Below are 56082 nucleotides of genomic sequence, written 5' to 3' on the forward strand. Positions count from 1 at the left end.
GAATGACTGCACTAATTGGATTTCAGTTAATACAGTGCTGTCTTCCGCATGGATACATAGTGTGACTAATGATCAGTATACATATCGAACTTATATAATTTATGGAATCGATTTATTTAAAATATAAGACGCGTTAACTTTCACGTGAATCAAAGAGCTTTATTTTGCCCTTTTTCAAAATGGCTACGAGAGACTGTCTGACGTGTAACCAAGTACGATGGCCTACCCGGAGATCAAGGCCCCATTGTGCTGACGTGTTCAGGTTGGCTTAATATTTGCCTGCACGATTTACTCAAAACCTAATGAGGATAATAAATTGAGGTTATTGCTAAAAATATCATGATTCAGGGGCATATATGTATTTATATATAAAAGCCAGCTACTAAATAATGAGGTCTATCGTTGGCTTCAGGCAGGCAGCAGTCGCCTAGGCAACGTCACACAAGGTCTGTACTTTGAGAAGCTGTCAGAGGAATCCTGGAGACCGCGATCAGGTATGGAGGAACACAGTGTTACACGGGATAAACTAGTTTAAATAACGAGATAGTATTTTCTGTTGAAGCGGGGACATTTAACATAAGCCTGCTAGGTCAGTGAATACGAGCGAATGCATTAATACATTGGAAGAACACATTTGTCAAAGCATCTTTACCTAGAGGCGCATAACAGGAAGTATCCATGGTAATTATGCCTTATCGATTGTGAGCCATAGAATGGCGATAAGATCCACGTAATTTACTTGGCTAGTTACTCTGGGTCCCACACAAGGGTCATGCTCATCCCAATTAATGCGATTGTTTTAAGATAGAGAATCACTCAAAATAATCTAATATATATTTATTTACATGTGTGTTGTGCAGAATGCTAATATTTAAAAATCTAGATTTCAGATTAGGTGTTCTTCTTACTCCCAATTTAGTGGTCCTAAAATGTGTCCTTTGGGCACCTACCATTTTATGATGTCTTTTTGTTTTCAAGACCCTTGCCATTCACTGTTGGTAGACTTCTAGAGAAAGTCTAGGTTTAGGTGTAACAGTAAGGATCAGGCATTTAGGTTTAGAAAACTGGTAATACCTGTAAAATAGAGCCTGTTGGACATGTTTCACTTACACATTAACCTAATCACTATTGGAACACTTTAAAAAAAAAATCCTAAATGGTTTTCCACAGCAGTAATGAAGCAGCCTGCTGCCTGATTTAAAATCATTTCAAAGCATGGCTTGGTGCATTATAACCTTTACACCATGAACTGCTAGGTAATTTAGTTGTTTAAATAGACCCTTCTATTGTCCTGTTGTAACTAAATTGCCACCAAAATAGTTTTAAAATGATACAGATACAGAATTGGTTGCTATTGTTCAAGTAAGCCTCACACGCCTATAGCTAAAATTGCATTGATTAAAGGGGTTGTTCACCTTTGAGTTAACTTTTAGTATGGCGCAGATGGTGGCATTCTGAAACAATAGGCAGTTGGGTTTTATTATTTGGGTTTTTTGAGTTATTTAGCTTTTTATGCAGCAGTTTTCCAGTTTGCAATTTCAGGTGAACCACCCCTGTAAGAGGCAAGTCCTCTGTAGCTTTCAGATTTGCCAGTGCGTCCCACACATGCAAGTGTGAGAAATCAGCAGAACTGATACTTTGTCAAGACAAGCTAAATGCATTCATAAAAGTATATAGAATATAGTGTGTCATAAGTGCAATTTTATAAATATATAGTCAAGGCAGAGGGATTTGGTTTTACTGTAAATGTGGGGGATAAATTGATACTGTATTTCATCTTTTACATGTAGTGGGGCAATAGTTTTTATCACATTGCTTATTCAAGCGGCAGATTATATTATAATGATGGTGTCATATAAAGAAGTCTGAGGAACCTTTGAGCAGAAACCAATTATCTGAGAATATCCAAAAGGCCATCTCCCATAGACTCGATTTTATCCAAATAATCCACTTTTTAAAAAAAATAACTTCCTTTTTCTCTGTAATAATAAAATAGTACCTTGTAGTTCATCCAAACTAAGATATAATTAATCTTTACTGAAAGTAAAACCAGCCATTTTTTTAACATGATTTTCTAAATTACGGAAAGGTCCATTATCTGGAAACCCCAGGTCCCGAGCATTCTGGATAACAGGTTTATTGCCAATAGATTAGCTGCAGTAGTGCAAGCTAGAATGCTATATTTATTCTGTAGAATATTTTACCATACCTGAGTAAAAAGCTCTAGAAACTCTCTGTTTGTTTAGAATAGGAGCTGCAGTATTAATGTGGTGTGACATCACTTCCTGCCTGAGTCTCTCCCTGCTCTGGGCTCAGATTACAGTAGAGAAGGGAGGGGGGCGGGGGAGAGGAGCAAAGTGAGCATGCTCTTGCCCAGGGCAATGAGGTTTAAGCTGAAAACAGGAAGTCTGATACAGAAGCCCATGTGTACACAACAGAAGGAAAGAAATGCAGTGTTTCTTTTGATAGGGGACTCAGAGCAACATTACTTTGGGGGTTTACTGGTATATTTAGATGGACCTTTCTGATAAGGCTTACTTAGTTTTAACCTTTCCTTCTCCTTTAAGATAGCATAATAAATAGTTGTTTGTTAAATATATAACAAGAACATTTTCTTATAAATTAATATTTAAGTAATATTTTCAAAAGTGCTAACAGTGCTTTTATGGGTGTAGATCATAATAGTACAACCTCACTAAAAGTAGACCTCACATTAGTAGAGTATGGGCAATTCTGCCTTATTCATAAGCACTAAGTGCCAGAACACAGATCCAAAGTACACCAGAGACATACAGTTTAATTAAAATTCTTCTTTTTTTACAGACATGTGTTTTCTACACCTGCTCTCACTTTTATGTGTTTGGCTGGTGGCTCCATTCCCAGCAACTGGGGATAGTCGATACAAACAAGGGGACCCAGTGATGATGTATGTAAATAAAGTGGGCCCATATCACAACCCACAAGAGACTTATCATTACTACCAGCTTCCAGTATGTGCTCCCGAGCAGATCCGACACAAGAGCTTAACACTAGGAGAAGTGCTGGATGGAGATCGCATGGCAGAGTCCATGTACCAAATTGCATTTCGCCAAAATGCGGAAAGACAAACTCTTTGTGAGATGAAATTATCAGTCAACCAAGTGAGTGCTTTACATTGTGTTTTGCCTGATTTTTATTTGTCAAAATGAAAACGTGTGGTATGTTTATAATACTGATTTATCTCTCTTTAGGTAGAGGAACTACGCACAGCTATCGAAGAATTGTATTATTTTGAGTTTGTCTTAGATGACGTTCCAATACGGGGATTTTTGGGTTACATGGAAGAGAGTGGTTTTCTGCCGCACACTCATAAAATTGGACTGTGGTCTCACTTGGACATTAACATTGAATATAATGATGACAGAATTATTTATGCTAATGTCAGTGTACGTGATGTCAAACCATTCAGCTTGGATGATGTGAGGGAGCCACTTAGTCTGACGCACACATATAGTGTACGTTGGTTTCCAAGTTCTGTAACATATGATCGGCGTGGAGATAGGCTTCGGGATTCAAGTTTTTTCCCCAAGAGCCTGGAGATTCACTGGCTCTCAATAATAAACTCTATGGTGCTAGTCTTTCTGCTCCTGGGTTTTGTTGTCATCATCTTAATGCGTGTCTTGAAGAGTGATTTGGCTCGGTATAACCTAGATGAAGAAGGAACAGATGACATGGACCAGGGAGACAACGGCTGGAAGATCATCCATACAGATGTGTTCCGCTTTCCACCATATAGAAGTCTCTTATGTGCAGTCCTTGGTGTGGGTTTTCAATTCTTGGCCTTGGGAACAGGTGATAGCCTTCTGTCTCCCCCACCCCAAACCTTACATTTCCAACTGTAGTTACTGTTCTATGTAATAACCTTCCCCTTCCTTGGAATATTCTCCAGGTATTATAGTCATGGTTCTTCTGGGTCTGTTTAATGTGCACAGACATGGAGCAATCAATTCTGCAGCCATCCTACTCTACGCCCTCACTTGCTGTGTGTCTGGGTACGTGTCCAGTAATTTCTACAGGCAACTTGGAGGAGATCGTTGGGTTTGGAACATCATACTTACAACCAGCCTTTTCTCAGGTATAAATCATTCCTAAATCCTTTTCTAGTCTTTAGCACAGTCCATGTCTGCTACAGTCAAATTATATAATAAATTATATTCATGTTAATTCACGTTTTTAAGGAGAAATAGCTTATATTTTGCTGATGTATTTGTTTACTGTTGGAATATATGGTAAAAGTGTGGTTATTGGGCTGGTGCTCTCCATTTACATGTACCCCTTTCCTTTTTGCAGTGATTATTTATAAACCAGAACCTTCTGTACAAATACCCTACTATGAATCTTCCCTGTTCTGTAACTTGAAGTGAAATCTCTATAACCTTTCGCTTTGAATACTTCAATACAACCATAATTTGCTTTTGCTCCTTGTTAACTTTGGTTTCTTTATTCTCAGCACCCTTTTTCCTGACATGGAGTGTTGTGAATTCAGTGCACTGGGCCAATGGCTCCACCCAAGCTCTCCCAGCAACCACCATTCTGCTACTTCTCACTGTGTGGCTGCTAGTTGGTTTCCCTCTCACTGTAATTGGAGGTATCTTTGGAAAGAACAGCGCAGGACACTTTGAGGCTCCTTGTCGGACTAAGAACATTTCCAGGGAAATCCCTCGTCAACCCTGGTATAAATCTGCACCAGTACATATGGCGATTGGAGGCTTCCTTCCCTTCAGGTATTTTACTTATGTAAATCTTATGCTCTGGATGTAATAGGTAGAATATTTTCATGAATTACATGAGTCAGTCTATTTTTTTTTTTTTTTTTTGGAAGAAATATGTTATATCTTGGTGTGATGGCACATATATAACTAAGCCCCGGAATATCAGTGCCTCTATCAGTACCCATTGCTCTAAGGCAGCACACTGTATGTATGCTAGGTTTGACTTGGAATAATAGGCCTAAACTGAAGGAACATCGGAAGGTAGATTTTGGCTAGAAGCTAGCTCTGCCTTAAGTGACACAGGACTGTTGGGTGTGTGAAGCAAAACATCTGTACTGTGCTGTACTGGCGTTGCTATTTGGATAACCACTGTGGGTTATGGTTGGGTGCGGGACATACTGGGGAAGTACACTCCTCCGAAGCTCCCAGATTCTTGCATTCTTCACTCAGCTGCTTTGAGTCTCTGCAGCAGTTGGCCTGGTTGTTGATTGTATCAAACACTCTCCAATCAGTTCGCATAAAGTAAAAGCTTCACCTGTTCTCTCCAGCCACATTAGCTAACTGTCAAAAATTTATGAAGGGTCCCCAACATTCGCAGACAAGCAGGTGTGGATTTTACTCACTTTTAGGCACATTGAATTCAAATTAACTCAAATCTATGCCAAAAAATGTATACAAAATAATGTTTTCTTTTCGTGTGATGATGGACTGCTGCTTTTTTTTGTGTTGTGTATAATAAAATTTGGCATGATTTATAGTAACATAAATGGGCGTGAGTTCAAATGAAATAAGGTTGTGGTACACACCTTATTTCAGAAAAATTATCATGTCAAACGCTGCTCCAGATTCCAATTGTATTTCACAATTTTGATCTTTTGATTTGAGCATATTACTTGTTTATAAAGTGTATTCTAGCTGAACTTATTTAAGTGAGATTACATCTGCCATAGAAGCTAATACTACATGATTATTAATGTAGATTCTGAATGTAGTGGTTTCAATGCTGACATGCAATGTGGATCTGAAGTTATTTCTAATTAGCCATCAATAAAGAAGTTTTTAGTGTGTGTGTGTGTGTGTGTGTGTGTGTGTGTGTGTGTGTGTGTGTGTGTGTGTGTGTGTGTGTGTGTGTGTGTGTGTGTGTGTGTGTGTGTGTGTGTGTCCGCACAACATATTGTAAATGTGCCCTGTGTGTATGCAACATAATGTAAATCTGCCCCCTTAGCTAAGTTAAAGGAAAAGTAACACCAAAAGTCTATCAAAGTAATTAAAATATATTGTACTTTCACAAAGACTACTATAATTTATATAAATAAGCAGCTTTGTAGCCATAGGGGCAGCCATTCAAGCTGGAAAAAGAAGAAAACACACAGGCTTCATATCACATAACAGATAAAACACCATTGTATTGGACAGGGCTTGTCTGTTATGTGCTATGTAACCTGTGTGTTTCTTCTTTTTTCCAGCTTGAATGGCTACACAGCTGCTTATTTATATAAAGTATAGTAATCTTTTTGAAGCAAACACACAGCTTATATCGGTGCAGGAGAACTGTATATTAAATGTTAATTTCTTTTAAATGCTTTCATTTTTTAGTGTTACTGTTTCTTTAACTAGCAACAGCCCAGAACATGTGCAGCAAATCGGCAAAAAAGAAAACTGAGGGCTACGGGGTATATTTGGACTCTCAGGATGTTAAACTAACATTTTTTTCAATCTTGTCTTTTGCAGTGCGATCTCAGTGGAGCTATATTATATATTCGCCACAGTTTGGGGCCGGGAACAGTATACGCTGTATGGAATCCTGTTTGTTGTGTTTGCTATCCTACTGAGTGTGGGAGCTTGCATCTCTGTAGCTCTGACATACTTCCAGCTGTCAGGAGAAGACTATCGATGGTGGTGGCGCTCAGTTCTAAGCACAGGGTCAACCGGAGCATTTATTTTTCTCTATTCGGTATTCTATTACTGGCGCCGTTCTAACATGTCAGGAGTGGTTCAGACTGTCGAATTCTTTGGATATTCTTTTCTAACAGCTTATGTTTTTTTCTTAATGCTTGGGGCTGTCAGCTTTACCGCATCACTTCGGTTTATACGCTATATATACATAAACCTGAAGATGGACTAAGAGGTTGTATCAGCAGCAGCCTCTGTGCTTTATGTACTACATTTATCAGTATGGACTAAATATGGAAGAAGGGAAATACTATTTATAGTTCGGTGATAAATGATTTTGCAACAGTTGGGCAGTATAATTATCTAGTAATAGACTGTGATCTGGAGAATCCGAGAAGCACCAACAGCATGGCACAGGCATCAGCGACTATGGGGCATGTTAGCATAAAGCTATGTAAATAAAGTGGCATTAGAATACAATTTACTTTGCCACTTTAACTCCACGGTAAGCCTTTCAAATCACATGTACTGAGCAAAGCAAATGGGTGGCAGTGTGTAAAATTCTAGTGGTCAGAGGTGTTAGCTTGAAAACAAAGCATCAAAGCAACTGGCACAAAATTTTACATTGCTTGCTCTATGGTTTTATTGCTTTACTATAGTTATTCAAATGTGCACAGTGAAAAGCCTGGGTTATCTTGAGTAGAAAAGCCTGCCATTCTTATTTTGAGCATATGATTTCATAAATCCCAGACATAAAAGCATGTTTTTTTTTCCTGGAAAGGATTAAAGTCACACTGGTACCAATAATAATAAAGTTGCTATTTCCCAGCTTGCCTCTATGTGCAACTGAAGCCCTGGCACAATATCAGCAGAGGGCTGCTGTACCTATTGCTCTATGTAGAGGAGGTCAATGCCAATTCTAAATTACCCAATGCACTGCAGACTTTATCAGTCTGCCCCATATTCTTCAGGACAAGCCTTTCTATTTCATTTCAGATTACTGTTATAAGGAAAATGGGTGATTTAGTTTCCCCCCCACAGTGATTAGTAACTCCCTGGATGCAGTAAAAAAAAAACTGCCCTAGTTTGATTTTATGGCAATCACCACATTGCATTTTACAGCAATTTGCCCCATTAATCTATTGATTGCCTAGACCACAAAACACTCAGAATCACCCTGTGTTTCATTGAACTTGGCTGCTGCCCGCATTATTATAATTATCATATTATAATTAATTGGATCTTTTGGTGCCCCTGTAGGTTTCTTTTTCCTCTCCATACTTTTCTTTCTAAAGCAAAATATTTTTTGGATTGTTTTAACAGGCAGTCTCTTGTATGCTCTCTGGAAATCTGTACAATATATTTATATATTGGTTTTTCTTTTTACATAATAAATAATCATGTTTTTTTTTTCTTTGGGGAGTTGTGTTTGCTGACAACCACACTTAGCCACATATTGGGCTGTATAAGACCTCCTCAGGACAAGGAAAACCAACAACCTTTTGGGTGCCAATTTGTAATGCATCGACTAGTGACTACTCTTGAACAAAATGTGCCCTTATACTGTTTTCTGGCCTGCTTTCTCAAGTGTTCAACATGTCCATCTAAAGCAGTAATGACATGGACATGTGCACCAGGCCCAGACTGGCAGTCTGTGGATTCTGGGAAATGCCAGAGGGGCTGCTGTATGGTTGCCACCTTTTATGGAAAAAAATACCGGCTTTTCTATATTTTTATGGTTTTTCCCTATAAATAACATTGGCATCAAGCAACACTTTTACCGGCCAGGTGGCAACCCTAGGCTGCTGTAGGTTGCTATAGTATAGACCAAGCAACATCCAAGGGGCTGTAAGCAACTTGTTGCTCATGAGCCACTGGTTGGGGATCACGGGTATAGACAGTCACTATTTAGTGGGCTTCTGTGTATTTGAAATGCTAAGGCCTATTTTGAATCCCTGGCTGAGCCTAATGTGCACACAAGTGAGGTTGTACTACTGTGAAGAACAGGACCAAGACTAGCAAGATTTTTAAAAAAGTGTGGAACTGTCACGTGGGGGTGGGGTCCTACAAATTGGTATCCTTTAAGATTAATGGCTTTCCTTGTGTTTTAAGGCTAATGTCACACCAGACAGGGACACTAACAGAATCCCATTGTCAATGTACACACGGCCGATTTTGGCCCAAAAATGTGGATGAGCACTTTCAGGTCAAAATCGGCTCTGGCATGACATTAGCTATAAGGGGATGTTCACCTTACAATGAACTTAGTATGACTTGGTCAATGGTATTCTGAGTGATTTCACTGTAATCAGATAGTTATGATACCAAGAATCCAGGCAATAATTTGAATGACTGAGAAATAAATGGAAGAGGGTCTGAATAGAAAGATAAGTAATAAAAAAAAAAATAACCACTGAAAATCATCTCGGCATATCAATGTCTAGAGCATAAAAGTTATTTATAAGATGATCTATCCCTAGTAGGTATATACAGACATTTGGCTGCTGCAGGATTATAAATATGCAAAACGGGAATTAAAGGTGTAAATAATTCAATGTGCAATATTGGGGGAAATAATATATTTGTATTTGCTGTTCTTATGTTTCTTTTACAGGTAAACAGTTGCTAAAATGAAAATAAACTTCTGTTAAATAAAATTTTTTTTTAACATTCTCAAGTATAAAGTAAGGGATTACAGAAATAGGACTGAATCTGTGTGAGCTTGTTCAATGGTGGAAGGTATTGCACACCAGTTTTCTGCACTATCCAGCAAGACCTATTACCAAGGCAATTGTGTACACTTTTTCCACCAAAGGCTTATAAAGATGTTGTACAAAAACAAGTAGTCTTAGGCTACTTACTTAGGGGCAAATTTATCAAGGGTCGAATTTCGAAAACTTCGAAATTCAAATTCAAAAATACCAACCGAAATTAAATTGAAGGTTTTTTTTGGCCGAATACATAACTTTCATACGATTGCTGTCTGTCAATTAATGGCCAGAACATTGTCTGATTTGTTTTCTTTACTACTTTAGGATTATTTAGGTGGTTATTTACTAAAACTTGAATGTATCTCATATTTTCATTAAACCAAGCTTGACCAAACTCCCATCCATGATTTTATCTTATTTATCAATAAAATAACTCAAAAAGTTGAGCCGAGAAAAAACGATAAAATCCAGCAAAAACTCAAATTGTATTTTATTCCCGAATCGATTTTTTTGGATTATCGGGCTAAACCCAGCACACACCACTGTATCTTTAAACTGGGAAAGGGAGATCTGCCATTGACTTATATGTGACCTCGACAGGTTTGAGTTGCTGGGTCCTCGGATTCAGGGTTTTTTTCCATGAAAATTTTGAGGTTTTACCGCAAAAATCTTGACCATCATGGTCCATCCATTGGAACAAACGATCATCCATCGAACGTGGGAACAAAATCTGCACATATATGGCCAGCTTTACTCAGATGGCTGCTTATATAACAACGATAGATAATTAGGTGCTTCTTGTAGCCCCCTCCCCCCTTATAAAACAGAACACTATTGGAGCTTATGACACACACAACATGCAATGGGTCATCTACCATTGTTGGCAAAGGAAACTGCAACAAGAAGGCAATCATTACTGGAAATTACTTCATACAGCAAAGTAAGGGTAAAAAAATCAATATAGGTAATTAAATAGGTACAGCAAACAGTAATCAAAATGCATTTTACATACAGTACTGAGGATTCTGACACAGATTGATCCCACTTTAAATAAATTGTGAACTACAGTATATATTGTGTGTCATTCCTTGTACTTGTACCAACTGGGTTTTTTACATTACTCTCAAGGGCAATGGTTTTCAATGATCCTCTGCACTTAAGGACAAAGAATCTCTGATTTATTTGGGGGGGGGCAATTTTAGGTCTTGTGTTACAGGGGTTCTTTACCTTCAAACACTTTTTTAGTTAAGTTGTTTTCAGATTGTTTCTGAGTTTTTCCAATATTGAAGTGTAAAGTTTAATTTTCCTGTCTCTGGTGTCTGGCAGGTCAGTAATCCAGGTGCAGATTCTCAACTGTTACAATGTGCTACATTACTTGATACATTTCTCAACTGAGCAATTCTAGCAACTATTGTATCATTCCTAACTGCCTTTAATGAAACTCAATCCCTCCCCCCCAAAAAAAAGCTGCTTTAGAAAGACATAAGAAGGTGAAATGACTGAACTGAAATAATTATTGCAAGGTGAACAACCCTTTTAAAAAAAAAACACTGGCCCTGAATACTTTACATCAGAACACCACGCCACTAAATATATATATATATATAGTCAGTTTGTTCAACCGGCACTCACCATCGATCAATCACGTCCCTGGTGCTTCTTCAAAAAAATGGCATATAAATATGTAGTTAAGAGCACTCACGGGTATTGTGAAAAAAGCTTTTATTGGAGTGTTACAATTGGATGTGGGGTAGATTGTAACACTCCAATAAAAGCTTTTTTCACAATACCCGTGAGTGCTCTTAACTACATATATATATATATATATATATATATATATATATATATATATATATATATATATGTGTGTGTTAAGCTTGCATGAATCACTACAGACACTTTGTTCATTTTAAAAGTTTTATTGAAACACGGGCACAAGACACAAATCATATAAATAAATCCTGTCCACTGGGCACATGGCTACAACCATGGTGAGTTCCCTCATTAATCTTTAACCTTTGTGGACTACCAGTTACACACGTATGGTGGTAAACCACCAAGCTTATTTGGGGATTGCTTAGCCTCCTGGATTTCCTCTCAACATCTCAGTCGTGGACATATGAGATATACTGTATGTGAGTGTGTGTGTGTGCACAAAGGTGCACTCCACCTTCACAGAAATGTGCCTGAGTCAATTAGTATAGCAATACAATATGGCAATGCACTCAACAGTTTCAATCAAAAACATTTTTGACAAAAAATTTTTGTAAACCAATATTTCAGTCACAAAATAGGGACCATGTCTATTGCACTGTATTAGCCACCTTTCTTGAGTAATCAGTGCAAAGATCATTGCATAGACTGTCACTAGGGAGTGGGGGCTGTTTGGGCCACTGTGTACTTGAAATTCCAGGGCCTATTTTGAATGCCAGTCCAGACCTGCCAAAAGCCCTTTGTACCTTATTGCCAGTCTTAACAGGGCAACATGAATATATACTGCTTTTCAATAGTATCTTTTTGGTTGATTTATATGTATCTCTCTTTCTATTATATCCATTAAGGATGCATAGGGTTGCCACCTTTTCCCAAAAAAAATACCAGCCTTCCTATATATTTATAATTTTTCCCTATTAATAACATTGGGATCAACCATCATTTTTACAGGCCAGGTGGCAACCCTAGTGGGAAGGCAAGCCCAGCGCATCCTTAATTATGTCCCAACAGAATTCATAATCTTTTGTCAAACCTTGTCAAGGGGGGGAAATGACTCGACATAATGACTGAGTAACTCTTTTAGAAAATCTGTGATGGTCCATCAGAAAATAATCCCAATATAAAATAAAGTAAAACAATGGTTCTCAAAAACATTTCTTGAAGTGTACATGTCCAGAATTTTCTTGCACTAGTACATGTGGGCTAATAAAGCTTTGGGTAATTCCAAAACAGTCAAACAGTGCCTCTCTAAGATTTTAAATCTTTCTCTCCTTTAAAACAATACAAGGGAGCTATTGTGAAAACGAAAATATAATATAAGCTTCATCATTCTAAAATAAGACATTTTCGAAAAAAGATCAATTGAAAATTCTGACCTATTTCTGAAATAATCAAGTTTCTCTTCACTCTCCTCCTTTAGCATCGGTTTCTTTTTGTTTTTCATGCAGGAGGTGGGAGTCTGATTTTGAATGACAGTTAAGTCATAGACGCAAAGATCTGATTGTACGAATCGAGGATTCGTACGATTTTCGAACCGTGTGTGGAGAGTTCCGACATTTTTCGTCCGGCGGAGATCGGTCGTTTGGTCGATCGGCCAGGTTATAAAATTTCTGTCGGCTGCCGATAATATCTCTGCGTGTATTGCCGATCGTACGATTTTCAGTGGGAGACTGTGGTGGCCATACACGGGCAGATAAAGCTGCCGATATCTGTCGTTTGGACCGATTTGACAGCTTATCTGCCCGTGTATGGGGGCTTCCGACAGGTCTTCCCGATCGATATCTGGCCACGATATCGATCAGGAAGGTTGGATTTTTACCCGACCGACCCGTCGGAGCCGCTTGGCACATCGTAATTCGATCGTTCGGCCATACGGCCGAACGTTCGAATCACCCCCGATATAGCCACGCAGTTTAGTGGCATATCGGGGAAAGATCCGCTCGTTTGGCGATGTCGCCAAACGAGCGGATCTTGGAGTCTATGGCCACCTTCACTAGCTTTGGTTGGACATAGATATTGTACGATTGCTGTCAGGGGCAGAACATTGCTGATCTGTTCTTTATTTGATCTGACTGGTAAGACTTTGATCTGAATGGTTAGTGGTGGGTCGGGAGATGGGAAAGTCCGATCGTACGATGATTCGTACGATCGGATCTGTGCATCTATGGCCAGTTTTTTATACTGCCTTTGGGGAGTGCACCAAATCCACTTTTTTTTTTTTTAAGATTCCACCGAAGGATACAGGAAAACTATATGAAATGCTTAAGTAAGTACGTTTCAGCTCGACTGCCTTCATCAGGGTGTTGGTTTGCCATATTGCAACAATTTGTGTCAGCAGCACTTTGGAAAGTACAAAATTCATTCATTCACTTAAGTTTTTACTATACGGTTTTCAATACGAGGTTCATTATGTGTGATATTGTATGCTTGTGTGTATGCTTGTGTGTGGTGCTTGCTCAGGACATTCTTTTCCCCTGACGTTTGCCTCGCACTATTCGGTCCTCCTGCCAGCAGATGGCGACCAACGGGAAATCCGAGTTCCTTATTGCGACTGTCACCCACGTGGACTAGACAGCTGTAGAGAGCTGCCGGTTCTGTTCTGTGGGCTAGGCGGAATATTCTTATCCGGTCCTAATGGCTCAGATTTTGGAGACGATCCTAACCAGTTTGCTGCAGCCGGATAATGCTGTTATTCAGCAGGTATGAGGGATATTGAGGGATATTGTTGGAATTTAGTTGTGAGGAGAGAATGGACAGGCTTGGCTACAAATAGTGTCACTGCGTGGCTTTGAACGTGTATACGTCTGTAGCATGAGATACTGAAAGAACGCAATTTACTTTCTGTCACAGGTGTAAACCTGCAGTAACCAATAGCAACCAAAGCCATTTGTTTTTTTCGATCAGTCATAGGCTAGCGGAGTGAGGGGGTGACACTGGGCTTGTTCTCGCTCTCCACCGATATTATAAAGGGACAGTAACTGACAAATAGAGTTTTCTATAGATGCCTGCTTACTCTGTGTTTGTAAAAAGTCTCCTACTGTCCAATTAAATGCTCTAGCACTAGAGCCTTTTATCTTGCCCCCCCCCTCACTTTGCATAGTAGGTAAATGATGTAGAACAGTATCATTTTAGTTGATATGTAATGCCAAACAAGATATGTAAGTGTTCAGGGGCTGAAAGCATTGTTATACAAAAATAGTACAGGTAGGGGACCTGTTAAACCGAATGTTCAGTACCTGGGATTTTCTAGATTCCTTAAGTCTACCATAAAATCATGTAAAGTTAAACAAACCAAATAGGATTGTTTTGCTGCCAATAAGGATTCATTATGTCTTAGTTTGGATCAAGTACAAAATACTGTTTTTTATTTTTACAGAGAAAAAGGTAATTTTTAAAAAAAAAAATTAATTATTTGGATAAAATATCTATGGGAGAAAGCCTTTATGTATTTCACAGCTTTCTGGGTAGTGGATCCTATACTTGTACTGTTGTTTTATTTCCAAATAGTGGGCAGACAACCTTAAAGCGATACTGACAGTTCCCCTCAAAGCCGCCCCCAGCCCCGCAAACCTTTGCGCAGCTGACACAGCTAACTGATCTTCTGCCATGCTTCCGTGATGCTGGGCTGAGCAATCCTTCCATAGTCTGAAGTCTTGTTTTCATTCGTAGTCAGGAGGGATCGCTCCGCCCCCAGCCCAGCGTCACTAAAACGGCACAGAAGATCTTTTAGCAGTGTCGGATGGTCGGGTCAACGCAGGTTCGCGGGGCTGGGGGCAGCTTTGAGAGGAACTATTCCGGGTGCAGCAACTACTTGATACTGACGCGTTCCTATGATTTTTATAGGAACACCTCATTATCGCTAGTATTTTCACTTTTTCAAAGGTATTTTCACTTTTGTTTTAGTTTGTGTCACATCACAAAAGATAGGAATGGATAACCTTTGGTACTCAATAGTGATGGGCGGGTAGGGAGCGGGCAGGTTAGGGTCGGGTGCGGGTCGAGAAATTCTCGACCCGCACATCACTAGTACTCAAGATGTTGCAAACTGTAGCTTTTTCTTCCCTGCAAGTGGCATATTTTATTCTGGGACATCAGGCATAGCAAATGATGATGAGCCATACCCAGAGGCACGTTTTCCTATATATATTTTTCAGTTATATAAATGTCATGTAAACTAGTATAGCTGCAGTATTTTGTGCTACTTTTTCCCCTTTTTTTTCTTACCTGGTCTCTCTCTCTCTCTCTTAGGCCACAGCTCAGCTGAAAGAAGCTTTTAAAGATCCACAAATCATACCAGCATTGTTTGAAATATTGAGAGGATCCCAAGAACTACAGGTATACATGAATACACATTGCAGCATTTTTAAATGTAGTGTCAAGAAGAAACATTTGCTTTTGGATTGTTCTCCGAAACCAGAGAAAGAATCAGTCTTTAAAAGTTGATTTGTGTACTGCTTTAAAGGGGTCGTTCATCTTTAAGTTCAACTTTACAATGTTAAAGAATGGCCAATTGTTAGCAACTTTTCAATTAGTCTTCATTATTTATATTTTATAGGTTTTTAATTAGGTGCTTTTTTCTTTTGACTCTTTCCAGCTTTCAAATGGAGGTCACTGACCCCATCTAAAAAACAAATGCTCTGTAAGGCTACATATTTATTGTTACTATTTATTACTTATCTTTCGATTCAGGCCCTCTCCTATTCATTTTCCAGTCTCTTATTCAAATCAATACTTGGTTGCTAGGTTAATTTGGACCCTAGCAACCAGATTGCTGAAACGGTAGACGTGAGAGCTGCTGAATAAAAAGCTAAAGAACTCAAAAACCACAAATAATAAAAAATCAAAAACAACTGCAAACCGTCTCAGAATATCACTATTTACATCATACTAAAAGTTAATTTAAAGGTGAAAATTTCACCCAATATCTTACTAGTAAGGGCCACCAGTTCCACATCACTTTGTTCTTGGTATAGTTTCTCACTGGGCAAGGATGTGTTACAAGTGGAAATGTATATTGAATGTAATTGCATTATGTAATAAAGGTATACATCTTAAATGCATTGCCCAGTCCCTGATGTGCCCCATTTTATGCGGGATTGATATATGTGTCTGTCTTTTAAAACTACACCTTGCTTATTTGTCCTAGATCCGACAGTTTGCTGCAGTTTTACTGCGGAGGCGTCTCAACAAACATTGGAAAGCAGTACAACCAGAGCAACAGCACAAGTAAGTGAAACATTTTTTCCTGCAACTCCCCAGGTATACGGTTGCTTTCAGTGTCCAACGTTTCAAGTGTTTCAAAGAGCAACTTTCTGCCTATAGCAAGTGTGGTGGTAATAAATTGACATATGTTTGCAGGCCAATGCTCATTGTAAGTTGCACATCTATTTTAGGCAAATCATATAGCTCAATGGAAAGCAGGGGCAGACAATGGCTGTCTGTTTACCCAGCACCAGTAGGAAGACTAATGCTGTGTGACAGTTGAACGTTGGCACCTAGCAAATATTTAATTTTAGAGGAGATTGAATTTTGATGCTAAATGGCAGATGTATGTATAGAGTCTGTTGATTAATCTACATTTTTACAGATCTTGCACATTTTAGTAGAAATCTTTCTACCTTTTCGTTGGGATGAAAAGTTGTATTTACACCACATGAGCATGTTTACAGTACAAGACAAGTTAGGAGTCAAAATATACATAGTACTTGAAAGGAAAATTATACTCCCAACCCCCCCTCCCCAGTTTTTTTTTGCATGAAGTTCATTCAGGTGTCTTTTACATAGACACCGGATTTCACAGTTTGAACAGAAGTTGTGATAGTCCAAATTTCCCATCCTCTTTGGGATGAAATTTTAGGCAACCCTTCCCTTACCTTGTTCCATTCTGAAGTCACGGATTCTGGGACTTGGAAATCCCTCTGCTTTCCAGAGGATCTGTGTGCTGCCCACTATAAAAACCAGAGGGACTTCAGTTAAATGATCTCATGTCTCAAAGGGGGATATATTTTCCCTTTAGATACTAAAAATTCGCACTTCATGTATATATTAATCTAGGTATTATATCTGGGTAGTACTAAATTATGTGTTCTTATTTGGTTATTTGCAAATACTGTCAGACTAACTGGGTTGATTTATTGTACTACTGCTTATTCCTTTGTGTAACTAGTAAAATTTAATTTTCAAACACATTTATTTTAGCTTGAAGATCATTGTGTTGGAATCAATTCAGAGGGAACCAGAGTAAGTCAATAATTCCCATTCTAGCATTTCTCATCACTCTTGAGTTTTCTCACTCTCCTTTCCTGGTTATGGCAAATGTTGTGTCCTGTTTCTGTAGTTTAACATTTTCTTTTAATGCCAAAAATCAACTCAGCAGAAGTACTTCACGCATAAATATGAATGCCACAGGTTTTAGTAACAAACACATATATATGTGTTGCGTAGACAACCCAGAAAATTCTGAATTACAGATTTTGTGTTTGACACTTTTTGATTGATGAATGATATTTTAGCCCCTGCAAACAAAACACTTGTAAAGTTGCTCTACTATATCATTTTAGAAGATGCAATTTGAAAAGAAACAATGAAATTAAAATAAGTCAATAAAAAATTATGTTCACAGTCACCTTGTTTTGGAGCCTTATCTGTCACAATTTATTTGCAACATACAAATTGTCACCAGAATACATATGAAACAGATTCTGCAATCCCAATAATGACTATTATGTCTTTGTACAGTACCCTAAAAATACACCAAATGGCAAAAAGATGCATTGTAGTCATTATTTATTTGATTTATTTTATGTTATTTATATGTCGCTGACACATTTCTGCAGTGCTTTACAGATATACGATCACCCCAGAGCCCAGAGGAGCTTATAACAAAAGGTCCCTATCACATTCACACACACTATGGTCAATTTAGTCAAAAGCCAATTAACCTGCCTTTATGTTGTATTTTATTATTTATTATATATTATTTCTCAGATTTTTATTTTCCAAGATGTAAACTGTCTACAGTGTATCTTTGTGCTTTGATCTGTGTTTTTGGTGCTTCCCTTTTTACCTGTTTTAATTCATGTTTTTTAATGCAGTGTCTTTCACACTTCAGCCCCAGAACTAAGGCCAGGGCAGCCCGGCCTTCACTCATAACAAGTTTACATCAAAACACTACTTTATAATTTTGTTTTTATCCAGGACAGCAAAGCTCACCCTTACTGACCTTTAAAGGGCAGCTGCTGGCTGAAAATAGTTTCCCCCACCAAAGGAACGGGCTAATAAAGCCTGCACTCCATTTGGGGATAACAGTAAGGTTTTGTTTTTTTTAAATTTGCCCCCCTGCCAATGCCAGGACACCCTCACCTGGAGGGAGCTCCCGGTTTGAGTGGGCATGTTGGGGCACACGCATGCACATAATGAGTGAATGTCGCAACTTGCACGTGACCTCAGAAGATCATTATGTGCATGCGCTCTGCACGACATTGCTGCTTGCATCAGGAGCTCCCTGACCTAGTCCTGGCAGGGCCTTTTTTATTTATTTATTTTATTTGAAAACTACTGTTACCCCCAACCTTTGGTGGGAGGAAATATTTTCAGCCAACAGGTGCTCTTTAAGTATGGTATTCCTGGTGAATATAGGCATTCTTTCCAAGTATCAGCATAACTGAACCTCTGCCCCAACAAAGTGTCCCCCTTCTGTGCCTTATTTTTGGTTTATTTCACCCTATCATCTTTTATTCACTCATTTTAAGTGTTGTGTATACTGGGGTTCTTATAGACACAAGGTCCGGTATGCTCTTGCTCAGCTGATTGCGGTAATCCTGAAGAATGAGAGATTGGAGCACTGGCCCGAGTTCATCAAATTTGTGCTGCAGTTGTCTCATAGTGATGTGCCAGACCAAAAACAGGTTTGTCATCATCTAGGTTTATTAACTTTTTTTTTTCAAAATACTGTAGATTGTGTTATGTGTTGGGTAAAGTGACCCTGACAGCTGAAATACATATGCACCTTATAAAGTGCACAAAAGTTTATATGTTTTTAACCATTTCCCTGGTGGTTACTGTACTCCTAAGAACAGTTATCAGGAAAAAATAAAACGACACAGCACAGAAGCAGCTGACAGGGTCATTAGCTGGAAGTTTCCATTTAACCACTGTTTGAGGTAGGCAGTATACTTTTAGGTCATTTTCTGGGGTTACTAGCAGTTTAATACATAAAGTAAGAGTTTGTTAATAGTAAGGCTTATGTCACACTAGACTGTTTCTCCACCAGCTAAAAAACTGCCAGTTCTGCCCAATGCCATATGCGAAGAAACACCTGGGTCTGCCTGTCACTTCACACACACCGGCAGAATTGTTAACAGCACCTAGTGTGACTGTAGCCAGTAGACCAGGGGTGCCCAAAAGGTAGATCGGGATCTACCAGTAGACCTTTAGCTGGTGATCAGTAGATCTCAAGACACTGTCGGCAAACAGCTTGAATAAATTACCTTCATATTTCATTTTCATTCAGATATTTATTATGTTAAGATTATATAAGGAATAGTTGTTTGTTAAATATAGCAATAAAAATGATCTCAAATAAATATAATATTTAAGTAATATTTTCCATGGAACATAATGCTAACAATGCTTTTATGGATGTAGATCATAATGGCACAACATCGCTAGAAGTAGACTTTATTATGCATTATTAAAGTATGGGCACTCCTGCCGTAGACTTTATGTTTCTGTTTTTGTTATTTACAAATTGAGACTATATGTTGAGGACTTAATCTTTAGCAATATTTTTTGTCTTGTAGGTTGGCATTTTGGTGCTCTGGTGTTCATTACATCTGAAGGCTAGCCTTTTTCAACCCCATGTTCATGATTTACTTGGCCTTTTTAAGCAAACCCTTAGTGATCTCAATAATGGACCTCTTATTTACTACACAGTACAATCTCTTACTTGTATACTGCCCTATATAGTTGGAAATGAAACTGTGAGTATTATACAACATAATTATTTTTTTAAGTGTATTTCTACATTCTCTGCTACTGTTTATTTAGTTTTGTTTTTTAATGTACTCCTGCGCGTTTTCACTTTCTTTATCACTGTCAACCCCAAAATAAAAAAATTCCTAATTAAAGAAAACATTGTTTTCTTTTTAGTGCTTTTAAAGTTATTTGTAAAAACAATTGCCATGTTCTATGTATTCTTGTGGGATTTTTAGAACTGTATTTATCAAATGGTGAGTTCTAACTTTTTCCCATTGGTAAATACAATTCTAAAAATCCCATAGGAATGAACAGAACATGGGTGATTTTTTTTTATAAAAATGCCCCTTAGTTCCCCAGTAAAGACAGGCCTGTTAATCAGCTGCCTTGTCTTACATTGTATCAACAGTCTGAGTCATCAGGGCAGAGATTAGAAAGCAGTGTTTTTGCTTCCTGTTCTATCAGCAAGGCCACTGCAGTGAACATAATTATAATAATAACTTTTAACTGTGGTGTGTATACTGCCACAGTGCTATCGGCGACCCAAGACCATCAAAAAACCTTTAATAAGCTATCAATACTTTCCACTGGAAACAATATGAAAGACTTTGTCTGTTGCAGTCATTCATGTTGATGTGGTCAGCACTCTGAAACTCTAGATTGTGCATGCTGACTAAAGCAGGCTTTGAATGGTTGTTCAGGACAAGAAAAAGCTCAATTCCAGGGGTTGCCAGTATGTTAGGCATCCTTAAGTAAGTTCATTGATGGCTAAGGCTTGTGTCATACACAGCACTTTACTGCACACAGGTTGGATTGTGGGGTGCAACTCTAGCAAAATTTTGAATGGTGTGACCAATTGGCTTTTGTGTGTTATGGGTTACCTACTTTTCCCTCTTTATATTTGTGGCAAGAACAAAGTAGGCAGGTCGAGGCATGTGATGCATTTTTTTCTTTTTAAATATTTAGTTTAGTATAGTTATGAGGATATAATAATAATATAATATGAGATTTTTTTTTATATGGGGAAGTTTCTATTGTTGGTTCCGTGAGTGCATCCCTGTGGACTTTATATTTTAACTGAAATGTATTCTCTGTCTTTCTTTCATTTTCATGCCATTTTGCCTGTTATTACTCCTCATTTTAATACCTACCTTCTTGTATTTTTCTTTACTCCCTAGAATTTATTGAGACCTTTTATTCCAAAAATCCTAGCAGCCATCAGACAGTTGATCCTGGTTAACCAGGTAAATAGCATCACAGCCACTTTTTTGCTTTCCCTGTTTTACTAACTATATATTGCTCCTTACTAGAACATGTACTTGGGCGAAGAAAGTTGACTAAGGAAGCTACTTGTATGATCATGACAATAAAATAACCCTTTCAGAATGTGTTGGAGAATTTTGCTGTGTGCCATCCCCATGTTGTGGAAAAATTATGTCACTGTTAGACCTCTGCTAAATCCCTTGCAATCCTAGGGCTGTACTTACTATATGTCAGGCTATCCATGTTCAAGCAACTTTTCCTAGAAATATGGTTATGCTTGCCATGTTTCATAGCAAAGTAGGGACAGAAAATGGCCATATTGGTGAATGCAGGAGATCTGCTTATTTATTCCTGAAATGCACACAAGTTCAGTTTTTATAATAACCTGCTTTACCATATTTGCCAGTGCCTAACAGTTCATGCTTTGTTTTGTCTCAATTCCAATACTTATTGATCTTTTTCTCTACATTTTATATAGGTTCAAGCTTGTGAGGCAATGGAATTTTTTGATGTTTTGATGGAAGATGAGGTCCCTGTCATTGTTCACTACATAGCAGATACTGTTCAATTCTGTCTGGAGGTAGTGTATTTTTTTGTTAACAGTTAACAAATGTCTAATTTTCCACAAATGAAATCCTCAGATTGCTTCCAGGAAAGCAATTATAGGCAATAATACACCTAATGTTAAAATGCACTGTAAAATATAACCCTAGAAACCGTGCTCTGTTAACTAACTGGATATAACTAGACCAAAGAGATGTCACATATGTCACTTTGAATTCTATGACTCTATACAAGCACAGGGCCTTTATATGGTATAAGAATTCCACCGTGACTTGTATTTTATGGTTGCTGGTAGATAATTCCCTGTGTAATTGTGAATATTAAAATGCACTGGAAAAATCTTTACTTTACTGAAGGCCAGAGAAACTGTATCTGAGCATTCCTGTCTAAAATAAAAACAGCAGCCAGATCATCCAGTTAAAGAATCCGACATACATTATTAATAAAATTTTTAGTAATATTTATGTATAACTTATTACATAAATATTTTGCAATGGAAGTTGTTTCAAACACAACCAACAATTCATAAATCAAAGTGTGCACCTTGCCGTGATTCATCATCATCATCTATTCCTTCGACTCCCAGTGGAGTATAGGGCATCCGTGAAGACTCTCCATTCAGAACTATTTGTTGCTATTCTCTTGATCTCATTCCATGTTTTCCCATCTTTATCATTTCTTCTTCACCTGTTCTTCTCCATGTTTTTCGAGACTGTCCCCTTCTTCTTGATCCCTGTGGATTCCATTCTAGGGCTCTACTTTCTATAGATTCCTCTCCCTTCCTGAGTGACGTGATTACAATCCGTTTATTGCCTCACACAGCCAATCACAAATCTATCTATCTTTACTCTTCCTCCCTCCACTGTCCAGTAACTGGCCTGCAAACCTTCCCCGTCCTTTACCCATTTTGTGACATGTTTGTCCACTTTTCACCTCCTGGAAATATGCTAAATTGTGACTATTTTGGATGAACAAAGGTTTATATATTTTATTTCAGAAATAGTGATCTAGGTATGTATGCAGGGCAGAAATGGAATATTGTTTCAAAAATTACACTTTATCATGTCTCCTGTTCTCAGATGGCAGTAAACACAAGTCTTTCTGATGAACTCAGAGTGAAGGCACTTTCTTGCATCATGTGTCTTATAAAACTTAAGAGCAAGGTGAGTTGTCAAGTGGCTTAATTCAAACATATTCTCCCTTTCCTCTCAAACAGGGGGAATTTCTGACTTTGTGCTAGGTTTCCTTTTAATCAATCAATTTTAATATATATTAAGTCACGTAAACTTTACTACATAAAAAAGTCCCAACTAATGTGTTCATTTAGATTTGAGTTCCCCTATGTCTTCCATATTAGTGGGTTGGGCCAGTGAACATTGCATCTGTACATATACATTCTGACATCACAAATGCCTTAGATCACCAAGCAGATGTTTATGCAAGATCTATCTATGTTCAGTTGTTCAGGGGAGTAACATCAAGGTATTGTCATGAAGAATTGTTAGACTGGATTGTTCATCCTAGCCTTGTACACTGCTATATAAAGCATTGCTAATTATTTCAAGTCAACATTTTGTTCATAAGTGGAAACTATGTATCTTTAGCCTAAAATTTGCAAATGTTTTAATACAATGATCCCTGAATCTTATTCTATAAAACTTTTTTATTCCTCTGTTGCTAAGCCTTAGTCTGCTCCATCTGCACCACTGCAAGCTGGCTAAGTGGAAGGTGTTGCTTATTTCTTGAATAAAAGTGTGGTCTGATCCCCTAGGGGTGCATATACTTATGACCCATGTTTGCTTCTCAGTCCATAATCAAGCAGAAGCTGCTGCCGCAGATTCTCAACTCCCTTTTCCCAATCATGTGTGCTGCGCCACCGGCAGGAGAGATGGATAAGGAAGACCAAGAAGAAGAAGACGATGACATTGAGGACAGTGTTGAGACACCTAAGGAATATGCCATGCAGGTCAGATATGATATAATTTAATGGTTGCCACATTGCTATTTGTTCCATATCTGTTATATGTTTCTACATGTATTCTGATTTGCAGGTGATCGATATGTTGGCTCTACATTTGCCCCCTGAGAAACTATTTAAAGAACTGGTAAGTGTTTTTACATTCTGTGGAAGGCTGTACTTAACTGTCAAAGAAATCACCCCTTGCAAAAGCTGCTAAATAGATTTTATGCACCCTACATTTCTTATCAGATTTTTGTCCAGTCAAGGTTTAAGCCTATGCATGTATCTAGGATTCTGCACTTATATCAGTTAGTTGTCTCTCATCTCCTGTGTCTCCCTTTTTTTATTTTATTTAACAGTAGTCATGTGTAGGGGTTTTTTTTAGCTTTTATTTTCCATACAGACTACTGTGTTTGATATGTTCTGTTTGTTCTCCCTTTCAATCTGAGACTTACATGTGAGTTTAATTATTCTCTTACTATTAATGTGCTCTCTTTTTTTCTCTTAAGTCACCTCTCATGGAGCCTTGTCTTCTAAGTTCAAACCCATATCCTCGGAAGGCTGGCCTTATGTGTCTGGCAGTTCTAAGTGAAGGTTGTTCAGATTTCATTTGTGACAAGTATGTATGACTGTTGTTTGTAAAATTGTATTTTAGTCATTAACTTGTTAGTGGGATTTCCAAACAAACCAAGTCCAAGTTTGTTTAATGGCCTTGCAAATGCATTTGCTACAGTGGACAAAACTTTGTAATTTATCTTGGGAATTGGTTGCATCTATGTTTCTTAACCTAGGGCATAGGATGTTTGGGTCCCCGTTTCTGCCTTTTAATAAATGAGTGTCCTGCTACATCAGTTCCCCTTCAAATTATGAACTTTTAATATGATGTAGGCATTGACATTTTGAGATCATTTGCAATTCGTTTTCATTTTCAGTTTTTATGTTTTTCAGTTATTTGCCTTTTTATTCAAAATATCTTCAGTTTTGTAGTATAGTAGCTATCCGGTTACTATGGTCTTATTTATCCTAGCAATCAGGCAGTGGTTTGAATGAGAGATGAAATATGAATAGGAGATGTCTGTGTAGAAAGACAAGTTATAAAAAGTAACAATAAAATTATAACCTCAATAGCATTCGACAGCTGCAACGAGGCAGTATGAGGAAGGGAAATAACTCAAAAACTTTGTAAGTATACAAAAAGAATTACGACAAAAAAAGAGCTTATTAACCACTTTCTTGTTTTTTATTTTCAGACACCTTCAGCCAATGTTAAGTTTAGTATGCCAGTCCCTTTCAGATGACAATCAGGTGGTCAGAAACGCTGCTCTTTACGCTTTGGGACAATTTTCGGAACATTTGCAAGTGAGATCTACCTACTGCGTTAATTTTGTTTTATGCATCTGTCTGACACAAGTGATGCACAGAATTCAGTATTGACGAGAACTATATGCATTTTTACATTATGCAGATTTTGGTAAAGCTTGCTTGCATCTGAATATGCAAAATATGAGATTGATTTGATTTGCTATTGTGCCAGATCTGTGTATTTAGGCAAATTTCAGAGGGCTGCTGAAAGGTACCATAGGCAGTCACTGTTATTGAGCCTGTACAGGCCTCTGTGTACTTGAAATACAGGGCTTATTTTGAATCACAGTTCTGACACCATCGCCAATAAAGGTGAGCCTTGCTCCTCTTCAGCTATTGCTGTTCAGAACATTTGGATTGTTGGTCCTAATGATTGGAACAATAGAAAGAGGGGCATGCCATGTTTGTTTATCTGTCTCTTTATTATGGGACCAATTGACCCATGAGCCAAAGAGTTTTATCCTCCATTTAGCTCAATTATGCTTTTTTCTGTATGCCAGGCTTGGTTCGCAGTGGTTCCATTGATTAATATAATTCACAGAAATGTATTTGAGTTGGCAAGCAGCTATTATTCTCATAGGTCAGGGGTCAGCAACCTTTACTATCAAAAGAGCTATTTTGCCCCCTCTTCCACTACAGAAAAATAGTCTGGAGCCGCAAAACATAGCACAGCTTATAAACTTTTAAAAGTTTAACCTTTTTTTAATTAAAACAGAAGTGCAGTGTGCATGTGTAGGCCTACTTTGAAATAAATTAAACACTGAATAGCCCTATTAAATGCTAATGTTCTCATCTGTTTAATGTGACTTCTGTTTCTGAAGCTCCATGCTGATCTTCCCTCTCTTGTCTTGAGTGTGTGGCCGCAGTTAGGACCATGATGAATCATCTTGCTGTGGCTCGGTCTTGCCTGTCACTCCTGGGACATCTATACAGCCCTCACACCTGCTCAAGAAGCCACCAGCAGGTGCGAGGGCTGTATAGACGACGTGACAGGCAAAGCCACAAGACCGAGCCGCATGAGGCTCTGGAGCCGCGGGTTGCCTACCCCTGTCATAGGCTGTCAACTTAATAGAAAATTTGATTAAAATTAATTATTCTGTTTGCAAGAGAATTCAGTGCTAATAGTCTTTGGCACATCAGTTTTCATCATTTTAGTCCCTTTGCCATTTCTGTATTTTGTGTTCTGTTAGGTCTTATTTATGTCTTACTAGTTATTACTTAGGTCATGAAACATACTATTTCATGTTCCCACACCATTCATTTTCATGCTTTCTTCCGCCTTGCCTGCCTGTTATTCTGTACATACTCTCCTCTTCTTATTCTGCTGTTTTTTCTTTGTTTTTATTAAAGCCGGATATCACCAATTATTCAGATACGGTATTGCCACTTCTTCTGGAGTATTTCAGCCGTGTGGATCCATCCAATACTGCTCATCTTACTAAAGTCTTTTATGCCCTTGGGAACTTTGTGGAAAACCTAGGTGAGGTTCGGATTGCAACCAATGGAAAACATATGCTGCCAATGGAAAACACAACTGAGAAATGCATGTAGCATATTTACTTTGTGGGAGGACCAGTGGAAATCGGCCATAGATTGGCAAATGTATTGCTACATGTATCCCTCACTAGGGAGGCTAAATAGAGGTATTGGTTTGACAACTGAAGAGCATTGCACACATGCTTAACTTCCATCAATGACTGGTTATTAAGGTGTTGTTGGTGGGAGTCTTCAGTAATGAAAGTGGCATTCACTTGCAATGATTGTTGTGCTGTTCTTTTTCACAGACGGTAAGATTGAGGCGTATCTCCCAACCCTTATGGAGAGAATATTGACATTTTTGCGGGCTTCCGATAGTAACCGTGTGAAAGAGCTGTCAGTGAGCTGTCTTGGGTCCATTGGTAAGTGGGGAAAAAAACATTCTGTACCATTATATACGATTTTGTTTTTTGTCCCTTTGCTCACTCTTTTCATCAAATTTCCAGTTTGTTTTTTACTTTATTCCCTTGTGCCTCCTCCCCTACATATTCTAGTCTCCGTATTTTTATGCTTAAAGGGATCCTGTCATCGGAAAACATATTTTTACGAAACACTCCAGTTAATAGTGTTACACCAGCAGAATTCTGCACTGAAATCCATTTCTCAAAAGAGCAAACAGATTTTTTTATATTCAATTTTGAAATCTGACATGGGGCTAGACATTTTGCCAATTTCCCAGCTGGCCCTGGTCATGTGACTTGTGCCTGCACTTTAGGAGAGAAATGCTTTCTGGCAGGCTGCTGTTTTTCCTTCTCAATGTAACTGAATGTGTCTCAGTGGGACATGGGTTTTTACTATTGAGTGTTGTTCTTAGATCTACCAGGCAGCTGTTATCTGGTTACCTTCCCATTTTTCTTTTGTTTGGCTGCTGGGGGGGAAAGGGAGGGGGGTGATATCACTCCAATTTGCAGTACAGCAGTAAAGAGTGATTGAAGTTTATCAGAGCACAAGTCACATGACTTGGGGCAACTGGGATATTGACAATATGTCTAGCCCCATGTCCGATTTCAAAATTGAATATAAAAAAATCTGTTTGCTCTTTTGAGAAATGGATTTCAGTGCAGAATTCTGCTGGATCAGCACTATTAACTGATTCATTTTGAAAAAAATTTTTTTTCCCATGACAGTATCCCTTTAAATAAGATGTCCTCTTTCCCATGTGACTATTTGTATTTGTTGGTGACATTGTTGTATCTATCCTAGCAAATGGTGCCAAGGAACTATTGCTGCCATATTTCCCGTCAGTGATGGAATGTCTAAAAATACATCTAGTACAGACAGCGGAAGAAGGTAGACCTGTCCAGATCCAGTGTCTTGGTGAGTGAGACAGGAATTTAAGCTTCGACAACAGCAAAGTCTTGATCAAATTATTTGAGTACATCTAAGGAAGAGGGAGCATGGGGGGCAATGTAGGATAACTGGACATGTAATTGTGTAAGCGGACATCAGGTCTAATTGTATTAGGTATTAGACAGTGAAACAAATATGTGGCCTTTCTATAATACACATACTCCAGTCTGCCATGCATAGTTCTTCTTTTTGTGATTTAGGAGTATAAAAACAATGATGGTATGCTAATGTTCAGTACTTTGCTAACCCAATACTTTAGGAGTATAAAAACAATGATGGTATGCTAATGTTCAGTACTTTGCTAACCCAATACCCATTACCCAAGAAGGGGTAAAAAGATATGTAAATTTTATCTTGCTAACAGAAATTTAGTAATGATTGATCACTTGCTGAATTCTTAATTAAATTGTATGCAAGTTCTAGTATTTATATAGAGTATATATTGTTTTCCTGTATAGTATCCACTAACTACAGGCAGAAGTACAACCAGTATAACCACTTGGTAGTGTTAACGCTTAGAACTCCACATGCACATAACAAATTCAGAATTTTGTAAAATGCATAATTTAGTACCTATTCTGACACATACATCTACTGTGACATATAAACAGCCTTTTGAACGATAATACACACACCTAAAATAAAATTAGAAGGAATGTTGCCACCTGGAAAATCTATTTAGTGTATTTACAAATATAATATGTCTTGCCACCTGACTTGTAAAATGACTTCTATTAGAATAGTGCTTGCTAGTTTACTCAGTGTTTCATACAACCAAATGGAAAATACAGAACTTTTACTGCATGTCAAGATATGAAATTATACTCTATAAAGAAAATCATACTCTATATTATACCCCTTGAATGAGAGAACTTTAAAATATCATTACAGGTATGGGACCTGTTATCCAGAATACTTGGGACTTGGGGTTTTCCGGATAACAGATCTTTCCGTAATTTGGGTCTTCATGCCATAAGTCTACTAGAAATTCATTTAAAAATTAAATAAACCCAATAGCCTGGTTTTGCTTCCAATAAGGATTAATTATATCTTAGTTGGGATCAAGTACAAGCTACCGTTTTATTATTACAGAGAAAAAGGAAATCATTTTTAAAAATTTGGATTAAATGGAGTCTATGGAAGCCATTCATGAATTCGGAGCTTTCTGCATATCGGGTTTCCGGATAAGGGATCCTATACCTATATTTGAAAACTGCAGTTTATCCCCAGATTTATGCCCACTGCTTTGTTTATTTCCTAGGTTATTTTAAGAGTATCTTGCCCCACACTCCCGGAAAAAATAAGTAACAAAACCTGTTTACTTACTCTTTAAGTTTTTTCCATTGGCCTTTAAAGATCCAAAACAAAGTTGCTTTATTGTTATATGTGTGATCATATTCACATGCATCTAGCTCACACGTATACTGCGTGTTTTTGTGTTATGCTTTGATACACTTAACAACAATGAACTGTTATTAAGCCAAAAGAATAACTCTGAAATAAGAGATCAGAGAGATTGAGAGGGTTTAGGGTTTGGATGGGGGGATTGGCTACTGGGAGATGGGGCAGATGGGAGCAGTGTAGAAGAGCCCCTGCTTTTTTATCCATATTTATTAGCCTTTTGAGCTGTTTTTTTGCGGTGGTCTTCATAGAAATGGTTGCCTATCTGGCATAGAAGATTATTGTAAAATGACTAATCTTCAAGTCAAAATGGCCTTTACTTTGTTTTAATCGTAATTCTTTAAGTGTGCTTCTAACGAATTGTGTGTGTACAGAAGTTTTATTATTGTTTTGTCTTGTGTAAGGAAGAATTAAACATCTTCTGACATTTAAGGGTAAACTATTACATTTTTTTTCTTTTCCCCTTTTAGATACACTTGGAATACTGGCTCGCACACTTGGTAAAGACACATTCCAACCTCTGGCTGAGGACTGCTGTCTCTTGGGTCTTGGCCTTTGTGACAGAATTGATGATCCTGACTTGAGACAATGCGCGTGAGTCACAAAAACGTGCGCTATATGAAGATGTTGATGCTGTATACCAGTGCTGTCCGAGGGCCGGAATTTTTCTGGCCTAAATGGTGGAGGGACGATAATGAAAGCTAGTGTTGACCACTCCCTGTTTTAAACCACACCTACTTTAAACCACACCCATGTTACCACAAGAACTTTTAAGACTATATCCACATTAATTGTGGTAACACACCAAAAAACCAAATGGCTGGTGCTCACTACAGGGATATCACTCATATGTGAAAAAGTTAAGTCATGTTAAGACATACCCTTAAATCCATATGCCTCATCCTCCCCTGTGGATAATACAGCACCCCCCCCCCCCCCAGCTGCTAGTTGAACAGCCCTGCTCTATACAATAGTTTCTGGGACCTACCTAATTATGTGTTGTGATCATTGCCTTCATTTGGGAATCCTATTGATTTCACATTACTATACACTATAGTATACTATGTTTTAATATAATACTGAAGAGACACGTGGTGCATGTCATTGATGTATTCTGTGGTTAGAATATGCAGATTTCCAGTGTTAATTAGGTTTTTACACCAATTTACACAGTTTTTCCACAGTTTACAGACAACATGCAGGAACTACATAACCCACAATACATTGCACTGTGATGTTCCTTTCCTTGAAATCACGTGTGCAGCGAATTGTGGGGTTTGGAGGATGCAGGCTGAGGACAGCTGGCTGTTGATACAAAGTAATAGTAGTCAGCCAGCTCAGCAAAGTAGTCAAATAGATCAGCAGGAGAGCAGTTGGCTAGGCTTAGTGAACTGTCATAAACCATTAAAAACCATGAAAAGTTTTCTAAATATGCAGAACAGAGACATTAGTGGAAGGTGAGGCACTTTAAATCTAAAATGCAGCCAATTGTTTCACTAAGGAAGTAGTAAGCAATAAGTGCTATATTGCCGCACACATGAGGACCCTTGCACCCTTAGATTTGCACCACACAAGCCTCCACTGCTTTCATTTGTTGAATGGAGGGAGCCCTCTGTAACATGTAGCGTGCAAGGATTCCTCTATTGTACTGCAGATATGAGTCACATTAGTAAGTGCACACCTGCAGTGTTCCCATTGTCACTCCCTTATTGCTTGTATACTTTTCCAGTACATGTAGCATAACATTTAAGGCTTATGGGATTATGTCCTGAATTATGTTTTCAAAGAAAAAGATTCAGCAGTCAGAATTGAATTATGATGGAAAGAACTTGCCAAACAAACTGTGAAACAGATAATTTGACCCTAATGGTTAAGTATATGTAGTCTACGCTTCTGATATGGTGCTTCATAAAGAATTATCATATGAAATGATGTCTGTTGGTATTAAGATTTCTCTAAGATTTGAATGATACATGAATCGGCATATGAGCATTCTGCTTCTTTTTCATACAGTATGGGACGTTTTATCCAGAATTCTAGGGATTTTCCACATAAGAGATCTTTCTGTTATTGATCTCCGTACTTTTAGTCTACTAAAAAATTATAAATATTCATTACACCCAGCTGGATGGTTTTGCTTCCAGTAAGTATTAATTATATCTTCATTTGGATCAAGTACAAGGTACTGTAGACAAAAAAGAATGTTAAGAACAAGTCCTATTCATTGCACCCATGATTAAATGGAGGGTATTAGTATCCGTGCTTTTTATTACATGGGGTTTGGTTTCCAAAACTGACGGGTAAAAATTCTATTTTCACTTCTAAGACAAAATATAATATGTTTCTGACCATATTTACAACATACACTTCATTAAGCATATTTTAATTATCATCTAATATGCTAAACCAGGATGATGATGTTGTATAGGTTACAAGGCAACTTAAAGGAGTTGCTGCTCCCTACCAGCAAGCAGACAAAACAGCAGACAAAACTCTCCATGTGCCCATGGGCCTTACGTTTTTCATTTCTCAAGAAGGGTATTTAAAGGACAAGGAAAGGCAAAAAAATAAAATCCCATTTTTACTTTCTTTAATGAAAAAGAAACCAATATACTTTAATTAAAAAATGTCTACCATTTTTATAAGAAACCTGACTGTATGCAGTGAAATTCTCCCTTCATTTACTGCTGTGGATAGGAATTGTCAGATGGTCCCTAACTGCTGAGCAGGGAAACAATCATACTTATGAACAGCAGGGGGAGCCCCCGCCTTACAGCCATGCAGAATTCAAGCAGCTTTGTTTATGATGATCCCTAAGCTGCCCAGACCACACTGAGCATGTGCAGGGTCAGGCAAAGATGTTTAACAAAGTTACAAGATGACAGCCCCCTGTGGCCAACTTTGAAAACATAAATCATTTGTTTGATTAGGCTTGTGGTGCAGTAAGTTCATGCTTATGTTTAGTATACAAAATACAGCATTTCTAGCCTTATTCTATTTTAGACTTTCCTTGTCCTTTAAACACATCATATGCTTTATATCCTTGAAAAAGGTCTATTGTGAGCTATATTTCAGACACTCAGTGATATTCACATTGGATGTTAGTAAGAAGCTCTGGTTCTTAGCACAAATACATACCTCCCAACTGTCCTGTTCTTTGCAGGACAGTCCCGATTTTGACAGCTCAGCCTGCAGTCCCGAATTGTAACAGAAATGTCCCAAGTTTCTCCAGCACAGAAACCAAAAAAAGATACAAAGTTTCTAAAACTTAATTAAACATAAGGCTTTTTGCCAGAGAGCCCAGAATACTCGGCACCTGCACTTTGATACATTTATAACTATTTAATTCAATTTTAGCTATTTAAGGTAAGTGGGCTCTTGGGAATACTCAGATTTAATTCATCTTCATTAGCAAAACTGTAATAACACTTAAAACATGACCCTAAAACTCCCAGAAATGTGTTCAAACTTTCCATAACCTGCCAAATCTTGTAAAATGGACATGGTATTTAGGGGGTGTGGTCATAAAATGGGCGTGGTCAAACTAATTTCACCACACTACTTGCGGCAGAACTTTTTGTCCCTCTTTCTGATTTGCAAATGTTGGGAGGTATGCAAATATATAATGTATTGACTGGGCATTATTTTGCTAAAGGTTAGTGTGGAAGCATATAGACTTTCTGGTGGCACAATTGTGATCTATTGGAATCATTTTATTTTTTATTTTTGCTGAAATATAAATGTGTTGGAAATCGTTTAACTACCCATGTTGCCTCTTTCTGTGCAAGTTATGGGTTCAGATTTGGTAAAGGTTCCCCACTGGAGCTAATACAGAACGCTCACCATGCAAATGTTTAGGAATTATTCAGCATCCACTGATGCCTTATGTATACTCATATGCTTCTACTAGAATAAGAGTTGACTGCTTGGTTTGGCTCTGTATTGCAGTTACAGCCTGTTTGCTGCTCTCTCGGAAGTTATGAAAGATTCCATCTCTGCACATCTGGAAAAGATGACAACACTGATGCTCCTGTCCCTGAAGTCAAAAGAAGGAGTAGTGGTGAGTGGAGCTGTGGCATTAGTGGGTGGTCAATAGGAGCTGTAGCTGTAGCTCATCAACAACTGATTAACCTGGTTCTAACCAAGAACTTGATATGCCCTTTTTTTTTAAGCAAGCCTACTGCATATTTCCTCTACACACAGAACAACCATCTTTAGCCTGACATTGCTTCATCTGAGCCTATTTTTGTATTATGTGATCAAGTTCATGCTTCTGCTTTCTCATTTATTCCCATCTGACCTCTCAGCTACATTACAATGAGAATCGCACTTTCTTACTCTTTGATGATGAAGAGGATGAGGAAGACGCTGAAATTGAAGATGAGGAGGAAGACGAGGAGGATCCTGATATAGAAGGGTGAGCACAATTTTTTAACTGAATTTCAGTAGTAGATTTCTTTGTTCAATGGTCACTAGTGCAGGTAAATGCATAGTCTAGATTTATTTTCCATTGTCTCTCTGTAAACGCCTATAAGCAATCATAAAGGCTTTTCCTTCACCTCTCCATGCTGTTGTGAACGGATTTTCATGCCAGGTTTTGGCGAACATGTGGTATAAACATGGTTCAATCGACAGCAAAGCTAAGATAAAGCAAGATGTGTCCTTTGAAACGGATTTCATGATATCATAAAAACAATAATTAAATGCAAGTATGATCAATGAACAATTCTGCATGGTTTCTGAAATAATTAAGCTATTATACATGTACCTTATTGCCTGGGTAGTTTCTGAAATTCTAGGGCAATGGAAAGGAGGTTGCTGTCTGCTAACTGTCAAGCCAGAAATTTCCTGCAATTGCACCTGTGAAAAAGGGGGAGATCAGGTCCTGGAGCAACCTACATTTTTTTTTGTAAACATTTCAGTACATAGTTAAAGGGGATGTAAGCCATAAGTAAACATTTGTCTAAAGAAAGAAAATGTAATTCTATGCAACTTCCAAATATACATTTGCTTTGGAGATGCAAGATTTTGTTACGACATAAATACAGAAATGTCATTTTCTCTGTCTTCAGGTACACAATAGTCAACTCTTACGTGGATGAGAAGGAGTGTGCATGCTTGGCTCTTGGGGACATAGCATACAATGCTAGGTATGTAATAACCCTCGTCATCCCTAATATTTCACCCCCAGCTTTCCTTCTCCCTCCCTATATTTTCTTGACTCTCCTGTGCTATTTTGTTGTGTTGTCTCTTTCTTGTGTGCATTTCACCTTTCTTTTGATCTGCTATCAGTTAATCTGTTTTTAAAGCTGTTGTACCCCTCTTTCCATGGAGCACAGCTTTTAGGAATGTGTAGGTGGCGCAAATACAACAACTGAAAGCATATAGACTGGTTAAATGGTTCCTGACAAAGCTGACCCGCTAATGTGTTGTCTCTGTAAAGAAATGTAGAATAAGTTGGTGCTATATGAAGGATAATAATTGTTCAGTATATCACATTGCACTCCAGATTTATTGCTTGTACAAGGCCAAAGTGGAGTTTATATCGCTATCCTAATACTAAATTATCCTCCTCTTTGCACTTTATTAGCTTTGCTTGCATTTTATATAAAATGTTTTTCTATTTGTCCCTTGTCAGTGCTTCATTTTTTCCTTACCTTGATCCGTGCTTCCAAGAAGTGTTTAAACATATTGAGGTAAGTGACTTTCGCCATTGTCATTATGACTAGTATCGCTGGATAATTACGTACATTTTCTGTGCCATTGAATTATGATTAATGTGTATCTTAACAAGTAGCAGCATTCAGAAAATTGCAACTATTGATTGAAAACCTGCACGGTGCCTGCTGGTTCTGTGCTTCTCATTTTCCATAATGGGAAGAAATCTTAAGACACTTTTCATTTTTTATGTGCCATAGCTTGTAATGTGCTCTCCTCCAGTAAAACAGAGTGATATATTGCAAAATGTGTAATGCTTTATTTAGACCGCTTTAAATAACTAGATAAACTAAGCACAAGAATAAAGACAGATAAACATTTAGGGCTGCAGATGTGTGTGCCAGCTATTTCATGACAAATTCAGATTCATTCATTATTGTTGAAAATATTACCAAATGATTTTTGGCTGCTTCAAAACATGGTGCTTAAAGCAACCCAAACAGCCCTCCATGCCTTTATAGACAGGCCTAATCACTAATTTTAAATGAGTGTTTCCAAAATTGTGCACCAGAATTAGCATGGAACTGTAACTGAATTGCCAATACCTGTAATAAATTCTGTGCATTTTTTTCCAGGATCTACACGAGAATGTCCGGAGATCTGCCTACAGTGCTTTGGGGAAGTTTGTGCTTTCCATGAATATTGTGTGCCAAAACAATCCTAGTGAGACTAACACAGCAGGTAAATTATAGAAGGGGGCCAAATGGAGGGTTCAATTAAAAGGAAAAATGGGAGTGGTATATGGAGGATGGAAAAGAATAGTTCAGAAATGGAGAATAGGATATGGGGAAGGCCTGTCAAATGACACAGGGCCAAATTAATTGAATTAAAAAAGCCACCAAAATAATGTAAAAAACAATATTTTGGTAGTTTAGCTCTCAAAAAAAAAAGTAATACAGGCCAGGCTAAAAGGTTGGGGCACATTTTATTAAAAGTCAGAGAAGTGACCAATGTCCTCAAAGCCTGTAAGGGCCACATATGCTCCCCTACGCAATATGACTTGTTGGCTGTAAAGTCTGATTCAAGTAAGAAATGCAGAGATATTTCAGTGATTGTCTGGGGCAAATATAATTTATATTGCGATATCTGTTTGATATCTTCCCCTCTCTTTTTTTCATCATCCTTCAGTTTCTGTCTTTTTCAATCCGATCTAGCTCTGTTTTGTCTCTTGTCCCATGTAATGCCATCATATCTGCAAGGGGCAATGAAGGATAAGGAGGCTGCTGTTGTGATGGAAATCCTAGAGGCCCTGAGTGAAGTGCTGAAAGAGATGAAGGGCCAATGTATGTCAGATGCAAAGCAACTGGAGGAAATCTGTATGGTCATTAAAGCTGTTCTGCTGAGCAAGGTATCTGATTCATATGCAAATGCATAGCCAGAAATTACAGGGTGATGTCCCATGCACCAGGGTAAACTGCAGACCTCTACATATTGTTGAGCTACATGACCCAGCACTCCATATTTAACCTTCAGTTGCTGGTTGGATGCTGGAAGTTGTAGCTGGACATTATTTATATATACATAGCAATGTCTTGAGAAAGGTCCAGAACAGGATTGAAACGTTGATAATAAACTTTCCTTTTTAACTGCACTATGAAGTCCCGGAGTGCGTAAATTTTGTGGAACTATTAGCACCCAGGCATGAAGAGAACACTTTATTCGAATGCACCATGTTTCCAAACAAACAATTTATTGGGTCATCACTCTCGTATCCTTGATAAAGGCCCCAACGAGGGCCGAAACGTTAGATACGCGAGTGATGACCCAATAAATTGTTTGTTTGGTAACGTTTAGAGTGCTAGTCCATTCTGAACATTGTACACAAATATTTGACCAAGCACCCACAATTGGACTCAGATTTAAGAGTGTGGGTACTTTCCAAATCAGTATATATATATATATATATATATATATATATATATATATATATATATATATATATATATACATACATATACATTTATGTAGATATATGTAATGTGCAGCACTCACAGGTAAAGTAACTGTTTGTGGTTTGCACCGTAATTACATTTATAATTATTTATTAACTAATTTTAATTATTTGCTTGCTGACCTCTGCTTAGACTAAGCGCATAAATAACATCTGTTTCCTGTGCCCCCAGACAGCATGTCAGGATTGCGAGGCTGAAGATGAAGATGATGAACAACAGGTGAGTACTCCCTTCTGTCATCTGGAAACTGTGACATTCTTTCCATCTCTGTTCGTTGTGCAGTTTGTGCATTAGTCTAGTAATTATCATTTATCAAGATTGAGTTGAAAGAACAATATCAAAGTACAGTTTGCCCTTCATCACGTCTCTGCTCAGTTCTTTGTAACTTTATTTATTTATTTATTTTCATGCACTGTTATTTCCTGCATTCTTGTCCCATCTGCTGAGTTGTTTCAGCTTTTTTTTAAATTTTTTTTAACCTGTTTTGACATTGTTAGAATCTCTTTGTTGGTGAGACCAAAATGTTTCTTTATGGCAAATTACTTTCTCTGTCCCATCTGTTCGCCTACAGACATTCACCGGTATTCCTTCCTTTTGACTTTGTATCATTATACATTGTTCTCAAGCAGTGATCCCCAACCAGTAGCACACAAGCAACATGTTGCTCACCAATCCCTTGGTTGTTGCTCCCAGTGGCTTCAATGCAGGTGCTTATTTTTGAATTCCTGGCTTGGAGGCAAGTTTTAGTTGCATAAAAAACAGGTGTACTGCCAAACAGAGCCTCCTATAGGCTACCAGTCCATATAGAGGCTACCAATCAGCCTATGACAGCCCTTATTTGGACTTTTTTATGCTTGTGTTGCTCTCCAAGTCTTTTTACATTTAAATTTGGCTCACTAGTTAAAAAGGTTGGGGACCCCTGAATTTTAAGTATAATGTTTTTCCATTGTAGTAGCAGGTTGGTTATATCCTTCATTGATATTTACTGTGCTCAGTGAATCAGGGTTCTGGGTCCTTAAAATACTGTAGCATACCTCAAGAGCAAGTGCTGACCATGAACTGACTGCCAGGAAAGGTGGAAGGATCCAGAAGAATAGTGCAGCAAATGTGCCACTCAGAACTGAGATCATAAAGCTGCTGGGCTTTCTCCTTATGCTTAGTTTGAGTCCTGGTACAGCAGGATCTGTTTTCTGCAGCGTGCCATAGAGTAGAGTTATGCTGAGCACACCACCAATACAAGGAAGTAGCTTGTTAGAGGTCTCAAAGTCACTGAGAAATGTAAACAGGCACCTGTAATTCCAATCATTACACGTGTTGGGCAACACAGAGATGGTACTTGCAACAGGATAGACATTAGATATTGCAATCAGCCAGCAGGTCAGACTTAGCAAATTACACTGCAGTGAGAAAGCCTGTTCAGCTGCACCAGAATCAGCACATTTTCTGAAGCGAGCACGGGACCATTCTTCACCAAAGGCAAGCATTGTGACCAACAAAGAAACACAGCGGTAGGTTTCATTCTGAAAGTATAGGAAACGCAGAGCCACCATCTCCAAACCAAGCGACAGAGGCCACCCAGTTAGCCAGAGAAACATCAGGAATCCTGCAAGCCAGACACAGAAAAGACAAACCATTATAACACATGGTCAGGGACTGAAAGTTCCTATCAAATGTTGGGGGACAGTCCTTGCCCTATGTGCAGTTTTTCTTTGATACTTATTTAAAAGCACATACCACCTCTGCATGCACCTAGAAGGTAGTCTCTTTCCAGCTCCCATCTCTAAGCTGCTGCCACAGTCAAAACAACTAACGTTGGTGAATTTAACAACTTCAGGTAAGAATAAACAATATAGGATCATTTAAAGAATGAAGCAGCAAGATAAGATTTATCTTCTGTGCCGTTTCCAACTAGAAAAATCTTAAATGACATCAAAACCTAACGGTACCTATCCCTCTTGAATTATCACATACAGTTAGTTGTCCTGGTCAAAAAAAGTCAGACATCTTGCAGTGAAGCATTTCAAAGACCCATGGGAGTGCATAGCAAAAATAAAAGGTTACCTGTATAAGAATATATTTATGATATATTTATGCTATCAAATGAATTACCATGTGATGTCATTGTTTTCTAGACGAGGGCAGATGATGGTCTTATAAGAATAATTGTTTGTCCCCATTTGGAGTAAATAATGAAACTGGAAACCAGTTGTTCATTAATATCACAGTGCAACCTTTCTCTCAGCCTGCAAAAATAAAGAACCCTGGCTAAGAGCAGCAGAGTCAACACTATGGGGGTTATTTACTGAACTCTGAATATAAAATCAGACTTTTAAAAAATCACTAATTTTTCGGAATTTATTATACCCTGAGGATGGAAAAGTTCGAATCAGAAAATCCGGCATCTCAGACCTGTCAAGGTTGCATATAAGTCAATGGAAGAAGTCCCAATGACTTTTTGATGTGTGCTGGCTTTCGTGCAATACCCTGAAGTTTTCGGGTGAAAATCGGGGTGAAAAGTTGTGAAAAATCGGATTTTTTTTTTGAAAATTTGATAATAAATAAGCGTAAAAAAAACCTGAGCGGATTTGATCGGAGTTTGTAGCCGAAAAGATTGAGATAAATTCGGACTTTGATAAATAAACCCCTTAATTTGCCCTAGCCCTTAATCTCCTCCAGTGCAGACGACAAAAGTTCTGAAGTCCTGTGTTATAGATGCACCTGACAAATGCGAGCAATGCATATTGGTGAAAATCCGACGCAGTTGCGCTTAATATATTTGATGGCCAGATGTTATTAAAGGGGTTGTTTATCTTCCAAAACTTTTTTTCAGTTCAGTTGTTTTCAGATTGTTCACCAAAATTTTTTTCAATTATTGTCTATTTGTGACATTTCAAAGTTTAATTTTTCACCTTTTTATATCTTTCTGAATCGGGGGGGCACCGACTCTGTAACTCTTCTAAATTGATACATTTAGTTGATACATTTCTTATCTTCGCCCCTGCTGAGCAGAATCCCTGAGTTTGATTAAAGACAGCTGTTATAATTTATACAATAGTTGCAAATATCCCACAGATGATGCTGAGAAATGTATCAACTAAACAGAGCAAATTGTAACCGTTCACAATCTGCACCTGAATTACTGATCTGCCAGACTGAAACACCAGAGACAGGAACATTAAAATTAAATTCTGGAAAAACAGTAAAAAATAAAAGAAGGAAAACAACTGAAAAAAAGCCTTCATTTCTGGTGAACATTCTAAAAACAACTGAACTGTCCCGCACTGTGTAATTATTAAGGATAATGGGGTTTCCATAATATCTTAAGCCTACTGAAAACATTTAAAAGTCAAATAAACCCAGTAGGATTGTTTTTCCAGCAATATGGATTTATGCAGTTTAGTTGGGATCAAGTACAAGGTGTTGCTTTATGAGTACAGGGATAAAGGAAATATTTTTTAAAAATTTGGAATTATTAGCTTAAAATGGAGATGGTTATTCTATAAATTTGGAGCTTTCTTGGATAATGCTTTCTGAACAAGAGATCCCATGACTGTACAATGTTATTCTCTGAAGTTTTTAACTAGTAGCCCATGTTTACACTTTCTTCTGCTTCTAGGATAGTCTCACTAGAACTAACTGGGGCAAATTAACTCCCATTAAGAATTGTAGTAAGGGCCAATAGTTTTCTGATTTCATAGTAGGAGACCTGTCCACTTATAACTTTATTTACACAAGCATCTGACAGACAACTTAAGCTGAGTCAAATGTGTGCCTATATCTAATGAAATCACAAGCCATTCAGCTTGCCAGGATATGTTATATAAGTGAGTATATGGCTAATATGGGAATGATAATTAAATGTGCAGGTGCTCACCTGTAACAAGTGCATCTGTGACCATGAGGATGAGCAGAGAAGTGAAAATGGTCTTGTTCTGAACGTCACGCAGATACATACACGGCAGCAGATTCAAAGCATTTTTCCCAAGTTGCAGGCTGAGAATGGTGTTCTCCATATTCCCCGGTGCACTCTGGCTGCAGTCACTAGAATTCCTTCCTGCAACCTACATATATTGAACTTTAGTCTTTAGGATCCTGCTCTACCAGGAACTGGCATCAGTTAGTGACTGGCATCAGTTAGTGAAGAGAGCCCTCTGTAAATACAAAAGCAGCTGTATATGTGACTGCTCTATGCACTCCCTGTCACTGCACACCATTCAGTTTGTTCCCCACACCTTTCATTTGACATGTGCAGTGTGTCAGTTGTGCAGTCTCTTTGTCTCATGTAATCTCAAACACATTGACTCAGTCTGCTTCTTACCTGACATGTCTCAGTGAGCTTCTTTCATATTCGCTGCTTGTCAGTTGGCTTTGTGCAGTGAATGCTTATTTGCACTTCAGGTGAGCAACCTGCAGAGCAGGTAAATCAGCCGGATCCAGTGGAGGCTGTCTTCCAGTAAGGGAATGACTTCAGGCTGTCTCTGGGACACGCCTATATCCCAGTTTTGGTTACATTAATAATTTTTCTTTTCTTCCATATAAGCACGCCATTAAATCACTTTTTTTTATCCTATAATCTCTGCTATCCTTCAGAGTAACCCTTGTTTTCCTCTTCCTTACAAAGGCTATACAAGCTTTGCACCTATTTCCCTGCTTTTCCCTATCTTGTTCATTTACTGATGTATGGGCTTCATTTAAGTATTAATGTATGTATTTATTTATTTATATAGCACCACAATTCTATGCAGTTCTTTACAAGGTGTGAACACAGATAGGGGTATAGTTAGATTAAGTTATACAGTCAGTAACAAAAGAAAAATCCATATTTAAGAGCTGATTTCAGTATTCATTTGGGATGAGGTCCCTGCTCCAAGGAGCTTACAATCTATTATTTTGTGCCAGCACCCACATTTACTTTTTCTCTTTTGCCCAGGCGGAACTTGTGTGCAGGTTGATAGAGAATGCGGGGGAGGGAATTCCCCTCCTGGCTACGGCAGTTGGTGGCGCTACATTTGCTCCATATTTTGGTGAATTTCTTCCATTGCTGCTCAATAAAACAGTGAGTTTGCTGGTTTGGGTACATTTATTCTTACATTTATTTTGTATGGTTTAAAGGAGTCGTTCACCTTTACATTAAGTTTTAATACAATTCAGACAGTTATGCTCTGGGACAATTTGCAATTAGTCTTCAAATTCTTTTGACACATTTATCTTAGTGATTACAGGTTGCAGCTATGTATATGGGATTGTTTTGTTTTGACTGAGCTGGCTATTTTTCATTTTAACATCATTTCCATGGTTACTAGGAGCTCTATTTGGAGCCATTTTCTATGGGGGGGGGCAGCTAGGATGGGGGGAGGGGGGTCTATGTAGGGTAGGGTTTTTTTATTAAGGGGTTGTTTCTCCTTTAAAGGGGTAGTTTGCCTTCGTTATAGCTTTTAATTTTTTATAGAATGCATGTATTTATATATAAAACAATTGTGTGTGTTTGCATACAATGAATGACCCACATGTTCCCAAATCTGTGGTATGCTGATTGCATCAATAAAAGCTGTAAACTGGGAGAATACAAGTATTAAATGAACATTCTCCTTATTGTAAATTATGAGTTTTGTGACTCATATATTGGTGCTGGGCCTTAAATCTTATTATGTTTACAGAACTACTTTGTGACTTCTGCTGTCCTATATTATTCCTGTAGGACATTGATTCTCAAACTATGGGTTGTGACACAAATGTTCTGGGGTGTCACCAAGATACCCCTGAATGTAGTGACAGTTTCTCCTACAGTAGGAAAAAAGAATAAACATTATTTAAATGGATAATGATGCTTGTCACAGTGTCACTATGCATTTTCTAAGTTACTTTGAGCCGTTCTAACATTTCCATTAGTATAGTGAGTCCCAAAATAATGAGGACAAATGTAGACAAATACAAAAATGGGGGGTTGTGGGTGCACACCTGAGGCCAATTTCAAAACGTTTAGAGCCCTGTCTAAAAGTTTAGATTCAAGCAAATATGCAAGTGCATGTAATTTTGAAACAGGGTTTTTTTGTTACAAAGTTATGATCATAATATTGATAAGCCACCATACCACGTCAAGGTAAAACCCAACATCCTTGATGTGGTATGGTGGCTTATCAATATTATGATCATAATTTTGTAACAAAAAAACCCTGTTTCAAAATTACATGCATTAGCATTTTTACTTGAATCATTTAGACAGGGCTCTAAACGTTTTGAAATTGGCCTCAGGTGTGCACCCACAACCCCCCATTTTTGCAAATGTAGACAATCTATCCTCTAAGGAAAACTATAACCCAAAATGAATACTTGAGCAACAGAGGCTTATTAAAGAATCATATCTAACTGGAATATATATATTGCCCTTTTACATCTCTTGCCTTGAACCCTATTTCATGATGGTCTGTGTGCTGCCTCAGAGATCACCTGACCAGAAATACTACAACTCTAACTGTAACAGGAAGAAGTGTGGAAGCACAACTCTGTCTGTTAATTGGCTCATGTGACCTAACAAGTATAGTTTGTTTGTGTGCACCATGAATCCTAGGATCCCAGGGGGCGGCCCTTATTTTCTAAAATGGCAGTTTTCTATTTATGATTACCCAATGGCACATACTACTAAAAAAGTATATTATTATGATAATGGTTCATTTACATGAAGCAGGGTTTTACATATGAGCAGTTTTATGTGATATATGTTTATAGAGTCCTACATTGTTTGAGGGGTATGGTTTTCCTTTAACTGTTATTTTTTTCCACTATGTTGTCAAATGCTGAAATAGCAGAGACATAAGTTCCGTACACAAAACAGTAATGGGGACTATGTGGATGCAGGGGGCAAAAAAGAAATGTCTGAATAGTGCATAGTACAATAATAAAGGAAACTACTGCTGCTGGCCAATGTCAACTTTGGTGGCTGGCCTTGTTCTCTGTGTTTCAGCTCTGTGCTTTAAGCCTGATGGTTGTGCATGTGGGTCAGTTTTTTAGTGTTTGGGGTCAAGTTTATATTAACTAGTCTTCCTTGCACCTTTTTTGATAATGTGCCTTCCATTGTCCATCTAGAAATCCAGTTGCACATCTGCTGAAAAGTCATTTGCAGGAGGAATCCTGGCTGAGTCTGCTGAAGCCTTGGGGCCGGCAGTAGTGCAATTTGTACCTCGCATTTTCCCTGCACTGCTCTCATTGGCGCGGGATCAGCACGAGGAAGTCCGGAGAAATGCTATATTTGGATTAGGAGTGCTGGCAGAACATGGTGGCCCAGTTATGCATCAGTATCCTGCTATGTGTTTACATTTGCCATATTACACAGTGGGCCCAGTCAGCTTCATTCCTCTCCAGTCTGTACTCTGTCATATTGAACTTTGCTGCATTCCCCTATTTTCACACATTTCATACATTCCCATAGCTTTCTGTTCCCTACATTACAGTTGTTTAGATTCCTTGACAATCCTGTAGACATTACCCAAAGCTTCTTTCTCTTCTGTCCTCTGTATTCTGCTCGGAGCAGAAAAGACAAGTTCTAGACAATGTTTGTGGAGCTGTGAGCCGGATGATGTTAGCTCATCCAGATGGAGTCCCCATTGAACAGGTTTTCTTTCATATCCACTTCCTGCTAGAAATGAATTCTGCATGCTGATATATGTAGCAAATTTTGTACAACACTTTTCCCATTATTCACTTTGCTGTGACCTCCTCTTGTATTTATTCAGCTGAGCAGTATCCAGACTATTTCTGCATCTTCCTTTTTTTCTAGGTATTTCCAGTGATGATAAGTTCGCTGCCTCTGAGAGATGATTTGGAGGAGAATTCTGCAGTGTTTAAGTGTGTTGCGTACATATATGAGCGAGTCCCCCAGCAGGTATGCTACACCACGCATGTTGCACACTAGTATCCACAAGGGCTGTACTCACGATTGTTCATTTAAATTACCTGTGTTTGTTGGGGTTAATGAATTTCGACCTTCCATTACATCCCTCACGTCCGTCCTTTTCTGCAGGTTATTGCACAGTTAAAAGACCTCACAAAAACATTTGCTCATGTTCTTGGGACAAAGGAAATAAAACCAGGTAAGACATTTGGTTTGATATATTGCCTATTTCCTATTTACCAGCCAGCTTTCCTCTTGTGTGTATTATCTGTTGCCATTTCTTTTTTTCACTGAATACACATTGTACATTCTAATCTTGCAACACACACAAAAACTGCTTTACATTTCTATTCCTCTCTGTGCTCATTCATAATAGTGTTTTACTCTACCTTTCTACCTCAAACAAACCTTTCCTTAATTTTGTATTGCTTAAATGTGCACATGTTCTTCATTCATTTGGTCCCAATGATATTGAGCTCCAAGCAATTAAGGTGTCCATATGTGCCCGGATTTGGTAAAGCTGGATGACTTTGAAAGCATTTGCCCATGTATGACACTTTAGGGGATGACTTACAACAGACCAAACAGAAAATGAATATTAAATTGCAAATAAAGTTTCTGCACCAAACTGTGTATACTAGTATGTCATAGTGGTGTGCATCTGAATCAAAAGTTAGAAACAACGTATGATGGAAACAGAAACCATCAAGACAATAAAAGTCAAGTGGATCATATAGATGTTAACATTGAACTATTAATACATTCTTTAAAAGTTGTCATGTTGAAAAAAATGAAATATTCACCAAGGTGTGTATCTATAGTATAAGAAAGAGCTCAGGCACAAGACTTGCAATGGAACACTGAGTAAAAATTGATGTAGTAGCTAATTAACTAATGGGAAAAATAAAAAAGCGGAGTATGGCAATTCTAAAGTGTCGCTTTACACCGTGATTCACCTTCACAGCAATGAATAAAGTTTGTACACGGCCATCAGAAAATGTTATAAAATAGGTTGGCCCAAGGGTATAAGGGGTCCTGTCTACATATCAAGACTGCATCCAGTGTGCTTACAACCCACCCCCTTTCTGTCTGACTAAACAACCATGTGGTACCAAATCACACGAGTAAACTACCACCGTCCTTTTTATTTAATCTGAAAACGTAATCTGTCCTTCTGGCCCCATGAGTAGGGAATCACAAATTCTGTTTATTTGGGACATCCAGTATCAGACTGATTAAGGAAGAACTTTAATCTGTTGGTCAGTAAGTTGGATAGCTCTTAAGACAACCTGTGTCTGGCCACCATTAGACTTCACCTTTAAAAGAGTACTCTTTTGCTGTCTTTTATTTTGTTGGAGAGGGCTTTATAATAATTCTGTATCTTTCACAGATACTGAAGAAACTATCATTCATCTTCTGAGGAACATGGTGCAGCTGTTCCCACAGGATTTGCATGCTGCTCTAGTGACTCTCCCTGAGGAGGCATCAGCCAAACTGAAAGCAGTTATTGGGTCAGCGTGAGAACCTGCTCTACTTAGTGGGCGCTGTATGCTGTATTTATCTGCAAATATCATGTAACACGCAGCTGCACTTATTTTATTTCTAACATTGTGCCTTCCACATCTGCTACACTCAGAATCTGTGACACGCCAGTCAGTTATCATTCCTTGGTGCGTTTCTGGGCCACAGGAGAACTACATATGACTGGTACCAGTTGTGTTTTAATTTGCTGATACAGTTCACATTGGGACTCTTCCTATTTACCCAGAGGACTCTGCCTGGTCTGATGCGGCACTCTGTTGTTTGTCCAATAAGCAGGACTGTGTAGACAGGAAGGTTGATGTCATGAATTTGTAATTCCAGCAGCCTGAGCCTTGACATCCAAACCAAAGCAATAAAGATGAATTGGTACATTCAGAAATGCTAAACACGTGTGTGTATGTGACTGATGTGTGTGTCCAGATGCAAATCTGTTTAAGCACTGATCTACAGTCTACATTTCATAAGCCAACTAGGAGTTTGCTCCCCTGCTTTAATTGACCCCTTCTAGACTCATGCAACTTGTCTTTTCTGTTGCTACCCTGAAAAGATACTGTGGGGATGGATGTAGGGATGATTTGGATGGCACCATCTTATAATTACTGATTAGAACAATAACCAGCTCTGATGACAAAAAGGCAGCAGATAAAAAAAATGATTGGTTGTTGCATTTTTAAACACCCCTGAGCATTTAAGTGTTAACACTACTATAGATATTAGAGTAAATAATACTAGCTCTGACTTCTCTCTGTTTAAACTTTTTATTGACATTGTTTGGTAAACACGCGGCTGGGATACACACACTGTTCCCTGTATTCATAATGAGCATGCTGCTGTTTGTTCTTTTCTCACCAAACTAATAACACTGCAGAATGTTTCCGTTCATGGACTTAGTGTGCCATAAGAAAATAACTTTCTGTTTAGTCTTTATTTTTTTAAATTGTAATTGAGTTTTGTGTCTTCGTTACCTTATCTCTAGTATGTGGCGTAACATTAGGGATGTAGCAATTGGCAGAGCAGCAGCAGCCAAACATCCTTATAACATCCTTATATTCTATCATTCCTAGTGTACAGCATCGGAAGCATAGGAAGAACTTTCTACCAATGACTAGCTCACAGGAGATATTCACCAGTAAAAACAAATAAGTCAATGTAAATAAGCCATTGCAAATTTATACCTGATTGGTAATCTATAGCAACCAGTCAGAATTTTGCTTTCATTGTTTTTTTTTCTTGCAGTGGCTGAACTAAGCTTATTACATTTTGGTTGCCCAATGTTAGTAAATGAGTATTGAGTCCGTCCGTCCCCCCCCCCCAACTGGGGGGACTTTACTGAGAATACAAATTCATCAGACATATGAATTTATAGGGGCTAAATTCATAAATCTGAAAGAAGGAATGTTCCATAGGTTTTTGGGTTAGATTTCTTTGGGACAAGCTGTTGTCTCCTTTAAGGAGGAAATTATTTGCCCCTGGAAGAAGACTTTAGGGGTGATTTACTTTGACTTGGCATGCAAGTGCAAAAGAATCATGGGGTGCAAAAGTGCAAGCTTTAGTGCTTATTTATATAGTGAATAAACTACCCCTATTGTAAAATATAAGTATATTATTAGTTACCGAGGAGTTCCATGACCATATAAAAACAGAAGGCCGAGTGGTTTTATACAGGTTATGGAACTCAAAGGTGACTTCTAATATCCTCATATTTTACAACAGGGGGTACTTTATTATAGTACACAAGTTTCCGTGAGTCATGTGACAGAAATGACTACTACGCTCCGATTGTAACTGATGACATCACTAAGCACAATTTATATAGTGGATAATGTACCCCCTACTGTGATTTATATAGTGAATAAAGAACCCCTTTTTGTAAAATATAAGGATATTATAAGTTACCGAGGAGTTTCATGACCATATAAAAACACGAGGCCGAAGGCCGAGTGTTTTTATACAGGTCATGGAACTCCGAGGTAACTTCTAATATCCTCATATTTTACAACTGGGGGTAATTTATTTATTATAATACACACGTTTCAGTGAGTCATGTAACAGAAATGACATCAGAACTCACCGTTTATAACTGATGACATCACTACTCACCGTTTATAAGGATATAATTTACAAGATATTCATGGCTTTTGTGTATTATAAAGATATTATAAGTCACCCAGGCCGAGTGCTTTTATACAGGTCACATAACTCCGAGGTGACTTCTGATATCTTTATAAATTTCTAGTAGGGGGTACATTATGCATTATAAGCTACATTTTGTGGGGGGGGGGTCGCCGGCGTCAAATTCTGGTCGCGCATAGCTGGACCCTGATAATAAGGTTAATGATCAAAATATCTAACTGTGGGCAAATCCTGGGCAAAATTATCCAATCAAATATCATATGGAAGAGGCCATCAGTTTGGTCCCACTAGAAAGGTCCAGGGGCTTTTTGAACATGTTAAGCACACAGGTCTGGACTGAGAATCAAATAGGCCCTGGTATTTCATGTACACAGAGGCCCAAACAGCCCCCCACCAGCCCACTAAATAGTGACTGACTGTTGCAAATTATAGCAGCGCCTCTGGCATTTGGCAGAATCCACAGATTGCCAGTGTGGGCCTGTAAGCAGGGCTGAATCTGCAGATATATGTGCCTATGAGCACCTGTAGCAAGTGCTTGAATGTGATACAGTGTTTGTGTGAGCTCCTTCCTCCATATGGCAGGATCATTGGTGCCTTACAAACAAGCGCCAGCCCTCATTTCGTGTAGGTCTTATCACATTTGCATTGATTTCAACCCCTGGGATATTACAGGGAAAAAATGAACTTTGTATCTTTTTATGGCAGTCCAATCTGCAGAATGTGCTTCATTTAGTGATCAGTTTCCTTATGTGTAAACAGTGTTTATACCACACAGGGTTGCATTTACTCCCCTTGGGAATTCGCTGACAGGCACTTTGCTACAGATCTTTGCCTCTGATGGCTGCTCATTTTAAATATTAACTTTTATCCCCAGCGATCACACAGTGCCCTTCTTCCTGCTATTAGATGTGCGAGTACAGTTGTATTACCAGCTCATGCCCCAGCGACAAACACTTTGTTATGTGTTGCTCTGGGTAACAGGACAGCCATCTTGATTATTAATGGGCTTCACTATGGGATTCTAAGCCAGTCTGAATTAGCTCATCATTTTTATTCTTTGCAGTTTTTAAGTATTGCAATTTGGTTCCACCCTAAAATGTTCCTCGGCTTTGGTTGGAATCTGCTGCAAAGTAATATGTGTTTATAGAATAATGTAAAGGATATCAATAGAATCGGCTGTTATGGTACTGTGTCGGCTTCCAGTGGCATCAATGTTATGGCTCGCAGTAACAAAATTCACACAAGGGTATACTAAGTTCAAATCATTGCCGTTAAATTGGCAGATACAGATAAGTAAATATTGCTGATTTACATCTGTCGGCTTGAGCCACCATTTTGTGATGGTCTGTGTGTGACTCACTGATCACCTGACAGGAAATAAAACAGGTTGTAATTGTAATTAGTGAAAAATCATAATGTGTGACTTTCAGTTATTTACAGTAGGGAGAACCACCAAATCCAGGATGCAGCGAAATATGTTTTTTGGTTTTTTTTTTTGCAGGATTTCAGTTCTGCCAAATGTTTAGTATTTAAGGGAGCCAAATTCAAAACTAGTTGTGTCACCTTAAAGCTCTGGATTATCAAGGTTATACATTTTGGCTTAAAGATTTGTTTGATAATCGGTGAAATTCAGTATTCGGCCATATCCTAAACTTGTGGATTTGGTGCCACCCACGTCCAGAGATAAAAGTTGGGATTTAGTTTGGTTGAATACTATTTGTTGGACACAATAAAAGCTAGAAACTAAGAACACAACAAATGCTGGATTAAATTCATCCATTAATTTCAAGGTCTTCACTGTGCCCAATGCAGATGTGTCAAGAAGGGCAGCCAATCACAGACGGATGCTTTTAACAACTTTAAGATGGTGTCTTTGGGAAGCCACACAACTACTCCTAACTGTACCTTATTCACATCTCATTTTAGTTTTTTCACTAATAGTGCAAGGTAGATCCTAAAGGGGGGGGGGGGAGGTTGATTACAAGATGAAGATTGCAATAACATTATCAGATAAGGAGATGGAAAGTGAGACTGGAGAGTGGCCAGACAGGCACCAGGTAGGCAGGTAGCCACATTTGTATACAAAACAAACTGTTGAGTTGTGAATGTATAATTGTGTTTGACATGAAGTTTCAACAATGAGAGTCCTAAGTAACACAAAAGTTATTTGGTTTGCCCTCTGCTGTTGCATATTGTCCTCGTGTTTTGTTGTTGAGCCAAATGTGATGTTTCAGGCCTGTGAATAAACCCAGGCTTATAATTAGCCTCTCCCCCTGCATCAGCCTTGTCATGTGCCTGCCACTGCGCTGACCCAATTGCAGCATATGGAGTGGATTTCAGAGCTGAAGTCAATGGTCGAAATCTACTCCCTGTGCCCCCCATTTTCCCGTTTACATTTTGCACACTGTTTTCTGCATTGAAATTGATGCCAAGGGGCAAATTTACTAAGCGCTGGAAATTCACCAGCGACAGCTTTGCAGGCCGTGCACCTGTGTGTGCCTCAACATATTCGCCTGCAGCAGGAGCTTCCTCCCAGGGTAATTGGCCCAGCATTGGCTGGAGGGGTTCTCCCTAAAAAGACAATCTCCCTTCTAGAAGCGGCACTGTTAGCCTGCACCTCTGGTGGGGATATCATTTTAAGCTTTGATTTAGATGCCTTTTATTTCCAAAGCTGCAGCAGGGAGATAGAGGCTAAAAAAATGTAATAAGTAAAAATTTAAAGGGCTTGTTTGCCTTTAAATTAACTTTTAGTATCATGTAGAGAGTGATACTCTGAGACAATTTGCAATTGGTTTTCTTTTTGGATTATTTGTGTTTTTTTTTTAAAATTCCAAATAACAGAAAGCAAATTATGTGTATTAGAGTCCTGCACGGGTCCATTTCTCAGAGTCATCTTGGGGGACACAGGGACAGTGGGGTATAGCTGGTACCTCCGGGAGGGCAGGACACAAGAAGAAAGTAGCCCCTCCTCTACTGGCTATACACCCCCAGCAGGTGGAGCTTAGCTCAGTTTGTGTTGTGTCCTCAGGAGGATAGGACGTCAATATTTTATTTTCAGCTATATTAGCTTCTGTCATTTATTTTGACACCAGGGGATGCTCAAGACCTCTACACTGAGTAGAGGACCCCCATAGGCATCCCCCTACGTGGGACCTGTCTCCGGGGTCTAAGTGCCTTGTCACAGACCACTCAGCCTAATTCAAATTTCCCTTACCTTTAGGTGGAGAGGAAGCTGGCCAGCAGACAGAGGAGAGGGCCCCCAAAGACGTGAGTATTCACCTTCCTGCCCTCTATGGGAATTCCCCCTCATTGGGAAGGGCCCCTCAATTCCCCACCATCCGCTCCCGCTCTCTCAATCAAAGGCGCGCTCTCCCTAAATATAGGAAGGAGACACGCATCCTCACAGGACGTGTTAAGAGCAGACCGGCCTAAAGCAGCGGGGGGCACCTCAGCTGCATTGGAGAGAGGTACAAGGCCGGAAGCCAGCTAGACTGGGCCTCACAGTGCGCAGTCACCTCTTGGCGCTTCACGCTACAGCATGTCTGCCCTCGCACGGTTTTGCACGCGTGCCACTCACAGCGGCAGACATCTTGGAAACTAACTCCAGAGCTTCCCCGGCGCCGTTCAGTGCCACGATCTCAGCGGCTGCGGAGATAAACTTCCTACAGGGACAGGTGATCTACAGGGGGTTTATTTAGGCTGGTGCTTCTAGTACCAAGGGCACCACAGAGAATATTCTGCCCCCTTTTCTGTCTGGTCATCACCACCTGTAGGCTGGGCTTAACCTCTGCAGATTCCATTTAGCAAGGGCCCTTACGGATAGCACAGTGACCTTCCTTCAGCATGTCTGAGGGACCCAGCAATGACTTGTTTTCCAGGGGGGCACCTGTGGCCTCAATAAAAATTCTAGCCTGTGCCAAATGCCGCAACCGTTTTCCAAGGGGGCTTAAAGACCTCCCTATGTGGTAAGTGCAAACCGCCTGTACCAAGCTCTGAATCCCCAGAACCTGCTCCCCCCCCCCAGGTGGACCAGGCTATTCAAGGGGAACCATCTTCTCCCAGTAGGGATTCTCCACCACACAGAGCGCATGCCACTCCAGAGTGGGCATCCCAATTGGCCACCAGAATACCTAAGTTAGCTCATTCCTTGGACAACTCCTTTCCCAACTTGATAATCCCAAGGGAAGAGCCTCCAAATGTAGAGCCCCTTCTGAGGAAGAGAGCAACTCTCCTCCCAGGATTTTTTCTCCTCCACTAGACTCGGGAGATGACTGTGATCGATCTGAAGGGGAACTATCCACAGAAGACCAAGAGGATGGAGACTCTCCCAGACTCTCCTCAGAGTCAGTGGCCTCTTCCGATTCCTCCAAGAGTATCTTTAAACGCCGCAGCAAGACATCACCAGTCTTTCCCGCCCACTCTCAACTCTCTTTCAGGGACTCGATGGACAAGAAGCTAGAGAGCCTCTTACGCTCCATTTTTTCTGCGTCTGGCACGTCTCTACGGCCCGTGTTAGCCATGGCATGGGTCAGCCGAGTTGACTACCAGTTGACAAGCCTCCCTTTCGGGCTAATGTTGGCACCTCGGGTCTTTACCAAGATCATGGCCGCAGCGACAGCAGTGATCCAGGATTGCCGGGATTTCCATCACCCCGTACCTGGACGATCTACTGATCAAAGCGCCCTCTTTCTCGGAGGCACAGAGATCGCTAGAGACAACCATGGACAAGCTACAGGAGCTGGGTTTGGTTCTAAACCTGACAAAATTGTCCCTAACGCCCAGGCAAGCCACGCTCATCCTCATAGCACCAAGATGGCCTCGGTGCTCTTGGTTCGCAGATCTCCTCAACCTGTTGGTGAAAGAGCCCTGGACCCTACCACCGCTTCCAGACCTTCTTACCCAAGGACCAATTCGACACCCAAACCCAAAGAATCTCAATTTGACGGCGTGGCTCTTGAGGCCCAAATCCTGATACAGAAGGGATTCTCTAAGGCTGTAGCACGCACAATGTGCTCTGCATGCAAACCGGTTTCGACTGGGGCTTACCATAAAGTCTGGTCGACCTATCATCAGTGGTGCATACGCAACAAAACAGGATTCAGACAATTCTCTCTTCCTAACAAGAGGGTCTGTCCATGGGGTTTTCCCTGGGATCACTGAAGTCACAACTCTCAGAGTTATCTGTCCTTTTCCAAAAAAGACTTGCTATTCTGCCTGATGTCAAGACGTTCATACAAGGGGTAGCACATGTGGCACCCCCAGTACGAGCACCAGCTCCCCAGTGGGACCTCTCTCTGGTGTTGCGATCCCTTTAAGGACCTCCTTTTGAGCCACTGGGCTCAGTGGCTCACCTGGAAAACTGTTTTCCTTATGGCAATTGCCTCTGCAAGACGGGTTTCAGAGCTCAGTGCAGGTCCTGCACTCCTTGTCTTCCACCAGGACAGAGCGGTCCTCCATACGGTTCCTTCCTTTTTACCAAAGATCAAGAGATTGCCATACCTACCTTTTGTCCCTCGCCGGCCAATCCAAAAGAAGCGGCTCTACATACCTTGGATCCTGTTCATGCTTTCAAGTTCTACCTACACAAGACGGACTCCCTTTTTGCTCTTCCAGCAGGACCAAGACAGGGAACTTCAGCTACAAAGGCTTCTATCTCCCGCTGGATCAAGCGATTCAGCGAGCCTACGTGGCAAAAGTACAAACACCACCAGCCAGACTCACAGCTCACTCCACCAGGGGGATGAGTACGTCCTGGGCATTCAGAAACCAAGCATCAGCTGAACAGCTGTCCAAGGCAGCTACGTGGACTTTTGTCCATTCTTTCTCCAAATTCTATCACTTTGATACCTTTGCGGCTTCTGACACTCGATTTTGCAGAAAAGTACTTCAAGCCGCAGTGGGCTCTTCCACTTAGGCCTCACTCTCCCACTCAAGAGTTTTTCTTCTAGGGGACTGCTATGGTACGTCCCCACTGTCCCTGTGTCCCCCAAGTTTTTGAGTTATTTCGATTTTTATCATAGCAACCATACATTGATTTGAATAAGAAACTGGAAAATGAATATGAGAGATAGTGATTACAATAAATGTGTAGCCTTACAAAGCATTTGTTTTTTTTTGTTTTTTTAATGGGGGTCATTTAAAAGCTGCAAAGAGTCAGCAGGAGGAAAATAATTCAAAAGCTATAAAAAAAATAATAATGACCAATTGAAAAGTTGCTTAAAATGTGCTACTCTATAATAAACTAAAAGCTAGGTTAAAAGTTAACCACCCATTTAATATACAGAAAAAGGACTTAATTCAGTACAACAATAGTTTTTGCCCATTTCATTTCCTACTGGGCCTCCTAACGTGTCGCCCCCTAGGACCCTATTAGTTGAAGCCACCGCTATTTTGTACCAGGTCTCCTAACACAGAGGATTCCCTGGTTTGTCCACCAGAAATTGAGAGCCTGGAAACACATTCTATACCCAGAACTCCACTATCTATATAACATAAAAGGAAGTACAAAGCTCAATTAAGAAAGACGTAGCATTCCCTTTCCACAAGCTTTATCTGTAATATCCAATATTTGTTGTCTAAATTGTACTATAATGAGCAAGTCATAGAAAAAAAGCCTGTTGAGCTATTGGCTAGTCCAATGAACAAAAAAGTGCCATTTGCCGAATCAGTCTCCTTTATCAATAGATGGGCCCGAGATCTCAATATCCAGCTATTGAAAATATTCTCTCTAAATTACTCAAAAGCTCCAAATATTACCGAATACAAGAACTAAACTATAAGATAGTCATGAGATGGTACTACATGCCTTCTAAATTACAACATATATACAAAACTTCAAATGGCATTTGCTGGCATTGTACTAGAGAAACAGGCACCTTATACCATATTTTCTGGAGCTGCGACCTTTTGAGACCTTTTTGGGAAGAGGCATTCTCACTGTCTGGTCAAATCCTAGGGCAGAACCTTCACAAATATTGTTATTCCATAATACACAGCCCGTGACAGTCTTAAACTCAGGTCAAGAGCCCTAACTGCTCAATGCAGCAAAGCTTTTAATACCGCTACACTGGAAGACTACGTATATCCCTACTATCAAAGACTGGTTCAATAAAATTGCAGAAATCTGCAGATTCGCGGAAATGTCATCTTCTACCCCAGATCAATTTGCAAAATGATCTGCTGTCTGGATAAGACGGTTTCTGTTCAAAGAAACTGACTCCTACACAGCTTACCAATGACGAGGTGTGGATCCACCAACACCCCGCTGCACCCCCCTCTTAACTTTCTATTCTAACCCCTTTCCCTATTTACACTATTACTGTGATTCCTATACTACATGACCTTTTCTATAAAGGTGCATAATAAATCT

The 56082-nt window shown here is 39.1% G+C and overlaps 3 protein-coding genes and 1 long non-coding RNA gene across 6 annotated transcripts; 2 read left to right on the forward strand and 2 right to left on the reverse strand.

Annotated features, from left to right (window-relative positions):
• Window positions 1-320: 320 nt before the first annotated feature.
• On the forward strand, window positions 321-8058 carry tm9sf1.L (transmembrane 9 superfamily member 1 L homeolog). Of its 3 annotated transcripts, none has more exons than XM_018248988.2 (6): window positions 321-494; window positions 2824-3140; window positions 3231-3831; window positions 3929-4114; window positions 4490-4763; window positions 6483-8058. In XM_018248988.2, the coding sequence occupies exons 2-6, from the start codon at window positions 2826-2828 to the stop codon at window positions 6874-6876; spliced, it is 1770 nt and encodes a 589-aa protein (XP_018104477.1). In that variant the 5' UTR covers window positions 321-494; window positions 2824-2825; the 3' UTR covers window positions 6877-8058.
• Window positions 8059-13579: 5521 nt separating this feature from the next.
• ipo4.L (importin 4 L homeolog) lies at window positions 13580-46966 on the forward strand. The gene is made up of 30 exons (XM_018259340.2): window positions 13580-13768; window positions 15317-15403; window positions 16215-16294; window positions 17267-17308; window positions 18846-18975; window positions 19870-20049; window positions 21223-21288; window positions 21786-21887; window positions 22951-23034; window positions 23679-23837; window positions 23923-23976; window positions 24341-24450; window positions 25082-25190; window positions 26544-26673; window positions 26978-27091; window positions 27933-28046; window positions 29951-30074; window positions 33429-33540; window positions 33788-33897; window positions 34553-34630; window positions 35119-35176; window positions 35774-35879; window positions 36353-36546; window positions 37322-37369; window positions 42081-42206; window positions 44234-44442; window positions 44627-44759; window positions 44925-45029; window positions 45168-45237; window positions 46429-46966. The coding sequence occupies exons 1-30, from the start codon at window positions 13703-13705 to the stop codon at window positions 46557-46559; spliced, it is 3231 nt and encodes a 1076-aa protein (XP_018114829.1). The 5' UTR covers window positions 13580-13702; the 3' UTR covers window positions 46560-46966.
• On the reverse strand, window positions 35436-37898 carry LOC108714858. Its single transcript, XR_001935417.2, has 2 exons — window positions 37273-37898; window positions 35436-36459 (listed from the first exon to the last, which is right to left on the reverse strand). It is a non-coding gene; the product is annotated as an uncharacterized LOC108714858 (long non-coding RNA).
• Window positions 37983-41211, reverse strand: XB22041731.L (uncharacterized XB22041731 L homeolog). Its single transcript, XM_041564833.1, has 2 exons — window positions 41025-41211; window positions 37983-38753 (listed from the first exon to the last, which is right to left on the reverse strand). Exons 1-2 carry the CDS (start codon window positions 41161-41163, stop codon window positions 38077-38079), a joined length of 816 nt encoding a protein of 271 aa, XP_041420767.1. The 5' UTR covers window positions 41164-41211; the 3' UTR covers window positions 37983-38076.
• Window positions 46967-56082: the final 9116 nt, after the last annotated feature.

Source organism: Xenopus laevis, chromosome 1L (genome assembly GCF_017654675.1).
Source record: "Xenopus laevis strain J_2021 chromosome 1L, Xenopus_laevis_v10.1, whole genome shotgun sequence".
NCBI classification, from domain to species: Eukaryota; Metazoa; Chordata; class Amphibia; order Anura; family Pipidae; genus Xenopus; species Xenopus laevis.

Bases quoted from the DNA above. Each gene is read 5' to 3' on its own strand.
- tm9sf1.L (XM_018248988.2), top strand. From the start codon at position 2,826: ATGTGTTTTCTACACCTGCTCTCACTTTTATGTGTTTGGCTGGTGGCT. The intron at 3,141-3,230 runs GTGAGTGCTTTA...ATCTCTCTTTAG, and splicing joins TGAAATTATCAGTCAACCAA to GTAGAGGAACTACGCACAGC. The intron at 4,115-4,489 runs GTATAAATCATT...CTTTATTCTCAG, and splicing joins TACAACCAGCCTTTTCTCAG to CACCCTTTTTCCTGACATGG.
- ipo4.L (XM_018259340.2), top strand. From the start codon at position 13,703: ATGGCTCAGATTTTGGAGACGATCCTAACCAGTTTGCTGCAGCCGGAT. The intron at 23,838-23,922 runs GTCAGATATGAT...TCTGATTTGCAG, and splicing joins CTAAGGAATATGCCATGCAG to GTGATCGATATGTTGGCTCT. The intron at 44,760-44,924 runs GTTTTCTTTCAT...CTTTTTTTCTAG, and splicing joins ATGGAGTCCCCATTGAACAG to GTATTTCCAGTGATGATAAG.
- XB22041731.L (XM_041564833.1), bottom strand. From the start codon at position 41,163: ATGGAGAACACCATTCTCAGCCTGCAACTTGGGAAAAATGCTTTGAAT. The intron at 38,754-41,024 runs GTGAGCACCTGC...TCTGGCTTGCAG, and splicing joins CACAGATGCACTTGTTACAG to GATTCCTGATGTTTCTCTGG.